Here is a 72089-nt window from a genome sequence, read left to right on the forward strand (position 1 = left end):
CCTCCCCACCTCTACCTGCGGTACCCAAACCCAGCTATCCCGACCTGATGCCTGAGACGGGGTTCCATATTCTCCACAACTTCAGCTGCCCTCTTTAGCTGCCTGCCTTTTGTCCCTGCCCCATCCCTGTCCCTACACAACTGTGCCCACCTCTCCTCTGTCTCCCCCACTATACACCGTTGCTCCTGAATTCTGGCCTCCAGGTCCCATGCCTCCCCCAAGTCTAACCTGCCCCGCCGGGGCCCACCCAACACTGTTGCTTCTTGCCCCACTCCAGTCCCCCCCAGCCTTTTCTGCCTGCCCACTCCCTACCTTGGCCTTGACTGGGCCACCCTCTGTCCTGCCAGCACTCTTGCCCTTCTTTTTAATTGGGGGCCCCCCACTCTTCACCAGCACTGTGCCACCCCTGGGCAATGAAAGGTCCAAAGGGGACATATCTGTACTGGGCTGTGCCCCCTCCTGACCTCCATGATCCACAACTAGCCCAGGCCCAGTGTTCACCAGTTTTACATTACTGTCTACAGGGGCCCCATCTGATTGTTCCTCTGTCCCCACATCATCAGCTGACTCCCCCCCTGCCGTGACTCTCCCAAATCTTGAAGGGCCAAGGGGGCAGATGCTTCGCGGCCAACCCCCCCGCCGTTTTCTTGGGCTTTTGAGCCCTTTTTGGTGAAACACACGCGACTACAACAGCCGCTACGCAGCCCGACGCGCTGCGCGTCGGCCGCACCATGCCGACCCAGGCCTGATCGAGTATGCCAGGCCTGAGTAAGTCGGCTTGGCTGGCTTCATCTAACACGCAAAGCGCGGCCTTCACAGCCTCAGCGTTGTGGCTTGTTGCCATGGCACTGAGGCAAAATGCCTAAAAGAAAGAACCTTGCCGCTAATGGCAAATTGAAACCTGCCACAAACACTTGCCTTAACCAAATGCTCCCCCTAAAGGTCAGGCCAAATTCCAGACCGTGTGATGAGCGGCGCAGAAAGAGGCTGGTCCCTCCCTTCAAGCCCCTTTTAAGCCCCCTCCCCTTGTCCCAACCCCACCTCCAATCCCGTCTCCTCCGCGTCACTTCCCCCTATCCCGAAAGTACCCGCAGAGAGACTAGACAGGTTCTCTCTCTCCGCGGGCCCCTCCATTGTTATTTTTTTCTGCAAAATTTCAGAAAGTTATTAGAAAACTTTTCAACTTGCCAGATTTTGTCTGGTTTTCTCTTAGCCGCACCCACAGAAATCTTGTAGCTTTTGTGACAGTTCGTGGTGCAGGTATGTCTACCTAACCATTACAAAATGGTACTACATCAAATATAATTTACAGAAAACACTACGGCACAGAAAAGTTCTGCAAAAGAAAAACTTGCACAGAAATATTCTACTCGCATTTTACAGCTTGGCTCAGTTCAATAAGGGTTAAATTATTTCACTTAAGCCCTGGCTTTAAGGCCCTTGGGCTTAATGGTTTGTGTGATTTTACCAGCCCTTCCGAGATTCAGGGCCTAATAAGGGGTAACCGATGGAATCTCCGTTTGCCCACCCATCTGCACATCTTCACTACTCCCAACCTCTTTTCCTCATGCAAATTTTGTCAGGTGTTTCCTGATTAAATATCCACAGGGAAAATTCTCAGATGTGTATTATTTTCAACAACCCAGAATACTGTGGTTGGCGGCAAACGCTGTTTCCACTTGATACCTGTATTTCTGAGACACTGATGAAGTTAAATTCCCATGCAGAGAAAACCTTTGCAGAGTCAAAGGTTAAAGAGGACATCACAAAATGTGCAAAGGGTAAAAATGTGGGAACAATGCAGGCAAGAATAAAAACTTTCACACCACTAATGTTGAGCTTCTGTGAATTACCTGGTGATTTATGTAAGGGTGTACATGTTGTGATGTAAACGGCAATGCAGACAACTAAACTATTCAATGACAAGTAGAAAATGTTTCCTGTTTTTCTACACCTGCACAGCCTTGTATCCATATCCAGGTATTTATGTATCCCGATCCAGAAGACCAGGATGCGTAGAGAATCTCACACTTTCAATTCTGATGCCCTCACCTGACTACATCCGTTTTCAATATGAAATTTGCACCAGGCAGTATGTATGCAACTTCTGCTCAACCAAGATGAGTCCTCATGAAGGCACACACAAGACTGTAAACCCTTATTTTTGTGCAGATAAAACATAAACAACTCAGTTTCTTATCTACTTCTTTTGTTGATTTATCTGTAAGATAGCTCAGTAGGTCCAGCTCCTGCAACAAAGGGCTGTGTCCCACTTGCAGGTGACAAGTTCAGAACACATCATGGCCGATTCACTCTTTCTCCTTCAGAAATCAATACAATAATCATAACTAAGCTGGATAAAATTAGCCACTGCCTTATTCTTTGGTGCAAAATCAGGTGCAATGATTTTCACCTTTTTCGCACATTCCCCAACTATTGTGGAGTTCAGATAGTGCTCACACTTCCGTTTTGCACGGGTGATTGCCACCGGATTCCACCTGGTGGCCATTGCTGATGAAAAATTGTGACCTGGGTTATTGATCAGTGCTGAACTGGACGCATAAAATCGCTTTTGCAAGTTATTTTAACAAACAAATAACGAACGGGTGCAAAGGAACACCACAAGGTTTTTTTGCAACAGAGAGTTTCTGAGTGTGAAACATCAATTCAGATGTTATGGTTTTCGAATTATGAATACGTAAGATTCTATTTATTAGAAAATAGAACATTTCGTATTGAAAATAAGGTCTCACTAGGAGACGGATCAAGGAGATTATCAAGTTTCTATTGGGTAAGCAGCACACACACTTAACCAATTGTCAAACAATAGTATTCAACTGAACTCCGTACAAGATACTTAATTTTTAAAGGGACAGAGCACCCAAAATGTTACGTTTGATGATGATTTGTGTGGTCTATTTTAAAACTTTCTTTAGCTTTGTAAAATACTGGGTTTAAAACAAAAACCTTCTCTGAAGGACTGTGCTCTGAGTGTCAGGTGGCAGCTGTGCAGGCTCCACTGCCAGAGAAGACTGATCGACCTCCCTTTATTGAGTAGGAAAACAAGTACATTCGCAAATCACTCTCAACATCTGACCATCATTGTCTCGTTTTCCTTGAGAGCACAAAACCAACCCCAGCCAATAACTACTGGATTAACCGCCAATTTTTAGGCTCTAGAGTTGCGTGCTGCCCAGCATGAAGTGCTTCAATGTCTTGTCAGTGGCAGTAAGCGCTATATAAATGAAATTACAATACAATACAGTAATACTGACTCTAATCAGTTTATGTTTTTTCGTTCATAGTGAAAGAAGCTTTGGGCCTGATCTAGATCTTGGCTGTAATGGTCCCGCCGTTGTTTTTTCGATGGAAAACCCATATGCCTACTAGGCGGTCCGCCTGCCCAATTTAGATGTTGGCACCCCCTAGCCAATAACCAACCAGAGTTCCACCGACTGCCAGAACTTCCTAACCGCATTGATGGCGCTATAGGAAAAAGCGGCTGACAGCGGGACTCCAGCCACCTTTCGAGCAGATTTGGATGTGCATTCCCACCAAGCCATCTGTGGGGGGTGCTACCTCAACACCTGAGTTGGCAGATTGGAGAAGAAATTAGGTAAAAATCTACCTTTTTTGCCCACTGTCTGTTTTAGACTGGACATGACTGGACAAGACCTTCAACCTTCAAAGATAGGGAATCCGCTTTGCCAGTCTACGTTGTGTGGTCACTGCACATGAGCTCAGGACCATTGCAGTCATATATATAGTTCACAGTAATTTAAAAAAATTACTGTGACACGCATATGTCGGGAACACAGTTGTGTCAGACATGGATGGATACACACTGGTACAAGGCACATATCTCACACATACACAGATTTCATTTTGGTGCCCGTATTCAATGCCAAATAAATGCTGGCACGAAAATGATGTAACATTCACACTTGTCAAGTATGTCCAGGTGTGCACATGAAAAGGGGATCTGAACCTGTGATGTTGTGCTTCCAGCTGTGCATGTAAGTCAGTATGTGTGTGTGTGCGTGCGATTGGATTGGCTGGTTGAGATGAAGGGACCTGGATTGGGTGATGTGGTTGTGTCAGATTGTGTGCCACTTGCATATGAGTCTGATTTTGTTATGTATGTTTGGTTGTGGGTTGTGTTGCTGTGTGACATTCAGGTGAGTGTCATTGTTGTGTGGTGGTCATTGTCATGATGTGCGTAGTTGTGCTTTTGTGTGAGTGTTTTAGTAGATGAGTGTGTACTTGTGTTGGTTGTCGTGGCTGTGTCATGTGTGGGTGTAGTGTCAATAGTGTGTGTATGTTGTGTCATGAATGTACGGCAATGTGATTTTTCGGCCAGTAGATTGCCTGCAGGATTGTAACATCTAAATATGGTCGGCGGAAAACCGCCAGCCTGACGGCTCAGAAGAGCACTCCGTCGTGGCGCTTGGCAGCCCCAATACATCTAAATATGGCATTTGTGACATTGACTACTTGACAGAGTACTCAGGTCCGCCACCACGGCAGATTGGCGGTAATATCGTCAAGATATTAATCAGGCCCTTTGTCGATGTTGCTTGGTACAACTATCCCTTGTTTCTGTGACTTTGCATGTTAAATATAGATTTTTTGCCACATCATCTCACTTAGAAAAAAAAATCCCCTGGCGAGACAGTTAAAGAGTGAAGGTAGTGGGGCAGTGGCAAAAGTTGGCCATCAGAAGTGCCTTGTGTAGAAGACATATCGGCAAAATTGCCATCCTGTGTACAAAATGTAAATGCAATCTTAGCCATGTTTTTTTACTGCCTGTGACTGCCAAGTCCAGTATGGTGGTACCGGTCAGTTAAAAGCTAGCAAGCTCCCACTGTGTCAAGGATATTGATGTTTCATGTTCCAAAACCACTCCCTGGTCAGAAGGAATGTTTTTGCTAAGTGAACATTTCTCTGCCAGTCCACTATGCCATAATATCATACCAACCTGGCATTGCATTTTCCTCATTGAAAACTGCTCCAGTGGAAGGAACACTTGTTGGCAAAAAAGTCCCACAAACTCTAAACATGGTGGGGTGGTTGTGGTTTAGAGGGCAAGAAGGGTGCCTCCGCTCCCCAGGGCATTTGTTGTTGGTCATCGCGCCAGAGCCTAAATAAGAGTCAAAGCCTTGCTGAATTAATTAAAGGTTTATTATGATAGCCTCAACTGATCACTTGAATGGCTCTTGTTTCCAGAAAGGTTCACAACATTTTAGAACCAGGATCACATTTTGATGTAACCTTTGGGGAGAAAAGGAACCGGCGCATCTTTGGGCAGGACTGTGATACAAGGAGAGAAGCTACAAGTTTGAAAAGAGAACAAAAGAAAGATGAATCAGCTTTCTTGCAAATCCCTCGTCATGCCATGATTTATGGGTTCACATGTTTTGGATTCCTCACATTGTAAGCATTTGTACGAAACAGAAATGCCACCATCATTAAGAATCTTGGAAAAGAGAGGCCAATGTGTTTTCACAAGTGTGCCTCCACTTAATGGCTTTTGTCCTGAGATCACCCTTGCACGCTGATTTAGTTCCCTTGCTGAGTAGTTTGGTAATATGATGAGAGTAACTGCACTGCCCTCTTATTCATGCAGCCAAATTTGTCAAAAGCAATTTTCGGCGTTGGCCATCCATTGTTAATGCACTGTCTAGTGTAATGTGAAAAGCACAGTAGTTCGGTACCACTGTCATTTTCCATTCGTAGCAAATCCATTTACACATTTATTATTTTTTCAAATAATTTAATACTATTCAAATGGCCAGATATTTTTCAGATATGTGTCCAAATATTACACAGAGACTTGTCAGTGATGTTGTGTCCATTTAAATTATAACAACATTCACTTATCTCCTATACCACACATGGACAGTTATCATTTAAATGTAGCCATGCACATACCTCGACCTTTCTTTCATTGATTTTGGTCACCATGTTGGTAAGGGGAAGCTAGAGTTTTGCTGCATCATAAATATTATCAGAAGCTAACAATAATGTGTTTTTTCTTGTTGTACTAGATAGTATTGCGATATTTTTGTGTTGTGCTGACAGCGATTGAGTTCTGAAATTCACCTTTTAATGAAACTCCCTGGTTGATAACATTCTTCAAGTTGGCATTTTTGACCAAGTAACATAGAAAAAATACAGATTAGTTCACAATCCTCTTTAGACAAAGGTGACGGACTCCTGCCAATCTGTGCAATCGCCCCTATCCAGCTCCCACCCAAAAATATATTATTATTGTCATCATTATCACATATTTGGGGCGCGGACGAACAGGCAAAGATGGAGTACGTGCTTTAGCTGTACTCCGCGCCATCCACCCTGCATTCGTGGTGAAACACCGCTCAGGGCCGGGCATCTGCGCTGCTTCCTTCCGGGCTGTAGCCGCTACAAGGTGCCATCCCGCTGTCCAGGGTGCAGACAGTTTCAGCACCACTTATCTTCTGGACGATGACCAGACTGCGAGGCGCTCAACTCTGAGGAGGGAAAGATGGCGGACAACATGAAGTGCTGACGTGCGTGCACGCCAGCTGAGTCCGTCCTGTCTGACTGTCTCCACCTGAAGACCTGCCAGACTTATGCAGGGACACGCGCTATCACCTATTGGGCCCCAGGTGCCCATACCAGGGCACGGCCACCACGCCGCTTGCTACCCGGACCTGAGGCCTCACGGTGGCCCTGTCAGTGGGCATCCCACACCAGGCCTGCTGCTGCTGTGAGGAGGTGTCTGGGGACCTGCACCAGTGGTTATGAACCCCAGGGGAGACAGAGATCCGACCCTGGGCGACCTTCAGACTCCCACCGGAGGCCATTGTATCCAGTGTTACTCAGGCCGCATGTGAGAGGAAAGCCGGCTTGGTGCTATTCAACCCGACTGCCCTGCTGACATGTTTCACTTACTGCCCCCTGCATCTGCCGATTCCCCGGGGACTGACAGCTCACCTTCGGGCTCACATTGAGATCTCCGGTGCACGGATTGAGGCAGGGGCTCCACACTGCACCATCTCATGCTGTGACACATTTGGACTGTCCCCCTGGTGAGGGATCTGCGCTGGGACAACTGCCGTTGCCTGATCTGAGGGCCCACAGGTATGGCGCTGCATGCTTCCCAGGTGAGGCCTTGTTGGCAACGGAATCCCCAGGTTGCTCTACGTCCCTGAATTGTGGGATATACGCCTCCCCGCATACTACCTTACCTGTAAATTGAGCCGATTAGATGCTGATGGCGTGCACTATAGCCAACAAGTGGACTGAGGGGAAGCCCCCTCCCATTGTGCATACCTTCATGGCATCCCAGTCTTGGTGACAAGGTGTGGCCCATGCAGAGGACACCCCAGAAGTCGCATCAGGGCAGAGCTAGGGACCAAGCCTCTTGACCTGCCCTTCAAGGACCCCTATGACTGCGGCTTGCAGCGGACCTACCTGTGCTGTGGGCTGCTAGCACAGTAGAGCCCACGATAAAGACTGAACTCGATGGTAGAAACCCTCCTCACGCCAAGGCCTTCAGTATAGTGGTGTGTGACTATAGGGTGACATTGACCTTGCGGTCCATCGCCGCTTTCAGGACCTCCCTTTGGGGCCCTCAAACTCCAGCAAGCAGATCTGGACTGCCATTGCTGATGAGATTGGTGCACGAAGCACCACTAGGCCATCAGTGTCCATATTGTGTCTCGACCTGACATGGCCATGGGACACCCACCTGGTGGAAACTGGGCACTTCAACTTTACCTCTGGGTGCCTACTGAACAGAGACCAATGGACACAACATCTGCCTCTGTTCCCCTATGTTGACTGAGACATCCTTCACTTCGCCTTAACCACTCTACAACACTGCTGAGAATGGAGACCTTCCTTGCAGTCGTAAACAGATTTGTTCACCATTTTCTGTCCATCTTCCTCATCTTCACATGTGCCACATATCACATGGACTCAGCCTTAGGCTCCCCTACTTTGCTGACATCTGGGTGGAGCCAGATCTACCCCCAGCCCTAAAGAACAATGGACCACCCAAAGAACACTGCATCAACAACAAAGCCAATACAACCATATCCTCCTTCTACTGTGCTGGACACCCCTGTACGGGAAGCAACAGATTAAATCTTGGCGCCACCGCAGGATAAGAAGGGTCAAGTCTTATCCGCTATCAAAAACTCTCAGAAATCGATGGAGAGTGCCCTGGGATCCCTAGTCACAGAATTGAGCTTCCTTAGGGACGACCACTGGAACCTCATGGACTGGTTAACAGAAGGTGAGAAAACACTGGTAATGCTACAGCATCAAACACCGGACAACCAATGAGTCATTTGCGATCTGCAGGAGCTGGTCCGCATGAACTGACAATGCTGAAGGCCTCTCCCAGAGGAGCAATGCCCATATCCTGGGCTGTCCCAAAGGAGTAGAGAGAAAAGACCCCCTGTTGTTCTTAGACACATGGTTCTGATCTTTCGTCCTGCCTACCACCTCAATGCTTTCTTCTCCCAGGACAGGGTGCTTCGAGTCCAGACACATCGCCCACCACCAGGTGGCCAATTTCTCAATTTTCGAGATCGGGATGCCATTCTACAAGTGGCCAGAGAATAAGCACATCATGCTCTTTCCAGATTATACATTGACAGTCTAACATCAGTAAACCACCTTTCTTGAAGGTCTCAGGCAATTGGGGGTCCAATACTTCCTGCTCTTCCCAGCACGGCTCAAGATCCTGCACCAGGGCAAGGCCCATTTCTTAACAACCCCCAAAAAGGAATGGGAATGAATAGGCAATCACTCTGATACCTCCTTGGGTGAATCAACAGCAAACCATTTAGACCACCCTGACTGAACCGGAAGTGACTGAACCACTCTCAAAAGGGCTCCCCTCCTCCTTCCCCAATGTCACCATCCTAAAGGCCTCAGCAGTGGAGCAGATGATTGAAAACCACAGGCAAGCTCGCAAAGCTGCAGCACACTTGGGTTTGGAGGCTGCACCTTTGGAATTGGACAGTGGTTCCCACATTTTCTCCTCATATGGTGACTCTGACTCTTTTCTGGCTTCTTCCCGCACCACACCACCCCTCCCACTGGTGACACCCCAAACAGCAGAAATCCTAATCAGATCATCTTATGAACTTTTACATCATTCTATATCCAGTGTGCTTCACAATTTACATGATCTGTAATTACTCACATGCCCCTCGGAACCAGCTGAACCTGAAGTTAGACCACTTCACTACATTAGGAATCCATTGCTGGGCCCGACTCAATTGAAATATTGCACAGGGTGGATCACGCTCACCCCCATTTGGATTCTCAATATGACCACTCCCCCACTCACTAAGGTTAGCCATTACTGACACACAGTTTGGGACCTCTGCCAGTTTGGGTCCTCTTCACAAAATCTTCAGCGCCTGTTCTACCTTCACGATCAGGTCCAAGGATGGTATCTGTTTAAAATGGGGTTTTTGGTTGGCAGTCAGGTTGCCCTCTGTCCAAGCAAGAACCCTCACTCTAGTCAGGGTAAGTCACACACAATCCAAAATCAGCCTGTGCTCAACCTCCGGTAAACAAAGTCTCTTTCAAACACAAAGTACCTGGTTTCTGGTGGAAAATCTCCTCAGAGGGCCACAAAGGAAGAGGTGCGTGGAAAAAGGGTGTGTGCGTCGATTTCTCCCCAGCACACATGGACTTGCGTCGTTATTTTCCACGCGGGGAAGTCGTGCGTCGTTTTCCGGCGCGCGGACAGTCTCTTTCTGTGGGTCGCGGGGATTACCAGATGTCCCGGGTCTGTGCGTGGATTTTCCTGCTTGTTTTCCGGCTGCGCGTCGTTCTGCGGGGCTGCACGTCGAAGTTTCGATCTCACGGCAGGCGTCGCGTCGATTTCTCCTGCGGAGTCGGGCGGCGTTGTCCTTGCGAGGCCGTGCGTCAAAGTTTTGATCTCACGGCAGGCGTCGCGTCGATTTCTCCTGCGGAGTCGGGCGGCGTTGTCCTTGCGAGGCCGTGCGTCAAAGTTTTGATCTCACGGCAGGCGTCGCGTCGATTTCTTCTGGGAAGTCGGGCAGCGTTGTCCTTGCGAGTCCGTGCGTCAAAGTTTCGATCTCACGGCAGGCGTCGCGTCGATTTCTCCCGGGAAGTCGGGCGGCGTTGTCCTTGCGAGGCCGTGCGTCAAAGTTTCGGTCGTCCCGAAGGCGTCGCGTTGATCAGCGTCGGTGTGCGGCGTTTTTCTTGCCGCGGAACAAGCTGTGCGTCGAAAAGTTCAGCGCACGGAGCGTCCAAGAGGAAGAGAGAAGTCTTTTTGGTCCTGAGACTTCAGGGAACAGGAGGCAAACTCTATCCAAGCCCTTGGAGAGCACTTTTACAGCCAGGCAAGAGTTCAGCAAGGCAGCAGGCCAACAGCAAGGCAGCAGTCCTTTGTAGAGAAGCAGACAGGTGAGTCCTTTGAGCAGCCAGGCAGTTCTTCTTGGCAGGATGTAGTTTCTGGTTCAGGTTTCTTCTCCAGCAAGTGTCTGATGAGGTAGGGCAGAAGCCCTGTTTTATACTAAGTTGTGCCTTTGAAGTGGGGGTGACTTCAAAGAGTGTCTAAGAAATGTACCAAGCCCCCTTTCAGTTCAATCCTGTCTGCCAGAGTCCCAGTAGGGGACACATATCCAACTTACTTTACTGAAAATGAAGGAACGGCCTCTAATAAACTCCTTGAAAGGGATACCTTCAAGGTGGTGCCCGTGGTATCTGCATTAGGAAATAGTGGCAGTCCATTGTACTCTTGATAAAGAACCACAGAGTCTGAGTGACATCTCCCATCGTTGGAGCGTCAAGCTGAACAAGAGGCATCCCACCGACCTACTTTAAAACTTTAAAAGAAGTTAACATGCTTCCCTCTTAGAACACCTGAGGTGTTTTAACCTCACGGCATATGCAGCTAAAACCCATGGACAGGGCAATAAATCAGGCTGCTTCCTTTCATAGCTGATCCAACAGGAGCAAATAGAGGCCCCCATTCTTGAGTTTGTTTCCCCTTTGGGTGTGGCCTTATATACACAATATGACATCCTTTCAGAATTTTACAGATACTATTCCCACATTTATAAAGTACCCCGTCTGGCCCGAGAAGGGATTGATGAATCATTCCTTACCTTCCTTTCCCTACTGCATATCTCCACAACCCTACGCAAAATTTTAGACGCAATCATTATACCGGCAGACACTAAACAGGCAATCTGAGACCTGGCCAGGAACAAGACCCCCAGGCCTCTACGACCTCCCTATAGAATACTATAGCACATACACTCATATTTTTGCATCCCGATTAGACGCCATGTACAACAAGGTCCTCCAACTGGGCAAGTTACTGTCCTCCCTCCATAAATCCTTTTTAGTCCCCATCTCCAAACCAAAACAAGATCCCACTGATGCCGCCTCCTATTGCCCACTCACCATACTGGGGATGAATGACAAAATCCTGGGTAGAACTGTAGCCACCTGATATGCCCAAATTTTACCGGAACTTGTACCAGAATGGATTAGTCCCTGGGTGCAGCACTTCACAAAACCTTCGGCACCTGTTCCACATACACGATTGGGTCCAAGGATGGTATCCTTTTGCAGTGTGCCTGGTTTAGGACTGGAGAAGCCACTTGACTCACTGAATTGGAGATATCTCTCTCAGGTCCGTACGTGAATGGGTATCGGAAATTGCCTTCTAGCCTACACAAGACTCCTGTAAACAAGCTCCCATTTGCGAGCCGGGTGGGTCGATACATCTCTAAAGCTTTCTCAGTTGAATGTGGCACATGAGAGGGATGTCTTTTCTCACTCCTGTCTCTGCGAAATGTGCCGCTGCTTCCCACCTCTCTTGTCCATTTCTGTTAGAAGCTTCCTCCTCCCATGGACAACACTGGATGCCCTGCATGCTCACTGGAAGTGCCTTCAAATGAGTAACCAGGATAGGCACTCTTATGCAGCATATTTTCCCATACGCCCCTGGGTTCCCTTTGCAGGGCCACAAACTCTATCCAGGCTTGTAGATAGGCTTGGCTCTACAAAGCTGACAGGATTGCTCTATAACTACAGCTGGTGACCTCTTTTGGACAGTATCTCATCTCCTTTGAACAGCTCTAAACAGACTTTGACCTCCCGACTGGACAGTTCCTCACCTGCTGTCAACTTCACAATACGTGTCATATACTGTGGTCGACCAGAGAGGCGGCACCCCCTACACATGATGTACTATTGGAGAGGGCAGACACTGATCACCAGGGCTGGCTTTAGCGCTGGTGGCTCCCTGTGCGACAATCTTTTTTGGCACCCCCGCACCCCATAACCACCTCCTCGGATTCACTCACAACCACCCGGCAAAAGTGCCCCTCATATCTCCATAGTCCCTCTCTCACATACATTTAATTTGTTTTAAAGTGCTGGTAAAGGCTGGCTTTACTAATCCACTCAGCTAGCCACATAAAATATAGTTATGTTCCTTGCATCAGGCACATTAACCTTCTGCACTACTTTATGGCGAGTCAAAACTGCCACTGGAAAAAACTTTGATCTCTAGCAAGAACATTAATCACAAGAGGTATATTGACGTTTTAATTGCTTCCTGAAGGCTGGACACACAAGGATCTTTTCAACTGGTGCTTTTAAATCGCAAGTTTTGTAAGTTTATTGCTAAACACAGTGCGCCCCTGAGGTCAGCGCCCGGTGCGTCCGCACCGCCCTAAAGCCGGCCCTGCTAATCACATGGCTCAATAGGACGATCTGGAGTCACACCTGTATCTCTCTGGAACCCCTCCGTGCCAAAGGGGAAGACGACTTGGGGAGGGCACTGAATGATACAGAATGGACCATATCCTTCACTGCGTATACTTGACCCCTGACCAACTAAACCACTATTTCCCCCACTGTGGACATGCACTGCCCCAGTGTAACTTGGGAGATGCGGATCTCCAACACATGCTATGCTCCTGCCCCCACAATCACTTACTGGCAAGGAATCCATGCCATACTTCGTGAGATCACCAGCTCCCTGACATTTACACTTGGAAGGCATGCACCCTCTGCATTTTTAAATGCAGGCAAAGGACATCGTCCGCACACATGTTTCTGGCCTTGCTTTGTTGCTGGGCAAGAAGAGAACACTTTCACTGCACTGGAAGGCCCTCTCCACTCCACCATTGACAGCATGGCAGGGTGCAGTACAGAAATGGGGAAGAGCTGAGGGAACTGCAGTCTGCTATGAAGAGGTACGCCCCATTCGCAGGCATCCCATAGCCCAGGATGGGACACCCTACTTGCACAGTTCTTACACCTTATATCCCAAAACGATCTCCCTCCGTGAACTCATCGGCCCCCAACTTCTACCCGCGAATCCACCATGTGCACTACCTTAATGTTTATATACACTTCCTATCTGCCTGCTGGAATACCATTTTCCACCTTCCCCATTACCAGCCCATGCTGCACTACCAGACTACAGGCCTCCTCTCCTCCCCGACTTACAACCCTCCTATGCCTTGACCAACTTGTCACATTCCCGGTGCCCCATTAGACCATTCTCATGCATCGTGCCTGCTTCCGAACCCTCCCCTCTCCGAGTTCTAGTTCTATAGTTTTTCGCAATACCACTATCTTACACTCCTTTACACTAGTAGAAACTTTGCTATTATTTGTAATACTCAATGTATACATTATGCCTTGATGTCTCACAATCTTACCTATTTCTGTGAATACTTGAAGATTAATTTCACAGTAATGTTATGTCTTATAATTTCGAAAAAATCATTATCATCTATACATTTTACAACAGTTACAAAAATGATAAATATTTCTTACAGAGAAGCAGTAGTGTAAATTTCTTCCTGTGGGTCAGAAGTGCAGTTAATTTTGTTCCATAACATGTTGATATAATAAATTTTCTGCTAGAAATCATAACCTTTAGCTAAGTTTGAATCACAGATGTGGCTTTGTATTTTTACTCATGTGTGTGAAATTGATTTTTCTCCTGTCCTCCTTAAAAAAGAATTCCTTTTCCTATCATCTCAATCTTTAGAGATGATGCATTGTTCAGTTTGACTCAACTTGTGGCTTGACAGGTTCAGATAAGTGCTTGAAAGTGAACTAACACACATATCATACTTGCTGGTACATTTGTCGAATGGTGTCTTAGTTCTTGTCAAAAACATCAGATTCATAATTCTGTGGAGAAAAAATTGTCGCCATGCTACTAAGTCAGAAAAACGGACTGAAAAACAAGATTGTGGCTTTACAAGCCTATGAACTTTCTCACAGCTGGAGTGAATTTCAAGCATATTAAAGAAATCAAACCAAGAAAAGAAAACCAGGTAGGTCAGTGGTTCTCAAGCTTTTGAGAATCACAACCCACTTTTTAGATTGACAAACTCGGGTGGGCGATTTCTGAATGTAACTAAAGCATTGTGTGGTAGCTCACCATAATTTACAGACAGCACATTTTATGTTAAAATGGCCACCAACTTTGCACAGACATAGGCCCTCATCAACCCTGGCGAATGGGGGTAATTTGGGGAAAGGTACTGCCAACAGGCTGGTGGTAACTTTTCCCAAATTATGACATTGGCGGTTTGGTTTAAGCCAAACCGCCAATGTACCACTCCGTCTGCCAGGGTGGTAACGGCCGCTCGGATGGAGACTTCAGTGTCCAGCCAGGTGGCCGTCACAATCCCACCCTCGGGATTATGACCCTGCCTACCGCATGGCAGTAGGCACTATCAGTGCCAGGAAATTCCTTCCCTGACACTGATAGGGTTCTCCCCTGCCCCTTCCCTTCCCATAGGCCTCCCCCACTTTCCGCCTCCCTCTCCTGCCCTCCTGCACATTTACACACGCACACACATACACAATGTTGTAATGAGGGCCACAGAGTTTTAATAATAAAACTACATAGAGCACAAACGATAATCTGTGGAAATCGGGTTTCTGTGAATATTTATTATTTGTGCATCACCAAATAAGGTGTCTTATTCTGTTTTGTTCCTATTAAAATCTGTTTCCAGCACACTTCAGGATTTCAATAAAGTGCTTAATTTTTTGCTTTTCCCAACTGCTAAATGAATACAGTTCAATTACAGGTACCTACATTTTGTGTGTTAAAAAAAGTGATTGTCACATAATTCACTATAAAACCTCCGCTCACTTTGCAGTAAAGAAAAGTTAAACATGAATCCCATAAGCAGCAATTTGTAAGAAGACATAGCCTGTCATTTGGCAGCTGTTTATGAAGTACCAAGAGTGAAAGATACTGAATTTAACGTGACTGTCTTTCACGATCCACTAAAATCAGCTGTTGACCATCCAGTGGGTCGGACCCACAGTTTGGGAAACACTGAACTTGATTATTGTCAGCACTACTGAAGTCTATGTTATATTGTGGTGATCACAATTGATGGATAAAAAGGGATTGGACACGCGGGCAACTGTGTAAAACAGTCACATATATGGTAAGTTTGTCACTTGTAGATGAGTCTACTGAAAAAAGAGGCCAGTTTGGCAGAGTGCATGCCTTTCTGTTTGTGTTGCAACAAACAACTGTATTTCCTTCTTGCATGTAAAGGTGTGAGTGCAGGCACTGATTTTGTGAATATGGATAAGATTGAACCAAACTTAGGGCCTGATTTAGAGTTTGGTGAATGAAATACTCTGTGACAAATGTGACGGATATCCCTTTCGCCATTCATCAAACTCTAAATCAGGACATATGTGTCACAACCTGGTTTATATCATTGCATTAGTATACAAATGCTATTAGTACATTTTAGCAGAAAAGGTGCCATATGTTGCTGTCTGGGTAAAGCTGTCTAGTTGCATGTGAATGCTATTCAGTCATATTAATGTAGTAGCAATGGGCCTCTGAAGGGGAATACTGGTATAGTAAACTACAATTATAGACCGTGGAAATGTAGTGACAAACCCAATCCTGCATTACAGAAGCACATAAGTATTAATGTCCACTGAACATAGGTTATCTACTTATAACATCAAGTTAACCTTAACATTTTCAGTGAATTTCTGAATTGATTTTAATACAAAGTAAGATGTGATTACCATTCTTAGCTATAATTTCACGTTAACATTTGCTTTTATCAGAGAACTTCTATATTTGTTTTTAACTTAAAGGAATATTTTATCACCATACGTTACTATGACAGGACCCTGTAGTGGACAGCCTATGACATTACACGCTGTGGCGCAGGCCAGGCTCTGTGCCCAACCCTTGCAGGTAGCCAACCCCTAGCAGAGCATGGCCTTCGGCTGTGCGCAGTGGGGGCCACAGGACATGGCCTGCGCTATGTCCTGTGCCCAAACTCCTGCGGGTGGGGAACCTCCCCATTGTGCATGATCTTCTGCTGTGCACGGAACAGGGTTGGCCTCAGATACTGGACTGTAAATAGGCCCTGCACCCAACCCCCATAGACAGTCACCCTTGCCGCACATGTCCTGCGCCCAAGCACCCACGGTCAGCCAATCTACCATGGCACACTGTCTTCAGCTGTGCCAACGTGAGTTAGCCACAGGGCCAACCACCAGGAGGTGGCCAACCCAACACAGATACTCATACCCCTACTTTTTAAAGTGGTTTTGTATTCTTGCAGAGCTGTCGCGGCAGCCAGCATGGCCCCTGTACTCCCGTGTGACACATGCAGAAGCAGGGTAGTACCGCTGGTTCCTGAAAGAGTCCCACCGGATCGCAGTAATTTGTAAGAAATATAGCCCGGTGTCCTCGCTGGGGCTTTCCCATAAGGTCTAAGAGGTCAGAGTACCCCTACCCTGACCCCTTATACCTTATTTGTTTTAATTTTCAGGATGTGGGGACTGAGTTCCTGTGTCCTGAAATGGTGGGAACAACATTTCCCCTGATGTTGAGCCAGCCAATGATAGTGGGTGCTCCTTAGAGACTCTCAGGAGCTTTTCCCTCCCGCAGGAGTGAGACGGGCAACAGGAAAAAGAGGACCTTTTGTCCATTCACACTGATCAGTTATTTAAAGTTGCATGCTTGTGGGTCTCTCCTGCACCCAAATATTCGGATATACACAGATAAATACATAATACTTAAATTCAGAACCTTAGTTTCTCAAAAACTACTGAACGAGTTTACATCAAGTCACAGAAAGCATACTTCTGGGTAACAATCTAGCTTTCTGACAAATTTGGTGTGATTTAGTTCAGCCGTTTGGGCTGTGGATCGATTAAAACATTTCTATGTAAATTGCATGAGGAAACTGAGTTTTGGGGCCTCCTTTAATTCTCAGCCTCCCACTTGATGGATCACCCTGAAACTTTCAAGGAAGGAGCTGAGGTGAATAAACTTTTTTTTGGAAAGGTTTATGAAGACTTTTCAAATGGCGGCAAAGTTATTAGCAAAACTAAAGATGTTCTTTCTATGTTAATTATCAATAACCTACACAGTGGGGCATGCCATTGTATGTGTGTGTGTGTGTATATATATATATACATATACGTATATATATATATATATATATATATATATATATGTTTATATATACATATACGTATATATATATATGTTTATATATATATATATATATATATATGCGTATATATATATATATATATATATATATATACCTAAAGGTTAAAGAGAAGTCTTCTCCCCTCATTCACCACACAACATTAGTATAGCTCACCACTGTACCATGCAGTGTGTTCAGGCAAATCATGTAATTTGGGATGTTATAAGTGTTGTTATTAATGCAGTGACTTCACATGCTCCTACTTCTGTTATTTGCAAGAATATAGGTTGTACATGGAGAAGGGGCAAGTTATAGTTGATGTAGTGTGGTGAGTGAGGTGAGCAGACTGTGTACGGAGGTGCATGAGTTATCTGAATTTTAAGGTGGTGCGTAAGTATAAACGTGGGTTATAAGTATTACTTTGAAAGTGGTACTGAAATGGCTAACTAAAGGTATAATTATAGCTGTTGAATTTCTAGTGTTTGTGCCATTGAAGTTGGGTTTGTATAGTAAACATAAAGAAAGGTTTCTTAACTATAACTTATCTTTAACCTTTGGGTTTTTTTGTGTGAATTTCAATGATTTTTCGAATGTTAATAACACATGTGTAATATTGGTACAGGTTAGTGGTGTGGGGAGGAGTGTTATTAAGTGGAGTGGGGTAGGATACAGTGGAGGATACTGTTGTAAAGTATACTGTGGTACAGTATATTTTGGTATACTGGAGTAGAACGTAAGTGGAATTAGGTATACTGGAGCGTAGGACATGGTGTAGAACTCTGTTCCGCTCCGCCGGTGGAGTTTATGGAATTCGGGCACTTTGCGATATGTGGAGTAGCGCAGAGTTCCCGAATGCCACAATCTGGCATGGAGCGGAGTTTGCTTGTGCAGGTGAGATTTGGCTTTGTCGCTCGTGAGCGAGCGCCATGATATTCTCGGCCGCTAGAGAGTGCATGAGAGACTTTGCATTCCCTCACACTGCTTCCAGCCATGATGGTGGCCAAAACAGTCCCACTCACGACTGCCCCTTGAGTAGATTTTCTACTCAAGATGCATCTAAATCTAGTCAAAAAGACGTTTTTTTGTGGATTTTCTTCACCAATGGCCCTTCAAATTGTTTTTTATTGTGAGAAGCCGTTTTTCCTTTTCTTCAAACAGGAAGGAAGTGCCCCCAAGAATCCAACTTCCTGTTCCTGTCCAGCAGTCTCCTCCCAGTGCTTTGTCCATCTCCTGGTCAATTTTCACTTGGATTTCAATCTAGAAGGATCACTTTTTTGTCTCCTGGATATACCTTTGGATTTAAGTATTTGTTTTTGTGAAGCCACACAAGTAAGTTTAAAAACTATTGTATAAGGGTGCTGTTTGTTTGCTTGGGCATGCACCAGTATTTCTTTGTACTTAAATTTGATTTAAAAATATTACAGTATTGGGTGGTCTGGAGTTTAAGTATGGGCCTAGTTATTATTTATTTTGCATTTCATTATTCTTTCATCTTTTGCAAAGGCAAATTTTTGGACAGCTCAGTACCTTTTCTACATGTTTGTAACATTTGCAATATCATTGTACTATGTGGCCTAGATTTCCAAAGGGCCATCAAGCCAGTAGGCCCAGTACTAGTAGTGCATTTCATCAGTGCATGAAATAAATCACTGAATGAAATAAATGTTTCAGTGGTATATGTTTTTAAAACTTCATTTAGGGTAGGGGTGGCATTGGATTACATTAAAAATGTTAGCCATTGTTTGCATTTCATTTTTTTGTAAACAGTTTATTTGTTGTGGGGTAATATTTGATGGCACAGGAGGATGCGCTCTGTGTAACTGTTATAGCTTAGTTAATATTCATATTTTGCATTGCTCAATTAATGTTAGTGCTTTATTCAGTGCTGCCACCATGCCTCCTTACGGCCAGTGTGTGTGTCTTTCTCATTTGTCTTTGTTCTCCATGCCGTGTGGCCAGGGGTCATTTTGTGTAGTCTATGTCCATAGGCTTACATGTATTCTTTGTTCTACATGCCTCCTTGTTCGCAGTTGTTGTTTGACTATGCGGCTAGTGGCCATTTTGTGCATCCAGCCAGTGTGTCTTTGCCATAGGCTTGCATGTGTTCTTTGTTCTCCTTGCTCCTTGTAGTTACTGTTTGACCATGTGTCTGGCAGCCATTTCGTGCATCCAGCCAGTGTGCCTTTGCCTTAGGCTTGCGTGTGTTCTTTGTTTCCCATGCCTCCTTGCTCCTTGGTATTGTTTGATCATGTGGCTGGCAGCCATTGTGTGTGTCCAGCCAGTGTGTCTTAGCCATAGGCTTGCATGTATTCTTTCTTCCCAATGCCTACTTGCTCCTTGTTGTTTGACCATGTGACTGGATGCACTTTTTTGCATTCAGCCAGTGTTGCTTTGCATGTGTTCTTTGCTCCCCAAGCCTAATATTGCATTTCTTTATACTATTTCAACCTGCAACAATGCCATAGTTCAATAACTACATGTTTTTCTTGCTTGGTTGCTTTTAGGTGCATAAGAGAAGAGATGTCACATCACCCACAGTACTGCTAAAGAGAAGGCCTGTACAGTTATTTCAGCCCTACAGTTTATTCCGCTTGTGAAGCTTAGTGCCACTGACAACTGAGAGCTTTACAATGGCCCCAAATAAAGTTGCTACCAAGAAAGTGGTCAGTGATAAGAAGGAGCTTTCCACCAGTAGCGTACCAATGACAACTTTTTTGGGTGATCTGTGCCTGTCATGCCGGCCTCCGGGGAGGAAGCTGGGAGCAGCACTCTTGTGTCAACAGCACCACCCCAACCTAATCTCAAGACGATGTTTGTCAGTGAGGCAGCCACTGAAATCTTGGTGATGCCGCCGAGCAGTGATGATGAATTGGATTTGTCCCTTTCTCAAAGTAGTGCCCAATCGTTTCAGGAAACAGAGCAAAGTGGACAGCAGCCAGCAATTGTAGATCTACCCAAAGATGGAGCAGAACAGGAGGTCAAGCTTTCTGCCAAGCAAGAATCTTCTCTTTTAGAATCAATGGCTTCCAGATCTCCAGCAAGAAAAAGGAAGGGAAGTACTCCACCATCTTTTCAAAGCACCACTTCTGATGACGGTGATAGGGATATGCAGTGGATCCAGGCAGAGTCAGGGAGATGCCAGGAGAGGCAAGGGAAAAGAAAGGTTCCAGAAAACTTTAGAATCATGGAAGGGGATGATGATGAGGAGGATGATGACAACGAATCAGTCATTGTGGAAGCTTGCACAGAGGAGTCTGACATTATTATCCAACCTGCTCTGAGGGATGTGGAACTGGCAGCACCACCAGATTCCATATTTGTAAGCCCCCAGCAGAAACCTGCACCAACCCCTATCTCAGTAGAAGTATGCACTGCAGAGAGGCAATCGACCACCCACCTACCTCCAGTCCTTCTTCAGGCATTGGCAGTGGCCCAGTACTCCTCTCCAGTTTGGGACTTTTTCACAATTATCAAATAGAAAGAGGACATTGCAATATGCTCCATTTGCCACACAAGTGTTCATCGAGGTAAGCCTGGTTTACATATGGTACTGGGGGTCAGAAGACCCATATGAAAAAATATCATGCAATCCGGAGGAGCACCTTAAACATATGGCTGAATGTGGGCGCGGTGTTGAAGGTGAAGAGAGCTGGGAAACATCAGCTACTAGTGGTCAAATCACAGTGAAAAGTGAGGAAGAAGACAGTGACATCCTCAAGCAAAGGAGCCCTGTTCCCAGCTGTGCACCAGAATCACCCACCTCAGCGACCTCACCACGGCAGAGGAAGACTCACAGTCAGAAGAAGGTACCACCGCATACAGTGAATGCACCCCGATGCATGTTAAGACTAATAGCAACCACATCTCAAACGTCACCTGCATCAGTGGCCCCTCAAAAGAAGAAAATCCAGGCTACTATTCCGGGCATGTTTAACCAGAAGGGGCCCTATGACCTCAACCACCCCATGGCACATTGGTACAATGGGAAACTGGCAAAAACGTTAGCGCTGGACCTCATCCCTTTTTCTTTTGTGGAAGGAGTGGGATTCTCAGAATTTGTGGAAACCATCTGCCTGAAATGGAAGGTTCCAAGTTGGACCTATTTTGTTAGAGTTGCTGGTCCAGCGCTGCATCACAATGTGCTGCAATTGGTTGGACAAACTATCCATGTGACGACAGACATGTGGACCAGTTGTCACGCCACTGATTACATGTGCATCACTGCACACAGGATCTCTTTTACGGGGGTGAAGCAAAAGCTATCTACAGGTCTTGGAGCTTACATTTTTAAGAGCATTCAGCAGCATGCAATAGTAGCCATGTTCACCATGAAGAAATCACATACAGCTGCAAACATCTTGGACGAAGTTAATGGCAAGGAGTCTGAATGGCTGCATCCCAGAGATATCCGAATTGGATTTGTTGCCACCGACAATGGCAGTGACATAGTCAAGGCCATGGCAGATGGTGGCTATTTCAGCATCCTGTGTTTGGGGCACTGCATCAACCTGGTTGTGCAAGACTTTCTCAAAAAAGACATAGGGCATCATTACAAGTTTGGCAGTCCGTGCACCAACATTGCAGTGGTGGCGGTCCGACCGCCATCGGTTTGGCGGTCGGATCACTGTATTACAAGTCATGCGGGTCTATAGAGCAAAGACTTGCGCAGTCCCACCGGCACCGCCAGGCAGCGCAGACTGCCGCGGTGACGAGGCAGCACGAACAGTCCGGTGGAGACAGTGTTTCCGCCGGACATATTATGAGGTTGCACACCGCCAATGTGACCATGGTGGTTCAATCACCACATCTCAGCAGATGGAAACGGAGAGTATAAAGAGAGAAACTCACCTGCAGGCAGCCTTAAACATCCTGTCCTGACCCCTGCCACAATTCTTACAGCTGGGACTGAAAGCGCTGCGAAAAGCGCTCTGTGGGATGCCCTGGTGCTTTGCTAAAGCACCACTCTCCTGAAGGGAAATCACCGCCGCGGCACCGAGTTCATAGGAGTGCCCTTACGCTTGGAGGAGCACTTCCCTGCCGCTGTAATCACGCCGCAGCCTGGGCGTAGAGCAGAGCCCTCGCCTTCCGTGAGCACTCCCCTGCTGCGAAGAGTCACCGCCGCAGCCCGGCTCCCTTTGTGTGTTGTGCGCCGGAGCCGCGCTGCCCCCAGTGCCCCCAGGGCACTAACAAAATCCCTCTGAAAGGAGCAAGTCACTCCTGTCGTGCTCCCGGGGCACGAGGATCTGGACCCGTGCCCCGACTCCACTCCGCGTGGGAGTCAACCTCAGCCGGAGGAGACGAGCCAGAGCTCCTCCGAAGCAGCCCGACCTCCGCGGATGTACTTTGAGGTCGCGGGCAGGAGGAGGCCTCATCGGAGGCCCCCACGCCATGAGACTTCGTTGCCCTCAGCATTGCAGGGCCCGGGTGCGGAAAGGGAGTACCTTTCCCCCCCAATGACACCACAATTGCATTAAAAAACATATCCTTACATTTAACATCTACCTTTGTCCTGGGTGACACCAAAACTGCCCACAAAGTCAGATTTTCCTAACAACAGGAAATGGATCAGTAATCAGGTTGAAATACACACAACTGAAGGCAAACAACACAGATTACTCTGTAATAACATAAAGCTAGAAAAGGACAAATGTGTACCCAAAAATCAACTATTCGGGGTATTAAACACCAAAGGATTATGACCAACGGCCACTGGCCAGTCCATCAGATAGTCAATGCACAGTACTATGCCCACAACTGACTCCTATTATTGCCAGGGAACCTCCACAGAAAAGAAAATCAAGTGGACAGGCTGGCACCTCAGGAATCATCCTTGCAGTGACGGGTGGATTTATGATGGGTGGGTTTGGGTTTGGGTTTGGGCTGGGCTTGGGGTGGGCTTCTTCTTGGGGGAGGGGTATGACTGCTTGCAGAGGGGGCAGGTGTGACAGGGGAGGACTTGGATGTGGAAGGGATGGGTTGGGATGTGGGTAGGTGGCCCTTCGGTTTGGGATAGGGTGGAGGGAACAGGGGAAAATGCACTTTTAAAAATGAAACTCTCCTTTGGAACATAGAGACAGTCATCAGAAGGAGTTGGGGATTTGGAGTTTGAGGGAGTGGTTGTCTACTGTGTGGGTGTTGTTGCCTATGGTGTGTGCCTGTGTGAGGTATGCTTAAGTTTGGGTCATGTCTGTTGTGTGTGTGTGAGTGTGGGTGTTTGTGTGTCTTGGGGGACTGGGAGTGGAGGTGCTGGGTGATGTGGGAGTGGTAGATATGTGTGTGTCTGTTGGGGTGGTGCCTGCAGGCATGCTGGTAGTGGTGGATATTTGTGTGTCTTTTGAAGTGGTGTCTGCAGGTATGATGGATGTGGTGGATGCCTGTGTGTCTGTTGAGGTGATGTCTGCGGGTAGGGTGAGTGTGGTGGATGTCTGTGTGTCCGCTGGGGTCATGCCTGCAGGTATGGTGGGTGTGGTGGGTGTGCCACTGCTTGTTGTGGTGGTTCCTGTGAGTATGCTTGATGTGGTGTGTGGGTCGGTGGGGGCAATGGTGGTGTCTGCTGAAGTGGTGGCTAATGTTGTGTGTGTGGGTGTATATTGAGTGCTTACGTGCTGGTGTGTCTTGTGGAGTTTGTATTTATGTGTGCTGCTTGTGTTTGTTGAGGTGGGTGAGTGCGGATGTGCCTGTGTGCTTGGGATAGGTCGGGGAATGGGAGATTTGGTTTGGGAAGAGGGACGTGGAGAGGGGTGGAATGTGGGGCATGACTTTCTGCAGTCAGTGAGGAGGCCACAATCCGAAAAGAACTATGTAGGCCAGACATGGTACTATGAATGCCTTCCAGGAAAGCATTAGTCTGGTGAAGTTGGTTGGTCAACCCTTGGATGGCATTGGCAATGGCAGTCTGACCCACAAAGATGTTCCTCAGGAGGTCAATAGCCTCCTCACTCAGGGCAGCAGGGACAGGGCAGAGGTGCCTGTGGCAAAGGAGATGCCCTCCCTCTTGGGTGAGCATGCACGGCCAACTCGGTGGGGAGCAACAGGGAGGGTGGCGATAGAACTGGGAGTGGCAGACAAAGATGGTACAGTAGTATGTCCTGATAGGTTTGCCATCAGTAGGGAGTGGCCACTGGAGGTAGAATCCGATGATGAGGGTGTAGATCCAGTCTCCTCCATGGCACTACCCTCACCCTTCGGACCACTTGGTCCCCCTGTGTCGGTGGTGTCTTGACCAGAGGAATCATGGCCAGATGCTTCCTCACTTGGCTTGCTCTGTCTTCTTCGCTTACCTGGGCTGATGCTGAAAACACAAAGAGAAAAAGGGTCACCACATGTTCCTGATCACAATTTAACAACAGCTCTTATTAGCAAACATTACCATGACATCAGGTAGGCCCCACAACAAACTGCACCAAAGTGGCCCCTACATGTACCATGACATATGCATGCATGCTATCTGAACTGTCAACAGTTGCCCACAGGAAAACTGGGATCTCAGACTACAATTCCATGGCTGAAGTTGTGCAATCATAGTAACCACTGAACACGTAGGAGACCACGTCACCTTCAATGGTTTAGCTCATGAAGCATGCCACAGGTACCTGTTGCCATACAATAGTAGCCCAATGCCAAGTTCATTCCCACAGATCCCAGATAAGGTCATGCAGACATTTATTTGTCACATACACAATAACACAACAATGTGAAATGATGCACCCAGAACATGCCATGTTGCTGACAACAGTTTAGTAGCCTGGAGAAGGTGACATGGAATTACTCATGTCACACTGGAAATGGAGTCATGGAGGTAGTACCAATGTTGCTCTGATATGCTACACATTTGGCATGGAAATGTAAATTGTAGACATCATGTGCAAATTGACAAGGATATATGTCCCTAAAATCCACAGCACAATGAATCAGCAAGCCCCAGGGAAATCACCACTAATGTCTGGCACCCCTTACAATTACATACTCTAATTGCATCACTAGATGTCATTAGTCCTTTGTAGATTTCAGAGATTTGCAAGTATCAGTAGAACGCCCTCACCATGTCTCCCCAGTGGGAAGCTACATCACTGTCTCCATTTTGGTCCTGCAAACCCAGATGTCTGTGGATGAATGGTTGTGCCCAGCACACGTGATTTAAACATAACTGAAAGTCACTCCATGATGCAAGGCAACAGTCAGGTTGCAAACCTTCCCCATTACACATGTGCTGTGCACTTTGCTACATGATGCCACATTAAATGGCATGGAAATGCACATTGTGACTAAAAACTCTAGTCATATATGTCTTGTACCTCATTGCTACTGCAGTTGTACATGCCAAATGACATGCAATGATGGTTGAGGGTATGTGTCAGCCAACAATCAATGGTAACACACTCCTGTCTAGCACCACATGACATGTACACCTATTGCACATCTCCTATTTCACACATAGGTTGGCATGCACATATATGTGAGGGAATACAGGAATCATCCCATTAACACAGGTAGACCATGCATGAAACAGCAGTGTACACATTTTTTCAAAAGCGAAAGGGACACAGGCTAACATGTGGTGGATGTATGTGTGACTGTTGGGTGGTGTCTCCGGGACACATGCTAACATGTGGTGGATGTTTGTGTGACTGTTGGGATGGTGTCTGCAGGTATGGTGGATGTGGTGGGTGTGTCACTGCCTGTTGTGGTGGTTCCTGTAGGTATGCTTGATGTGGTGTGTGGGTCGGTGGGGCTGGTGTGGGTGTCTGCTGAAGTGATGGCTGATGTGTGTGTGGGTGCATGTTCAGTGCTTGCATGCTGGTGTATCTTGTGGTGTTTGTGTTTATGTGTGTTGCTTGTGTGTGGCAATGGACATTCCCCACTTATGTGTAGCTGCACCCAAAGAACAATGTATGCTCTGCCCCATTTAGCATGGAAATGTACACTGTAGACATCATGTGCAAATTGACAAGAAGATATGTCCTTAAAATCCACAGCACAATGAATCAGCAGGCCCCAGGAAAATCACCACTAATGTCTGGCACCCCTTACAATTACATGCTCTGATTGCATCATTAGACATCATTAGTACTTTGTATGGTGGAGAGGCCCAGAGATTTGCAAGTATCAGTTGAATGCCCTCAACGTGTCACCACAATAGGAACTTATATCACTGTCTCCATTTTGGTCCAGCAAACCCAGATGTCCGTGGATGAATGGTTGTGCCCGGGAAACAGTATTTTGTCCGCAGGCTGAACATCGCAAGACCCAAACAACACAGATTCAGCAAGTCGGAACAACTCATGTTTTTATAACGCATGCTTTTATAATGTAATTACCTGTACAACGCATGCCTGAACCACCCTTTTTTGTTAATTAGATGACTTTGAAGTTTGAAAATTGGATTATATATTGTTTTAGTATGTTTTATATATATATATATATGTATATATATATATATATATATATCTTTTTATGTGTATTTATACATATTTACATATATATTTATTATATGTATTTTTATATATAAATGTGGATATATATATACATATATATATATTTCTATATATTTGTATATTTCTTTTTTTAATTTAAATTTACATTTTGGATGTTTATAAAATATTTTATGTAAAAAAATAGATTACACTTTTTTTAGGGGCGGGATACAAGTTATGGGTGGAGTACTGTATTAGTAATTCATTATTGATTTTAATAGTTGAGTAGGAATTCTTCAAGGTAAAATAGTATTTATATTTATTTTATTTAATTATTCATAATTAATGTAAATCAAAATAAAAAATGTTAACACCCTCATTTAGGGATGGGATACTAGGAATACAGGGGTTATGGGTGGAGAAGTAGTTTAACCCCTTCGCTGCCAGGCCTTTTCCCCCTCCTGTGCCAGGCCTTTTTTGCCTATTTGGGGCAGTTCGCGCTTAGGCCCTCATAACTTTTTTTCCACATAAGCTAACCAAGCCAAATTTGCGTCCTTTTTTTCCAACATCCTAGGGATTCTAGAGGTATCCAGACTTTGTGGGTTCCCCTGGAGGAGGCCAAGAAATTGGCCAAAATACAGGGAAAATTTAGTTTTTTTTAAAAAAATGGAAAAAGTGGCTGCAGAAGAAGGCTTGTGGTTTTTCCCCTGAAAATGGCATCAACAAAGGGTTTGCGGTGCTAAACCCAGCAGCTTCCCAGATTTCAGGAACAGGCAGACTTGAATCAGAAAACCCAATTTTTCAACACAATTTTGGCATTTTACTGGGACATACCCCATTTTTGCAATTTTTTGTTCTTTCAGCCTCCTTCCAGTCAGTGACAGAAATGGGCATGAAACCAATGCTGGATCCCAGAAACCTAAACATTTCTGAAAAGTAGACAAAATTCTGAATTCAGCAAGGGGTCATTTGTGTAGATCCTACAAGGGTTTCCTACAGAAAATAACAACTGAAAAAGAAAAATATTGAAATTGAGGTGAAAAAAACATAAATGTTTCTCTGCGTTTTACTCTGTACCTTTCTCCTGCAATGTCAGATTATCGAAAGCTATATACCGTTACGTCTCCTGGACTCCTCTGGTTGCGGGGATATATAGGGCTTGTAGGTTCATCAAGAACCCAAGGAACCCAGAGCCAATAATTGAGCTGCACCCTGCAGTGCGTTTTCATTCTATACCGGGTATACAGCAATTCATTTGCTGAAATATAAAGAGTAAAGAATTGCTATCAAGAAAACCTTTGTATTTCCAAAAAGGGCACAAGATAAGGTGTTGAGGAGCAGTGGTTATTTGCACATCTCTGAATTCCGGGGTGACCATACTAGCATGTGAATTACAGGGCATTTCTCAAATAGATGTCTTTTTTACACACTCTCCTATATTTGGAAGGAAAAAATGTAGAGAAAGACAAGGGGCAATAACACTTGTTTTGCTAATCTATGTTCCCCCAAGTCTCCCGATAAAAATGATACCTCACTTGTGTGGGTAGGCCTAGCGCCCGCGACAGGAAACGCCCCAAAGCGCAAGGTGGACACATCCAATTTTTTTAAAGAAAACAGAGGTGTTTTTTGCGAAGTGCCTACCTGTAGATTTTGGCCTCTAGCTCAGCCGGCACCTAGGGAAACCTACCAAACCTGTGCATTTCTGAAAACTAGAGACCTGGGGGAATCCAAGGAGGGGTGACTTGCGGGGCTCGGACCAGGTTCTGTTACCCAGAATCCTTTGCAAACCTCAAAATTTGGCTAAAAAAACACATGTTCCTCACATTTCTGTGGCAGCAAGTTCTGGAATCTGAGAGGAGCCACAAATTTCCTTCCACCCAGCGTTCCCCCAAGTCTCCCGATAAAAATTATACCTCACTTGTGTGGGTAGGCCTAGCGCCCGCGACAGGAAACGCCCCAAAGCGCAATGTGGACACATCCAAATTTTTGGAAGAAAACAGAGGTGTTTTTTGCGAAGTGCCTACCTGTAGATTTTGGCCTCAAGCTCAGCCGGCACCTAGGGAAACCTACCAAACCTGTGCATTTCTGAAAACTAGAGACCTAGGGGAATCCAAGGAGGGGTGACTTGCGGGGCTCGGACCAGGTTCTGTTACCCAGAATCCTTTGCAAACCTCAAAATTTGGCTAAAAAAACACATGTTCCTCACATTTCTGTGGCAGAAAGTTCTGGAATCTGAGAGGAGCCACAAATTTCCTTCCACCCAGCATTCCCCCAAGTCTCCCGATAAAAATGATACCTCACTTGTGTGGGTAGGCCTAGCGCCCGCGACAGGAAACGCCCCAAAGCGCAACGTGGACACATCCAAATTTTTGGAAGAAAACAGAGGTGTTTTTTGCGAAGTGCCTACCTGTAGATTTTGGCCTCAAGCTCAGCCGGCACCTAGGGAAACCTACCAAACCTGTGCATTTCTGAAAACTAGAGACCTAGGGGAATCCAAGATGGGGTGACTTGCGGGGCTCGGACCAGGTTCTGTTACCCAGAATCCATTGCAAACCTCAAAACTTGGCTAAAAAAACACATATTCCTCACATTTCTGTGGCAGAAAGTTCTAAAATCTGAGAGGAGCCACAAATTTCCTTCCATCCAGCGTTCCCCCAAGTCTCCCGATAAAAATGATGCCTCACTTGTGTGGGTAGGCCTAGCGCCCGCGACAGGAAACGCCCCAAAGCGCAACGTGGACACATCCAAATTTTTGGAAGAAAACAGAGGTGTTTTTTGCGAAGTGCCTACCTGTAGATTTTGGACTCTAGCTCAGCCGGCATCTAGGGAAACCTACCAAACCTGTGCATTTCTGAAAACTAGAGACCTAGGGGAATCCAAGGAGGGGTGACTTGCGGGGCTCGGACCAGGTTCTGTTACCCAGAATCCTTTTGCAAACCTCAACATTTGGCTCAAAAAACACATGTTCCTCACATTTCTGTGGCAGAAAGTTCTGGAATCTGAGAGGAGCCACAAATGTCCTTCCACCCAGCGTTCCCCCAAGTCTCCCGATAAAAATGATACCTCACTTGTGTGGGTAGGCCTAGCGCCCGCGACAGGAAACGCCCCAAAGCGCAACGTGGACACATCCACATTTTTGGAAGAAAACAGAGGTGTTTTTTGCGAAGTGCCTACCTGTAGATTTTGGCCTCTAGCTCAGCCGGCACCTAGGGAAACCTACCAAACCTGTGCATTTCTGAAAACTACAGACATAGGGGAATCCAAGATGGGGTGACTTGCGGGGCTCGGACCAGGTTCTGTTACCCAGAATCCTTTGCAAACCTCAAGATTTGGCTAAAAAAACACATGTTCCTCACATTTCTGTGGCAGAAAGTTCTGGAATCTGAGAGGAGCCACAAATTTCCTTCCAACCAGCGTTCCCCCAAGTCTCCCGATAAAAATGATACCTCACTTGTGTGGGTAGGCCTAGCGCCCGCGACAGGAAACGCCCCAAAGCGCAACGTGGACACATCCAATTTTTTGGAAGAAAACAAAGGTATTTTTTGTGAAGTGCCTACCTGTAGATTTTGGCCTCTAGCTCAGCCGGCACCTAGGGAAACCTACCAAACCTGTGCATTTCTGAAAACTAGAGAGCTAGGGGAATCCAAGATGGGGTGACTTGCGAGGCTCGGACCAGGTTCTGTTACCCAGAATCCTTTGCAAACCTCAAAATTTGGCTAAAAAAACACATGTTCCTCACATTTCTGTGGCAGAAAGTTCTGGAATCTGAGAGGAGCCACAAATTTCCTTCCACCCAGTGTTCCCCCAAGTCTCCCGATAAAAATGATACCTCACTTGTGTGGGTAGGCCTAGCGCCCGCGACAGGAAACGCCCCAAAGCGCAACGTGGACACATCCAAATTTTGGGAAGAAAACAGAGGTGTTTTTTGCGAAGTGCCTACCTGTAGATTTTGGCCTCTAGCTCAGCCGGCACCTAGGGAAACCTACCAAACCTGTGCATTTCTGAAAACTAGAGACCTAGGGGAATCCAGGGAGGGGTGACTTGCGGGGCTCGGACCAGGTTCTGTTACCCAGAATCCTTTGCAAACCTCAAAATTTGGCAAAAAAACCACATGTTCCTCACATTTCTGTGGCAGAAAGTTCTGGAATCTGAGAGGAGCCACACATTTCCAGGGATCAGGACCTGGGTGGTGAAATCAGACACTGGAAAACACACAAATGTCTATGTAAGGACTTTGTAGATGATGCTGTTCTTGATTGCAGTATACAAAGTGCCAAAAGAAATAATAAGCCCTTCTTGTTCTTACCTACAAGATAACTGAAGTACAAGAATAACCCATAAGCTGCTTGAACAGAGCATCACCAATCGAAATGTATTGTACCACTACTTTCACTTCTAGACATCTAGTCATAAAAGAACCAACAAATAAAATGTCCTCTCTTATCAGTTGTAAAGATACAAACTTTTGGCACGCAGTAATCGCCTGGTGCATAAGATTCCAAGACTGACTTTAAGGTGGCATGTAGGGCTTATCTGAACCCCAAAATAAATAATAAACACAATCATGCATGCAACATGAAAGAGCCTTCCAGTCCCTCAGTAGACTAGCAGCATGCATGCTAATTTGTTTTGTGGGCTTTAAGTGAAGTGAACATTTGGCCACACAGCTTAACAGAGATCTCCATCAACAGGCATGAAGGAATGTGATCACATCACCCACATCCTGATGGAACTCCTCTTGGACCACTTGCTGGCCTGCACCCTCTGCATCATTTAAAGCATCATTACAACCTGCATCCTCATTTATCCTGCTGACAAGTACAACATCACTGGTAGCTTTAAGCAGAACAACATTAGACTGTAGCGATAAAAGTGTAAAAAATAAAGCTTTTGGCACCAGGCCCTTTTATCTATTCACCTAAGATCTGGAACAACATCCCATATCTATCAGGACTGCCACAACCCTGCTTCAATTCAGTAAAGAGTTGAAAGCATACCTGTTGAACGAGGTCCTCTCTGAAAGGCCATCTTCAAACATTTTACCCTCACCCTTCTGAATCTGTTTTTGTTGACATTTTGGACTCTGAGCACTTTACCACTGCTAACCAGTGCTAAAGTACTTGTGCTGTCTACTTTAAACATGTTGAAATTAGCTTGCACCAAATTGGTGTCTAAAGAACTGTAATTTAAAACCCTCTTTAGTGGTAAAGTTGGATTTTAAGTCACAATTCTGTAAATGCCAGTTTTAGAAAGTTGGCATTTTCTTGTCCTAACCATTTGGTGCTTGCAGCCTGTATCCTGGTCATATGACTAGGCATAGGTGACAGTTGGTCTGTGTGTATTGCTCTCAGACAGTGAGACAAAGGGGGAATAGGTGTTTGCAGGACCAGACAGCTCTAACTTGATGAGGGGGAGGAATTGTCACCTACCAAACTTGCGTATCACAAAACCTGTGCCCGAGCACACTTACAAAGGGTTTGACACTAGTTTTTGTGTCAGCAGACAAGCTAGGCCAGGGCAGGGAGGCAGGAAATTCCAAGCATCTCTGGGGATGGAAACCTCCAGAAACTTACCCTACTTCAAAACTGGTACCAAGTACAGTATAAATACTGGACCCTCAGACCTAACTTTTCAGTACACCTTTGGACCTGTGGAAGACTCCGAAGGACTACTTTGCTGCTCTGCAAGAAGGACTGGTACTCTGCTGCCCTACTGCCTGAGTGAAAAGGATTGTACACCCATCTTGAAACTAGGACCACCAGAGTGACTTTAAGGGCTAGTTGGCTGGCCTCCTGATCAGAGACTAAGGGACAGAAAAAGCTCTCACCCCCTTGAACCTAACATATGGACTCTGTCTTCTGTGAGTCCTACTTCCCAAATAGTGCCGCTCCTGTCCTGGACCCTTAGAAGTGGTCCTGAAGGTTCTCATAAACAAAAGAAGTGTTCCAATAATAACTTTCATGAGCCACCTGTGGGACTGTGGGCAGAACCAAACCAATGCAGCGCCTTTCCTTACAGCTCCTCTTCAGAACTACAGCAACGCAACACATCTTTGATGCTGAACCTCGCATTGCAGCCCACAGCCTCCTCGGAAGCACCACTGTGTGACTCATCCTCGAAGCAGGCTTTTGCATCACAAACCCCTCATCAATGGCATTCTCAATGACGATGCAGGACTTTGCATCATAACCCTGCAGCTTCTTCAAAACCACTGCGGCGCAATGCATCCTTGACGCCGGACTTGACGTTATTGTGTTCATAGAGAGCGCAATGATGGATATGCACGCAATGTATTCTGTGCAGGTTAATTAGATGTTCAAGTATATAACTTGTTATAAATGCAAAGTTTTGAAATCCTGGCAGAAAATACCTTCTAGAGAGGTAGGTTCTCATAAACAGAAGAAATGTGCCAATAATAACTTTCATGGACCACCTGTGGTACTGTGGCTAGCACCAAACTAGTGTGACGCACCTCCTTACAGCTCCACTTCGGAACTACAGCAAAGCGGCATCTCCTGCTCTGAACCTTGCACTACAGCCCATAGATTCCTTGAAACTGCCACTGTGTGACGCATCCTCAATACAGGCCTGCACATCACAAGCCCCTCGTCAACGGCATTGTCAGTGACAATGCAGGACTCGGCAAAGCAGCCCCACAGCTTCTTCAAGACCAACCTTGCTTCCTCTGATCCGCTGCTGCATGATGCAATTGTGATGCAGAATCTTGTAAGACTCTGCAAAGCAGGATTTAATGTACTTTGATCATCTGGCCTATCTGGGTCCCTGTATCTGACTTGCCCTCCATTGCGGTCAGCCTGAACTTGTGACTTTGTCTCTGCCCGGTGTGATCAGATAACCACAGTTGGCGCTTTGTGCTTCTAAGAACTGTTGTTACTTAAATCTATAAAATTTCATATCTCCAGTTCTACTAATTGGATTTTTGTTGTTTTGGTCTCAAATAATTTATTAGATTGATTTGTCTAAATTGGTGTGGTGCTTTTCTTGTGTTGTGTTTTCACTTTAATACTATTTGATGTGCTGCATAAATACTTTACACATTGCCTCAAAGTTAAGCCTGACTACTATGTGCCAAGCTACAAGAGATCTGAGCACAGGTTAATTTGGGGGTTGCATGTGTCTCACCCTCACAAGAATTGTGGTTACTGCTTGGGTAGAGTTTCATCCCCTCAACCAATAAACCAATGTTCAACAATGGCTCCTTAAAGAACTCAAAATCATGATCCATAGTCTACAAATAGTCCACAAACCAGCTACCTCTTCTATTGCTCATTGACCGTATCCTTGCATATAACTCTGTACAGCGCAACATCACATACATACATACACATACATACACATGCGTACAACAGTCTAATAGCCCTCTAGTAGTTTTGCCAGATGATGTGAGTTTTGCAGTCATAACTGGCTACAGTGAAGTTCAGCCTCACAAATCAACAGGTTTAGCCTACAACTGCTTGTCATCCACTCATATTAAACCCCCCAGCCCACATCTAAAGAAAATACTTCACATCATCTCTTCAATTTACTTCAAATGTCACCCATTCTGGAAGCCAATCTTCCATTAATAAAATACACTGAAAATACTAATGGTTCTACAAGGAGCTACCACTTGGCATAAATTAGGTGAGCAATTTGTTCCTCCTAACTACCATCTGAATACACCATTCTTCCAGAGGGTCTTCATCACTGAATCCTCAGTCTATGGGAAACACTCCCAATTCTCACTCTTGAAATGGGGATGGGTGCAGTGCTTAATTTGTAAAAAATTAAGTGCCAGCGCCCTTGCCGGGAGACCGCTGCACCTGTCACCACTTATTTCCCCTCAGTACTGCTAATGACCGTACCACACAACTACTAACCATCACACTCCTATAAGTGTGACAATTCGGACTATTCCAGTGCCTAACACTATAAGGATGGCTTGTGCAGCATGTATTTGTCCTTTTCAATGTAAATTGAATTGATAAACGACTGTTGTATTGTTCATTTCTAAATTAGACAGTCATCCATGTAGCGGACTGTCATGAGTGTCGGTGTTGACAACAGATTACCGGTGCCAAGCACTGGAAATCACCGGCTGAATTTAAACACTGGATGGGAGACAACTCCTCCATGGACTTCTTGGACAACAACCACTGCCATTGTAACACCAACCGCACCTTACCAGTGGGACATCCAAACTCCACCCTGCCTTGTCATCAGTCACGGCAAACAAGCCATTTAGATAGCACTGGCTACTATTGATGAGGCGCTAAGCACATTGGTCACAAAGGAACATGAAGACCTTATTAAATCCCTTAAAATGCAGAAAAAACACCTAACTAAAATGGTATTGTTTTTACAGAAACGTGACCACTTAATCGAAATCTCAGGAGACAGCTGAGGGATTGAGGACTTTAGCACCTAAAACACTGTGTAAGTTATTTACCTCCTTTAGATCAATGGATCCCCAGCTCTCACTCCTCTATGGTACACAGAGCGCATCAGATTTGTGTTTGTTCCGATGCAATTGCGTGATAGCTCCTTGAGTAACTCGAAGCTACATGCTACATGTAGGCACAATACTCTTCACAACTAAGAAGGCCAGCCCTTCAGGGGACAAAGTGGGAAATGAACACATGCAGAGACTCCCTCCTTTTCCCTCCTCTGGCACATTTCCAACGATTGCAAATACCACAAAATAATGTAATTCATAACCTCAGGCTATTGACAACTGTTCTGCACACCTCTGAAAAACAGGCAGCGGAGGGAAATTGCAGGTTTCACAAAGGAGGGGAAAGTAAAAGTGAAAGCTCCATAAAAGAAAGTGGAACTATTACAGAGCAAAATGCCAACTCATTACAAAACAGCCAAATAGGAGATAAATACAGCTCTGCCTGTAATAGCAGTTTACAAGGGAACATTGTATTGCAACATAACGGTGGCGCTATAATTTGCTCTAACAACTCCAATTATGCCTTTTATTGATTTGGCAACACATTTAATAGGAGGAGCCACACCTCTTGTGTTACAAATCATTAAAGGTGTTGAACGGTGTAATTTTAAAATTGTCCTTCCCCTGCAGATGTCAGTGTGACAGCATAATTTCTCCCCGATTTCTGCTATGTAAACAGCATGTCAGAGTAATTTCCCCTTACATGGGTAGAAATATAGTCAGCCTAGTTTTTTTGTGCAGAAACATCCATTTAATATTTTTTCCCAGTCTACTTTCCTAATTGCCATTTTCTTTTTCTCTCTTTTTTTAAACCATGGAAAATAAACATGCTGTTTTTTCCATCTTCTAGAGGCACCTTAATTGCTACTTAAATCTTCAATATGCACTTAACGTCCAAGTTAAAATGCCTTTTCACCTTTGAATCTCTACGAAGATGGAAAATTCAGACCTGGAGAAAACGCTGCTTATCACTTGGAGCAATTTTTGTCCGTGCCTGTCTGTCTCAAGTCCCTGTCCCTTCACTTCTGTGACCTCCCCCGGGTGCCTGAAAAAGTCTTCTTTAGAAAGATCTATGTTTTCTCTACTATATTTCTTTATAAATCCCTTTTAGTGACTTTTTAATATGTGGTCCTTTATACAAGCTACAGCTGGTTTAACTAAAATCCTTATCTCTTACTGAGATTTAAATGTTTATTTTGTAGTTTTTACATTTTTGTAAATTGAATTGTGCAACCACCCATAGATCAAGCACTCACCTTTAAATGTTTACTGATATTTTCCAACCCAAATATGATTGCTCTGTATAAAGAGCATCACTTGGATATAGAACAGTGCCTTATCCGTAGAGAACACAATGATGGATATTTGCACACAGCGTATTCTGTGCAGGTGAATTAGATGTTCGAGCATATGACTTGCTATACATGCAAAGTTTTGAAATTCTGGAGGAAAATGACTCCTATTGAGATTCTCATAAACAGAAGACATGTTCCAACAATAACGTTCGCAGCCTTCATTACAAGTGGCCTGGTGATTCTCTCAGTAACTCTGCGCCCTCCAGAGTTACTGATTCAAGGAGTATCTTTAAGTCAGGTGGGAGAGTTACCAAAGTTACAGGTAGGGCCCTGATTGTCCTCTTAGGCATGAAGAATTAGTGGAGAACCAGTAAGTCTGGATCTGATTCCCTGGCAACTCTTCTTTTCTTCACAGAGATTCATCCAGAGATTTGAAAAAGCTACCAAAAAATGTCTTGGTGAAACTAAATGGATCCCCCATTCTCCCAGGGTTCATATAAATCTATTTAGGAGGGTACCTGCCAGTACTGCCCCATCGGAATTAAGAAGGCTAGCCTAATGTTGATTTTTCTGAGAAATCCTGTGCTTGATCCTTCCATAGTTCCTAAATTCGCATCAATGCAAGAGGTCTAATGGTGCATAGGCTTATTTGGGGAAGCATGGGAAAGGAATGGAATTATGACATTCAAAGAAAATATGTGCTTGATTGCTGAATGCTACTGAACATCATGTTGACTGAACTTGTCATATGGAGGTGATTGCATAGTAATAACCAACACAACTCAAAGGCATTACCCCTAAACGTAAATGTCCATGCCGAACCAAGTAGGCGATTACACCAAGGAAGCAAATACAAGGACACAGCCCCATACATCAACATCTAAACTGTATTCATGTAAATGGAGAACCAGCAAGGCAAACTCGAAATTGTGCCTGATCATGCTCCATAGCACTAAAAACTAACTCTGCAAATCAATCATATCACAAAATCCCAGTGTTCCATACTCAATCTACACACCAGCCTATACAACTGAAGCAAGGGATGCCCAAATCCTGTGAAATGAAGTGCATACCATAAGAATGCAACTGCTGATGGGACAAAGCTTATTTCTAAAGTCAGGATAAAAAGGAAAACACACAGGACAAAGAGGTGAATACTCTATGACTTCCAATGACCAGGAATATTTATAGAGATTTCACCTAGCAAAGGAAGATCAGCCAAAATATAGAACATATAAGGAAACATAACATTAGACAGAAAAAGCAAACACACTATACAGTGATTTATTTGTATTTATTTATTTATTAGTTTTATAGAGCACGCAATTACCCAAGGGAGTCCTGGCTGGAAAACGTATACACTCTATATGCACAAACTTGCATACTCAATGGCTCCAGGCAAAGCCTTCATAAAGAAATGGCTTTTTAGAACCCTAAGAAATTTTAAGACAAGACACAACTTGGGTGGCAGTCTGTTCCTTGCCTGGGCTGTAACCAAAGAAAACCTCAGTCCTCCCAATCTTATGAACCATACAAGATGTTTTAACAGGCATCGCATATATACAGGGAGCCAGTGTAACAGACCAAGAACAGATGAGACACTGTCAAACTTACTCCTCCCAACAATCAATCTAGTTGCCACATTCTGTATAAATTGTACCCTCTCTATGAGGTAATCTGGAAGTTCAACAGGGCTTGCACCAACAACTGTTGAGAATGGTAAGGAATGAAAGGGAAGATCTTTATTTGTTGCATAAGCAGGAAGCACATAGACATTAACTTATTAATCTGATACTCAAAGGAACGTTTGCTATCAAATTGGGGATGCTGGTTCTGGACGTTCTCCTAACAATTGCAGCCACCATATAGAGGACCAGATCGAGGGATTACAGAATATAAAAACCTCAGTTTTATCGGAATTTAGCTGGAGAAAGCTAGCTATTTAGCTAGCTACCTAGATCAAACAGCCTTTGAACATCTCCTGGAGTTGGGAAATGCTGCCCTTCATACGGATGATTATTTGGGTATCACCCGCATACCCATAAAATTGAAAGCCAAAAGAGAGAATCAAATCTGCTATGGGAGCAACATATATTAAAAAGAGTGGGACTGAGAATAGACCCCTGAGGAGCATCACAAGCAATATTTTTAAAATCGGAGCAAAAAGTTGCTGTCTGGACTGCCTGAGTTGTGTTTTCCAGACAGGATTCAAACCATCTGGGTGGCTTGTCTCTCAGGCCAGTGGCAAATAACCTTTTCAATATAATGGCATGAGAAACTGTATTGAAGGCGGCTGATAAATCAAGGAAAATGAGTTCCACCGAACTTCCTCCACCCAGGATCACACAGATGTCACTGATAGCCACTTTAAGTACGGTTTCAGTGCAAAGGCTGGATCTAAATACAAATTGGTGCTTATTAAAAATAAAATTTTCCTCACTGTAAGAAGCTAGCTGTGTGTTTACCCTGCTCTCCAGGATTTTTGCAAAAATGGAAGAATATAAATAGGTCAATAATTAGAGGAAAAGCCAGGGTCTACAGTCTTCTTTTTTAAGAAAGGGATAACAAATACTGATTTACAAAAAACAGACTCCACACACCTCTATAAGGAGGTATTACACGTAATAGCTATCAAAGGAATGAAAAAGGGGGGTAGCTCTTTAAAAATACAATAGGACAAGGGTTGAGAGTAGACCCTGGCTTGATTATAGAAATTTGAGATATCATCTCCTCCTCTGTGATTAATCTGATGAACAATTAAAACAATGAGCACCTTGATCCAGTCTATCTTCAGATTCCACTATCAGGGTAAATGATAATAAAATTAAAGACATTTTAATCTGAAAGAAATCTGCTAGTTCTGAGAAAAGCATTTGCACTGTAGCCACCTTGGGTAGATGCAGCTTCCTTTCTACCAGAGACTTGTGCACCTGTTGGAGTGTAGTTATTATAATCAAAATTAACATGCAATGTTTGAAAATTAATGCCTAATGATGCCGCATAGAAATTGTATTGCTGTGCTTTACTAAACGCGTGTTTGGAATGTGCCCACAGGGAGTGGCCATCAATGTATACGATGATAAATGAAATTGACTAATGATTAATTATTAATGTACTAATGTATGATTTTGTGCTAGCATCAAGAGTTATATGTTAAGATGTCGCTAAAAATTAATATCTAGGCCTTAGTTAGAATGAGTCGGGGCCTAACTGCCAGACTCATATTAAATGAGTTTTTCTAACGTGCAATGTTCTGACTTGCTGAAGGACATGTAGCCGTACTTTTCCAGAACTAGAAAATGTGTGTAACCGTAGTAAATTCTTTCTCATGAGACTCGACTTGCTCAAGGTGACATTCTTGCCGAACGCAACAGTGTAAACTTGCAACAGGTACAAGGTCGCCTGAACTTGTAAAGACAATGGAGCTACTGACTGAGCCTGAGAGAATAAAAATTTGTACCTGACATTCTACTCGTTGGAGACGTCAATTACAGGAGCCAATAAACTATGTGAGAACTGTTCTAAAGTGACAGTCCTAATGAGGTGACTACCTGATTATTGGACAGAGATAATGATGCACCAAATGTTACCCAATTGGAAATTAGGGGACTGTAAAACAAGATTGATATAACCCTGTGACACGAGGAGAAATCAGCCATTACGTGCCTTTTTGCTATCACCTAGCCCCTTTGTCACTCTGACTTTGCTGTTTGACTCTTCAAACCATCCTTATCTTTGTCTGGCCTGTTTCATACTTTTCCTCCTTATGAGGGAAGTGTCCCGTATTGCCTGTCTTGCTGAACTTTGCTGTGTTTCGTGGCTGATGGCGAATCAACTGATGTCCTGAGGACGAAGACTGACTGTATGCTGACCCATTAAGGAGGGTAACTATATGATAATGGAATTGTAATTGTTTGTTTGCCTTTCCTTTCTAGGTACCAACTGCTTCTTTGATAGAGACCATAGTTTAGATGTTTTCTAAATTAGTGTTGCTAAATTGTTTTGCATTTTATGTGGTTATTCCTGACTGAAAGGTCATGGGGTGTTTTGGGTTTCTTGATGTCATTAACTAATTTTATTGATTTGCTATTGTGAATATTGATGAGGTTATTGATCTATTGATTGACCTGCTGATTAGTTATCTCGTCCTAAGGTGTCTTCAATCAGGGTCAAAAGATTCATTGGCCTAAAACGAGTCCCAGAATAAGTAAATTACCTCGGAAGGGATGCGTTATCACACCGCAAAAAGTTCCCCAGTAGGGTTGTTTGCAGAAATAATTTTGTTATGATAAAAGCCACATCTAAAGGCTTTTACAAACCATTTATGTATTCTAGGTGTTATTTTATAAAGCTCTTTCCCTGCCTCAGAATAATCTTGTCTCCAAATCCTATTTAGCTTTTTACATTTCCTTTTTGTCTGAGTCAATTCTTGAGAATGACAGGGAGCTGATGGTGTTTTACAAAGTGTAATGCTGGATTTAAGAGGCACGACCTCATATACCCGTCCCTACAATACAGTAATTAAACTGATTATTAGCATTGTCAGCATTAGTATTTGACTGAATATTCGATTTGGAACTTTCTAAACACTCCATTAGCTGTTTTGTGCAATTTTGCCCAGGCACCCTAGAAAGTTTTCGTGGGCGGCTGCAAGAGATAAGTGCTTCCTGCTGTATGCAGACAGAGGGAGATCACTTTATGGTCATACCATAAAACCTTGTCAACAGCATCCACAGTGATCAATCCTGCTCTGGCATAGGTGTGATCCATTATATGCCCTAACTGGTGGGTTGGCTGTTGGAGGTGTTAGTGTCCAGAATATTATCATAATGAATGTTTAAGTCCCCCAATACTACTAGAGACTCACGGTCTCATGACAAGGCTAGTTGTCCCAGGACCGCCAGCCCCGCGGTGGCGGTCGGACCGCTCTGGCTGTGACAGTCCAACTGCCACATTACAATATTGGTGGGCACACCCGCCTAAAGACTGTCATCCCTGCCAGGAACATGGTTCCTGACGTGATGATGGCGGTCAGGCTTATAACCAGCCAGGGCAGCACTGAATTCAGCCCCATCTGACTGATTACAACCCCACTTTCTGCCATCCTTTTCACGGCGGAACCCCACCATGAAAAGGCTGGCAGAAAGCCAGTTCCTGGGTCCACCGGGGTGTCCCTGCACTGCCCATACCCCTGCCATGGGCAGTGAAGGTGCCCCCTGCCCACCACCATCAGAATGCGCACTGTCTGCTTTCAAAGCCATGGCACAGGGAATGGTACCTGGAACATATTGCATCCTGTTTGAGTTCCATATAAGATACGCAACCCAATGGGCCCCCAAGGTTAACAATCCTGTTCACAGAGGCCAATGAGGCTGGGGATCTCCCTCACAGCATGTGAGACCCACTGATAATAGAACTGCCTAAGCTGGATCTCAACAGGGAAAGGGTTAGCTCATTGAGACCCCTATGCTTACTGAACAATGATTACAAGATTCTGAGCTACATTGTGGCTGACAGCATGCTGTCCCACATACAAGGACCTATACATACTGACCAATCCAGATTTATCCTCACCCGCAACGCCGTTTACAACATTAGATGTCTACTACAAGTAATGGCCCACCTTGTAGAACTCCCTATGACGGCCATAGCTTTGGCCATTGATATTGAGAAAGCTTTCAACTCCTTGTCTTGGGACTTCCTCTATTTGGCAGTGACCGGAATGGGACAGGGCAGTCATTTCATTGGGTGGACTAGGTTACTCTACACCCAGACAATCACCTGGGTATATGGACATCTCTGACAGTTATAGGGTGAGCAGGAGCCCCCAGCAGGCTACCCCCTGTCACCTCTGCTCTTCTCAATAGCACTGGAACTCTTGGGCAATGTGATCTGTCAGGGGGTCCATTATCAGGGGCTTGCATGGAACACCACTCTATCTGTCACTATACTTGGATGACATGATACTTTACATGCAGGGAGTAGTAGAGGACATAAAGAGAGCTTTCAAAGTGCTGGAACAATACAGGAGCCAAGGGCAAACTGGGACAAATCCTGCACATTCCTGCTAGTGCCCACTGGAGACAGAAACACCCCAGCGGTCCTCAGAGGCACACTGTGGTGGGCACTTATATTAATCAAATATCTTGGGGTTCCATATATTGCACAGTTGACCAGCTTCTGGATGGAAACTTCCTGGATGCAGTGGCTGCATTGTGCCCGCTCACAGGATCTGTCTCAAACTTCCCTTGCCTATATGGGCAGGATTGACCTCATTAAAATGGTAGCTCTCCCCAGACTACTATATTGTTTTCACTGCCCTACCCACAGTTATTCTAGGAAGTTCTTTCATGTTATTAGAAAGCTGATTACACAGCCCATATGGGTCATGAGCAGGAGACAGAAAGCACTGACAAAACTCCAGCTCCCTGCAGTGAGGGGGGCTTTAGCAGTGCCCAATGTTGAATTATATTACCTGGCAGTTCAATTATAGTGGGTTGTGCCTTGGCACGAGCATTACTGGGGAGGAACCCAGGGCAATAACCCAGGCACCACACCGGAGAATACACTAGCGGTCCTCCTGTTAGTGCTGGAAAGGCCTGCCTTGGCTGAGAAAGGAGGAAATCCTGACAGCTACACTGTGTTATGGCTGGCTCCAGGCACTCCAACACACAAATACACAAGCACCCTATGCTAGAGAATTACACTGATGGCATTACTGGCTCTCCCTCATAGGGGCAATTGGAGCAGACTCTGCGACTGGCTAGAACTCCACTGCACCAAAGTGGGTGACCTCTATATAAATGGCACATTGTCTGACTTGAAGGGCTATGAGACACTTATGAGAACTCAGGGAGGCATTTCCTACAACATCGGGCACTAACAGTGATGTTGAAACAGTGGTGGCACGTCGGCCCGTCCAACCCCACAACTCATAGGGGCCTGCAGCGTATCTGTGAGATATCAGGGAGGCATCACGCTACCTCATTGATCTTTAGGGCATTATTGGGAAGGCGAAAGTGGACCCCCCAACACTTCATGGATGCTGGGAACTGGATATGGGATTCCCTGTCACCACTTTGTAAATATGGCGTGGCAGAAAAGCCACCTTAGCGCCGCCTTAATGTAAAACAAAATATGCTATAGAAGCGCTACGGTGGTGTAAGGAGCCTGTAAATATGGCCCTTAGTAGTTTACCTCTCGATTCATAAACATTGAAGTGCAGACATCGGTTGGGCAGATTTACAATTCAAACTCCAAGTACCCATATGTTGTGGAGAATGCATATATCTGCGATGGACACATTTTCTATTCTAATTGTGACCCCACCATCACTGTGAGAAGTGCAGATATTCATGGGGTTCAAATTGACTCTTCTAACTCCAGTCCACTAAACATGGCGAAGTGCATACATTTCAGTGAGCGAGGGTCAGATTTCCTATTTTAACTTCAATTTGACATACATTGGTGAAAAGATATGTTTCAGGGAGACACATGTACTCTTCTAAATCCAATACCACAAACATTGGACAAAGTGTTCTATATCATGGCCATGGGGTCTGTCTGGCCAGGTGGGTCAAATTTAGTATTCTAACTCCGGTCCCAAGAACATTGGGGACCATGCATACATTTGTATTCTAACTCCAGCTCTACACTCACTGGTAAAAGTTTGGATATTTAGGGGAATTGATTTACTATTTGAAATCCAGTCTTTCAAATTATAGGGAAAGCACATACATTTGGGGAGGCGGGAGTGCAGGGTAGCAGATTTACTATTCTAATTCTAGTTCCACAAATTGTGGGTAAAGGGATATATTTGGGAGGGGACAGATTTACTATTCTAACTATAGTCCTTTATATGTTGGAAAATACATATAGTTGAAAGGGACAGATTTACTAGTATATCTCCAATTCTACAAACACCAGGAAAGTGCAGACGTGGAGGAGTGGCAAATATCCTATCCTATAACCAGTCCCACCAATATTGTGAAAAATACGTATATTTGGAGGGTGAGGGGAAGATTTTGTATTCTGACTCTGTCCCATCTATATACTTTAATCCCACAAACAATGTACAATGTACAACAAAAGCTTTCCTCTAATAGATCATTTGCTAACTCCCTCTAACCCTAAGAGATCACTACGGTTCACTGACCAGAGGCTCTTTACAGTGCCCAAAATTAAGAAAACTAGAAGTGGGGGCGCTTGTTTGCTTACCTGGTATTAAACCTCTTCAAAATGCTACCATCCCCCTTGAGTATGATCACAGAAAAAATCAGTTTTAGAATACACCTCAAAAAATACCTTTTTGAGTAATGCATTTACATCAGGTACCATGTGACAAACATGACATCTAGTGCTGGGAGGCCACAGGGTAGCCATGAGCTTTACAAATGCCTAGCATAGCATAGCATTAGTGTAGGGGGGCTGATTCACTTTTCTAACTGCAGGTGCATAAATGTTAGGAAACATATATCGGAGATGGACTCATGTATACTAGGCTAACTTTAGCCTCATATGAATTTGGCTAAGTGCATTTATTTTTGAGTCAGAATTACAAATTGAACTCCAGACGCATAAACACTGGAAAAAGTGCATATTTTTTTAGGGGAGAGGGCAGCTTTAATATTGTAACTCCAGTCTCAAAAAAATAGGCAAAGTACATACACTTTTTTGGGGTGGGCGCAGATTAAACATTCAAATTCCAGTCAGAAAAACATCTGCAAAAGTTCATTTTCAGATAGGGTCAGATTTACCATTCTAATTATAGCCCCATAAAGTTTGTGAAAAGTGCCTATATTTGGGCAGGCCAGATTAACTTTTTAAATAAACATATTTAATTATATATAGTGAAATTTCGATGTCAACTGTTTTTTTTAAATTTAATATTTTTGTTATGTTGAAAAAACTATTATTGTTGTTTATAATAAAATATATAGGCCCTCATTATGACATTGGCGGTAAGTGGGATCTCACTTACTGCCATGCTGACTGCCGCCAACATACCGCTGCTGCGGCGGATATCTGCTTACCATATCATGACACACACATACTAATCCGTCACTATACAGACACAACTCCGCCATACCAAAGGTCAGTGATAAACTGGCGGTATCCAAACCCACACCATTATGCCAACAGAACAACGCCCATCACATTATGACCCACGAATCACCACAGCAGACATTCAACCGTGGTAAATCATTGGCGGTACATACCGCTGCGCTCAAAATACACACACAAACAAAACAGCGCCACATTGGACAATTCAAACTACACACACCTGACACCCATACACACACCATACCCACACACCCACACCACTATAAAACACACACCCACATTACCCACATTACATTACCCACAACTCTTTACGAATACAAACAATTGCCATCAGAGCACCCACACACCCAGAGTCACATACCACCATCACCTATACACCACACACTCACCTCACAACACAGACCCCAACACATCACCCTACACACCCTCACACACAGCACTCACACTACACCCATGGCACCACAACGACACCCCAGATTCTCTGAGGAGGAGCTGAGGGTCATGGTGGAGCAGATCATCTGGGTCGAGCCACAGCTATTTGGATCACAGGTGTAGCAGATATCTATTGCTAGGAAGATGGAGCTATGGCAGAGGATCATGGACAGGGTCAAAGCTGTGGGACAGTACCCCAGAACAAGGGATGACATCAGGAAGAGGTGGAACGACCTACCTCCTCCCCCACAACTACCAACGTGGGAGGAGCAACTCTTGGCAATCATGCATCCTGAGGGCCTGGCAGGAGTAGGAGGAGGACTGGACTCTGGTCAACTCTCAACTATTTCTATCACCCCCGTACCTGCATGCCATCACATACCCCCACCCTCACTCCCATCACTCCACCATTTCCCACACACCCTATCATCACATCTCACCCATCCCAATCCCAAGCTCTGCATGCGCCACCAATGCATGGACTCCACTCACGATCCTGCATGGATCACTAAAGCATAAAGACAAGAGGGAAACAGCTAGCCCACCAAATAACAACTCACACAAGGCAAAGCTGCCAGGGCAATAACAACCATAGAGGGCAACCCACCCATGCACAGTATGTCACACACAGAAACAATAACACTGCATTTAAATCACAGGTATCCCAGCCAATGTGACTGGCGAAGAGGTGCCAGCAACATCCAGTCCCCCCACAGAAGAGACCCACAGTGGTGACAGCAGCTATGCTCACTTGGATCTGGATGGCCAACCTTGCCCATCAGGGACCTCTGGACAGTCGGTTACCCAGGCACAGTCACACACCACCACAGAGCCTCCCCTCTCAGGAAGCACCACCATAGCACCCACCCAGCAGGCCCATACCTCTGTCCCTAGGACATGTCAATCAGCAGTATATCCACCTCTACAGGGACCACAGGGCATCCCACAAACCCAGGACAATCAGGGACCTGGGGTCAGTGGCAGTGGCAGTGGGCACACGGTTCAGGGGACAGAGGCATAGGACAACAGGGAAACTGGGAGGAGTGCTGTGCGCCAGGGGGGACAGGCCAGGGAACCGACTCTCCACGATCCTGGGAGCATACCAACATTCCCAGGATACGCTGGGCCAGATCATGGAAAGTTGCAGGAGAACATGCGGCTGCAGGAGGGACAGAACTAGGGGATCAGGGAGGACTTGAAGTCCATTAACACCACCCTGGTCTCCATTGCAGGGGTGCTGGCCAGCATGGCCAACATTATGAGAGAGGCAGTGTCACACCAGCGGGCACCTGCCACTAGCCAGACTACTGAACAGCGCTTCGCTGCCGCTAGTGGACAGGAGGCCCCGCCACAGGACCAACAGGCCACCAGCACCCCTCCCCCTGCAGAAGGAGAACCACCCCGCAAACGTTCCCTGCGATCCAGGCAGAAGCCAGAGACTCTTGCCAAGACCCCCGCCAGGTAATAAGACTCTCCTGATTGTCACCCTTGTGTCCCACTCTGTCACCCTGTCCACCTTGAACTGCTATTGTTCCCCTTCCTATGCCCCCTTGGACAATGCACCTGTGCTACAAATAGACTGGACTCTACCCTGGACTTTCCTCCATCATCAACCCAGCCCATTGCACTTCCTACTTTTCTTCAGAGCACTGCAGTAAACACACTTTAAAAATTACAAGTATAGAGTATGTCAAATGATATAAGCATGTATTTGTTTAACAAGGTTTAAACATTGCAATTCAACTGTACAGTAATGCATACATAGTAAAGACCTGTAGTTGGCTGCAGTGAACACACCAGGAGTGACAGTGGGGCACCAATATCTGCAAATAGAGATGCCAAAGGGTACAGTGAGTGGCCATAGAAGCAGGAAGTCACAACCTGCCAGTGACAAAGTCAAACATTAAACTGTCAGTGAAATGTGAAATTACACTGTCTTACCTGTGTGTCATTGGAAGTATTGACGTATCACTGCAGTTCTGTTGTCCTCATCCTCTGCCTCCTCATCTTCACTGTCCAAAGGGTCCACTGCTGCCACACGGCCATCTCCAGCCTCCTCCTTCTGCTGAAAAGACACATGGCATCTCAAGGCAAGGTTATGCAACATACAGCATGCCACGATGATCTGGCAGACCTTCTCGGGTGAGTGGCACAGGGACCCACCTGTTAGATGGAGGCACCGAAACCTCGCCTTCAGGAGGCCAAATGTACGTTCAATTATCCTTCTTGTTCGCCCATGTGCCTCATTGTAACGTTCCTCTGCCCTTGTCCTGGCATTCCTCACAGTGGTCAGTAGCCATGAGAGGTTGGGGTAACCAGAGTCACCTGCAAATATCGAAGGACAACTGTTAGCCACACACTAACCCTTATGGCCCACACCATACCCATACACCAACATCCACTGGGTGGGAACCAGGGCTCACCTATTAGCCACACCCTGTGCCTCTGGAGTTGGGCCATCACATTTGGGATGCTGCTATTCCTCAGGATAAAAGCATCATGCACCGACCCAGGATACTTAGCACTGACATGGGAGATATACTGGTCCGCCAAACACACCATCTGCACATTTATTGAGTGAAAACCTATTTGATTTCTGAAGACCTGTTAATTTCACCGGGGGGGGACAAATGCTATAACTGTTCCATCAATATCCCCAATAATGTTGGGGATATGTCCCACTGCATAGAAGTCAGCTTCCACTGTGGCCAAATCCCCCACCTGGGGGAAAACGATGTACCTGCACATGTGTTTAATCAGGGCAGACAACACTCTTGTCAGCATGATTGAAAACATTGGCTGTGACATTCCTGCTGCCAAGCCCACTGTCACTTGGAAAGAACCAGGTGCCAAGAAATGGAGCACAGATAGCACTTGCACAAGAGGTGGGATCCCGGTGGGGTGACGGATAGCAGACATCAGATCAGGCTCCAATTGGGCACACAGCTCTGTGATTGTGGTCCTGTCAAGTCTGTAGGTGAGGATGATGTGCCTGTCCTCCATTGTTGCCAAGTCCACCAGGGGTCTGTACACAGGGGGATGTCTCCATCTCCTATTCATCCGCAGCGGTTGCAGTCTATGGGGGCAAAAGAGTGAGGAGCTGGTCATTATCTTTACATTGTAACCACTACAATTCAATGCATGATGTGATTTTTATAATGTATTAGTGGCAATTGTCCAAAATGTACAATTGTGAACTGTAACACATTTAGGATCCATGGCCTGCCCCCCCTGAAATGGCGTCCACCTGTCCTGTATGGAGGGACAGGTGGAAGTGAGGTAATTCCGCTGATGTTGTGCGCCGTGGCGGGTGGCAGTCGGGAACCGCTTTGCAGATCCTCATTGGTTATCATTCGGCCCTATGGGGTACAGTGGCCAATGGTGATGTACGCCGGCGGTGACGGTATGCACCGCTGCGGACGTCACTACCATTTTCTATCTGTACACTCACTTGCTACCTGACCTTCAACAGGAGAGGACCTACACTGCATGTGCTGCTGTGACCTGTGTCTGGAACCTATCATGGCTCGTGTAACTGGGGAAAGGGCCGCTGCCTTCACCTCGGTGGAGTTGACGAGACTGGTGGGTGGGGTCCTACCCCAGTACCGGCTGCTGTATGGGCCTCCAGACCAACAGGTGAGTACACTGTGAGCACGATGCATGGGGCCTGAATGCATGGAGTGCTGTGTGTGAAGGCCTTGTGTTGGGGGGGTTGGTGGATGGGCCCTGGACAGCGTGCATCATTTATGCTAGGCCATGTCTGTGCGTAAGGGTAATGGGAAGGAATATGGTGGGCCATGAATGTAACAGGCAGGACAGTCTAACTAATACCTTACCCTGTGTATATTTCCTCTGCAGGTCAGTGCCCATCAAAAGATGGGTATATGGCGTGCCGTCGCCAAGGACATGCGGACCCTGGGGGTCTACGGCAGGCGGAGCACCCACTGTCGGAAACAGTGGGAGGACCTGAGACGCTGGGAACGGAAGATGGCGGAGGCCCAGCTGGGGATGGCCTCCCAATGAGGAAGGGGTGTCCATCGACCCTGACCCCCTCTGGTGGCCTGCATACTGGCGGTGGCCTATCTGGAGCTGGATGGGCACTTGGGGGCATCACAGCAGCCACAAGGGGGTGAGTACAGTGCCCATCATCACTACTTCTGCCTGGTGGGGTGGCATCCGGGTAGGGGATGTGTGCCTGTGGATGCCCCTAGGCCAGGCTTGACATTGCAGAGTAGGTTCCATGTTAGGCAGGGCTCTGATGTGAATTTCCTCCAACCTAGCTACTAGGCATCCACTACTGGGCAGGGCTATGTGTGTCCCTAGTATTCTGCAGTTGGCGGTATGTGTCCGTCCCCATGCCCTGGTGACTAGCATTGCTACTGGTAGTGCATTGCCTAGTGCGTAGGGCTGTTCCCTGTGTGTGAGTGTTTTGTGTACGCCAACGGTGGTGTTGGTGCAGCAATTGACCAAGTGTATCCTTTGTCTCTCCCCGCCTTCTTGTTTTGTCACCCTGTGCTTATGTGCATTAGCATCATCTGGCGGAGGAGCAGTGGCACCTGGGATGGAGGGAGCTGCATCCCACAGGACCCAGGAGGCAGAGTCCACCGACGGTGAGGGCACCAGTGGGACAGAGGGCGAGGGGAGCACCACGGCAGAGACTGGAGGGGACAGTTCGGACACAGATACCTCCACCGATGGAAGCTACCTGGTGGTGGCGGACACCTCTGTGTCCACCCCAGCTACAGGTACAGCCGCCACCCCCGTAGCAGCACCGCCGTCCCAGCAGCCCCTCAGCGAGTTGCCTATGCCCGCTCACCCAGGAGGGTGGGCATCTCCTTTGGGCCACGCACCTCTGGCCCTGCCACAGTAAGGCCTCCTGCGCTGAGTGAGGAGGCTATTGACCTCCTGCAATTCATCTCTGTAGGGAAGTCAACCATTGTGAATGCCATCCAGGGGCTGGCAGCCCAAATGCAACAGTCCAATGCATATCTGGATCTGGAGGGCATTCACACTGGCTTGGTGGCCCAACAGAGCTCAATTCAGGCTCTGGCCTCCTCTCTGACGGCAGCCACTGTCCCTGTTTCCACCCTCCAACTTCCTCTACCCAGTCCCAGTCCCCTCAACCCCAACCTATCCCAAGCACACAGGCAGACGTGCATGCACACAGGACAAAACACAAGAGTGGCACAGGCAAACACAAGCACCACACATCATCCCACAGGCCCTCACACAAACACCATCCAGATGCAGACATACCAACATCCACTGCCTTCACTGGGTCCCCCTCCTCCTCCTCCACCTCCCTCCCAGTTGCGTCTACACTCACACCTGCATGCACTACACCATCATCCACTACCACCATCACCACCACACCTAGCAGAATACACACCTCACCTGCAGACACCACCCGAACATCCATGCACACGTCCCCTGTGTCCTCTCCCACTGTGTCTGTGCCCCCCCTCCCAAGGTACACAAACCCAAGCACTCAGACACCCAACAGCCATCCACCTCACAACAGCATCCAGCTTATGCACCTGCACCCAAACACAGCAGACAGACACCTCCCACAACCACTCCCTCTTCCTCCACTCCCAAACCTTCTCCCTCTTCCCACCCCAATGTCCCTAAGAAGCTTTTCCTCTCCACTGTTGACCTCTTCACTGCCCCTCCTCCCCCCCTGTCCTTCACGTCTGGCCATGGTGTGTAAAATCCAGGTAAGCACCTCAGCCACCCAGTCTACGGGCCAAGTAGTGTCCACAGCAACTCCTGGTGGGAAAGGATCCCGGGAACCAAGCAGCCACACAGAAAGGGTGCCTGCCCCAAGTGCTGCCAGGAAGGGAAAGGAGCTAGCCCAGCTGCTGAAAGGAAGGGCAAGGAGCCACCCCCATCTGCTGAAAGGAAGGGCAAGGCGCCACCCCCAGCTGCAGAAAGGAAGGGAAAGGTGCCACACCCAGCTGCTGTAAGGAAGGGAAAGGTACCACCCCCAGCTGCTGTAAGAAAGGGCAAGGAGGAATCCCCAGCTGCTGCCAGGAAGGGGAAGGAGGAATCCCCAGCTGCTGCCAGGAAGGGCAAGGGTCCTGCACCAACAGGTAGAAAGGACAAGGGGCCTGGTGCTGGGACTCAGTCAGAGCCCACACCACCAACCATGGTGGTGCAGCCGTCCGAGGCTGCAGGGGATGGGCTGAAGCCAACCCCCACCACTACCAGCAGCAGCACTGCCACCAGCACCACCAGCAGCAGCAGCAGGACCAGTGGGCAGCTGTCCGAGGCTGCAGGGGATGGGCTGGAGCCTCCCCCACCACTGCCAGCAGCAGGAGCAGCACCGCCACCTGCACCACTACCAGCAGCAGCAGCAGCACCAGTGGGCAGCCGTCAGAGGCTGCAGGGGAGGGGCTGGAGCCTCCCCCCACCACTACCAGCAGCAGCACCACCACTGCCACCACTGAGCAGCTGTCACCTCCGGCGGACAGTGTGTAGTCCTGTATCAATGGGCTGTTGTGGCTGCAAATTCTGTGGGTATGACACCCAGCTGAGAGACTGTGACCGTGCACTCCCCAAGACCTAAATCACAGGGCACAATGCCCACTCCAGAACGTGTGGAGAAGCCATCCACTCACCCCATCCTAGCCCAGGATGAAGATCGCAGGGCACGATGCCCCCTCCAGAATCAGTGGAGAAGCCATCCACTCACCCCATGCTCCCCAGGATGAAGATCACAGGGCACGATGCCCCATCCAGAACAAGTGGAGATGCCATCCACTCACCCCATCCTCCCGGATGAAGATCACAGGGCACGATGCCCCCTCCAGAGCATGTGGGCAACTCACCCACTTAAGAGACTGTGGCCTTGCACTCTCCAGGACCAAGCACAGGGCAAGTTGCCCCCTCCAGGGCCAGTAGATTTGTTCCATCTTCTGGCTGAGGTGCCCCCGTTCCCGGTCCCCCTGAGGTGCCTGCCTGTTTTCAAACTGATGCCCCTGCAGTGTTCTCTCTGTGTTGTTGCAGGAGACAAGTGGGGTCTTGGACCTTGTAATGTGGCCATGTGGCCCACGAACATTGAGGACTGGGCAGTGTCCCTTCATTTGTAAATATGTATATAGTTTTGGATTTGGATGCACATATTTCTACTATATTTATCTTATTACACTCACTTTGATCTATTGCTGTTGCCCTTGTGTTATTCCTGAGGGCTACGGGGTAAATATGTTATGTTACTGCATCTGCTTGTGTGTATAGTGTTGGGAGTGGGTGTGTCTGTGTTGCATGTGTGTGTCACTCTCTTTTTCCTCCCTCCCTCCCCTGTGTGCTAGGCAGCAGTGCTCACCGTGGTCGTTTTCGCCGGCGTTGATGTTCATGGAGCAGGACGTAATAGAGCATTGGGAAGATATGAAGTTTGGGCTCCATGGCGGTGTGGTTCTTCCCAGAGTCACCACTGGTGAGTTGTTTCCCTTCTGTGGAGTGTTTCCGCCAGGCTTTTGATGTTGGTGGTACCGCCCCGGTGGCGGTTTCCTGTCTCATAATACAGTGGGCGGAACATTGACTTCTTCCTGGTTGTAGGTGGCTACCGCTGTGGTGCCTGTCGATTCTGCCCTGGCGGTTGGTGTGGTAAAGTGGCTGTCTTTGAGAGTTCTCACTTCCATGGTCATAATTTGGCGGTAGTTACCACCAGCCTGTTGGCGGTATTACCGCCGCTTTATCACCGACCGCCAGGGTTGTAAAGAGGGCCATAATCTTTTGAGTTTAAAGGGGGCATCGTACACATAAAACATGAGCCTCTCTCTACATTACTAAATGCAACTGAAAATTAAAAAAAAATTAAACTAGTAAACAGCAATTTTATTTAATTATAATTATTCTTTTGACATTGCCCCATATTTGCAAGGAACCGTAAATCTGAGGCAGTGCCAAAAACGAACACCACCCCATGGCGCAACAAGGAGAAATGCTTTGATTTCTCCTCATTTTCGCTTTTTCTATGTGTGCTGCATTGTGCAGCACACATAGAAAGAGCAAAAGGACATTAATGATTGTTTATGTGCAGGAAGATCTCCCTTCCTGCACATAAACAATCATTAAATAATGATGATTTCCTACTTCTATGTGTGCTGTATTGTGCAGCACACATAGATGTGCCAAATCACCATTGTTGGATACCTTCCTGCACATAAACAATCATTCCTTTCAACGCAGACAGCCATGCACTAGGATGCCTGCTTTGGTGCTGGCAGCTACATTTAGCACCACTGTTAGGGGAAACACAAGGGTGCACTGTATTTTTGTAAATACGCGCATTCCTGTCTTTCAGAACTGAAGCAGTAGAGTGCTGCAAATTTTGGCGCAGCGCAGCACCACACTGCGCCAGTTCCATGTAATATGCCCCTATATTTTTTAACATCAACATTATTAACAAGCATAAAAACAGTTTTCATATTGTCAATATTATTTTTTTCAATACACTGACACTCATTATATTTTTACCATAACATTATGTTAAAAAGAAATTATGGAGTTGATATTCAGGAACAACCCTATTCCAATGCACTCAAATGATTGTAACACACGGTATCACCTTCTCTTACACACTGCCCGGGATGATACCCCGAAACTGGTCCCAGGATGCTTGTTTCTGATCCAAGGAGGATCTGGCCTGACAGTTGGGGCTGAACTGTCCCAATGGGGAGCAGGCCAAGACTCATTTGCCTATGGCTGGGTCCAAACTGTGGTGTCATGGTGGGCAAAAAAGCAATGGATTGGGATGCGGCCCGAGCGATTGCCATTGGCTGAGAATAATTCAAGCATTCCATCCATCATCTTGTTATTGCATTTGACACCCCAAGTGCGTCGGACATGGGTCTTAGGCTCACTGTGTACCTGGATTCAAGCTAGCCTGGCTGAGGAGGGGTGATACCCACAAACCGATCCCAGATTGCTCGTTTCCTGTCCAGGGAGGCCCAGGCCTGGCTGTTCGGGCTGGACTGTTTGCCATGGGGAACAAGGTTGAGACTGATTTGCATGTAGCTAGGTCTAAACTGGGGTGGCATGGTGGGCAACAAACCGATGGACTGGGAGGCAGCCCCAAGCAATTGCCTGTAGATGAGATTAATTCAAGCATTCCATCCATCAAATTGTTTTTGAGTTCCTTTATAAGCCAAGGTGACTGAAATATGCTTAGAATGTACAGCAGAGGAAATTTTGGGCCAGATGTATCAAACATTTTTGCATCCGCAAATGGTGCGAATCGCAAAATTCGGCCATTTGCGAATGCAAAAATGCCTTTCAAGACTTATGAAAGGCATTCACAGTGCAATTTCAAGGAATCGCTAAAAAAGCGATTCCCTGAAATTGCGACTCCATTTAGGGAATTGCAAATTGCGATTCTCTAAATAGGAAACTGCAAATAGGGAATTCCTATTTGCGATTTCCAAAGCACATGTATCAAGCATTTCCTAAATGCAAATTGGGCATTTAGGAAATGCAATTACCGACAAATCCAATTTGGTGGTAAGCATGTGCAATTTTTAAAAATGTATTATAAATGCATTTTTAAAAATGACATGTAGAGCACACATGTCCCTAGGGCATGTGCGCTTGACATGCCCACAAATATTTTTTTAGGGTGCATCAAAGGGGGCTTAGGCCAACAGCACCCTGGGGTTTGCATTACCTAATTTGCGAATTCCTAACAGGAATTCGCAAATTAGGTAATGCAAAACCATTCGAACCTATGGTCCTGCATGCCCATAGGAATGAATGGAGTCCCATTCCCTAATTGCGATTCGGTAATAGTGATTGTGAATTTTAAGAAATCGCTATTACCAACCCGCAATTTTCATACATCCCATTTTGCATTTCTTAAATAGCGATTTCTTAAAATTTGCTATTTAAGAAATGCAAACCGGGAGCTTGAGACATCTGGCCCTTTATTCTTTATAATACATTGTCACACCTAAATTATTAGTGTCTTTTTCTTTCATATTAAAGAGGTAGTTGGGTTGCAGACATGAACAATAAAAGTGATTTTTTGTGTGAAATTAAACCCATCAAAAAGCAGGTAGAGATTAATTGTGAAAATATATTAGAATCAGTTCATAGTAAGTCAGACTAAAGAAGACTCAGAAGGCTGCTGAGGCTCAGAATGGCTAGAATAAGCCAGAGATTCTATTTTTTCTGCAAAAAATAATATGTTGCCACAAATATCTCCTTTATGCGCATCAGTTTTGCTTTAGAAAAACAGATCACAAGAATGAAAAACAGCTTTTATTGCCTTGTATAGAATACAGCTGCAATTATGCTCCGTGACCTGCCTTTCACCTTGAATGTTGAGGCTGGCCAATGCTCTATCATCAAACACTATAAATGTGGCAATAGAAAGGGGGAGAAAAGAAGTAGTTGTGTGACCTGTTTATTAATTTGTAATCACATAGAAAAGGCATTTAACAAGGATCTTCTGCAGAATGCATAGAAATACTGTTTGTTATTTCCAAATGCCTCAGCTTTTCTAATGCCTGGCAGTCATTACAATATAAGGATGCTCTACAACTGCCTGCATGCACATCTTTGTGTTTGGAAGAAAAGAGGCTCTTGGAGATGAAAAGAAGAGCTCCTGGCCATGCCCTGGTGCACACAAAGAGGCTGGCGTGTGCAAGTGAACTTGACGAGCACTCTTGGAAAACAAACAGCGACCTCCCGCCAAGCGCCTGGCACTCTGCAGTGCCACATGTTTGTACCAAAGGTGCCAAGGCCGCTGAGTGTTGGGGGTCGTCCTCCGACGCCTCGGGCTGGAGTGTTGCTCTCCTGCATTTGTTTGGCAGGAGCAAACATCTCATTAACAGCTGGGTGAAACCCATCAAGGGTGCCCCTTTTTACAGTGGAGTGAACCAGGCTGCCAGGCTGGAACCAGCTGCCTTCTCCAGACTACAGCTGTACGGGAAACACAGGCTGTCTTGACACCCAACAGACAGCGCCGCAAACCTCCCTGCTAGGTTTGTTTGGAACCAATTCACTACACCTCACAAGTACACACCGTTGCTCATATGAACTTTCAAGGTTTTGTGCTGGCGGGGTGGTGTTCGAGCGTTCTTTTTTTGTTTCACACTTTAGTGCCATATGCAAGGGTGCTACAATTTTCTTACAACATGCAGTACACCTTATATGCATGCGTATACAAAAGGAGCGAAGTTGAAAGTGCGCACACAATTATTTTTATTTTCGGTCGGTCACGTTAACATTGCTCAGTAGGAGAAAGCACCGACTGCAGAGATGTGAGTGCAACCTGCAGGTCACGAATTCGAATTGTTTCAAGTCTGACTTCATCTTTTACCTTTTCGAGTTTTATAAATGAGTACTTTTGAGTTGCAAAATAGTAGGCACTGTTCTATGCGGTGCCATAAAATTGTAAGCTCTATGGTAACTACTAGCATACAAAACATGTCAGTATTAAATTGAGTGAATTATTCAGTGAATGAAATATCCATAGTCTCTGGGGTGTAGTGATTTGAGGTTTTAATTATTTTGGTGCTTAAAAATACAGCAACCTCAATACATCGTTTAACCACACAAGGTTGACTAAAAAATGAACAAGCATTGGCAATGCCAGTAAGTCTGGCTTTTTCACGAAAGTGCCCCCTTAGTTAATGTAGGATTTAGGCATTCAAAAAGTAATCAAACATACTCTGTCACTCATATTAGCACTCATGCATTCATTCGTTCACCCACTTAGTCATTCTTGCATTCATCAACTTAAACAACCACAATAAACACACACACACTCAACAACATATACAAGATAAATTTAAAAATACAAGTAGAACAAACAATATGCTACAGCCTGCACACATGCAGGCATAGGCTTGCAATTATAAATAAAAGTAAACATAGCAAAAGATGATGCTTTTGCAATGGTATTGTACATGACGTTTGGCTGTTTTGAAGTGCCAACATGGCCTCTACATTTAGAATCAATGCGTTGGCCAACCTGGAGTGGCAAAACAGTGATATTATAGACAGTACCGTTCCATAAAAGTAGCCTGGTTTCGAAGCTGTTGCCTCATGTAATGAGGCGTTATCCATATAAAATGAACAGCACGCAAGCAGCCCCCTAGAACTTTGTTGGGAGCTGTAGTATGCTCTAAAAATAATGAAAATAAAAAAGATGAGTAAAAAAAGAAATGAGGGAGAAATGGAAAACCCAAAGACTAGCAAGCCAGTCCTGATACTGAAGCACACATGGATACACGCATGATCAGAAAAATGCTGTCACTCAAAGAGCAAAGGAGCCAATGTCTGAAGTGGCTGAACGATTGCCCCACACTCTAGGTTATCATGGATGCATGTAGAGTACTTCAGCTATTGGCTGTATTGCATTGGCTCTGTTGCTCTGTGAGTGACAACATTGTCCTGATCTGATTTCTTTCCATATTCTCTCTTTATTTTAAACATTTGTCTGTCTGTCTGTCTTTGTGTGTGCTTGTCTGTGTGTGCATGCATGTGTAGTTATAAATGAGTCAGAGTTTCGTAGAAAGAGTGATTTAGGTCGAAGCCAACCAGACAGCACAGCTGTTTGGTTTGCTTAAGACATATTGTGGACATTCTGAAAGCCTTCCTGGTTATGCAGTCCACCCATTGCTTACCATTGGCTTTTTGTTTTGTAACACACAGTTACATGCTTTCTATTTGCTGGCTTTATATGTTTTAGGCTGTCTAGCTTGAGTTAGTCTCTCCCATAGAGCATAGCCTGGTTACTGTATTCTTTCATGAGTGCTCTCTTTCTGTAAACAAGCCTATAAACTGCGTTCTTGTCTTGTCACATTTGCTTTGCATTCAAAGACAGAGGTCAAATGTCAGGCTCTGTCTTCTGAGGTAGCTTAGTGTTTACTTTTCTTTCTCTGACTTCAAAGTGAGAGGGTTTATCTGATAATCAGTGGTTGTGAAAGGAAATACTTTTTCTAGCATGCAGCAAAATTTAAATGTCTGTTAGTGAACTATGCAAATATTTCAGAATCTATCAGAATTAGGAAAGCACAAATGTAGCACATTTTTCGTAACTCTGAAGAATGGTGGAAACACATATTCTAGTATGATCAAAACAAATCAATACACTAGGTAATGCCATTTCCACACATTTTCACTTGTGTGCTGTATAGATTTATGGGTACATTGAAAATCAGTTGTCTGTAATGGCAGTGTCATGCCACACCATGCACACTCCGCTCTATGCCACTCCACTCTAAGACACCCTACTCCACTCTATGTCACTCATGCCCCGCTGCTCTACAACATTCTATGTCACTCCACTTTATGTCACACTAGTCCACTCTATGACACTCCACTGACCTCTATGCCACTGCAGTCTACAACACATTACTGTACCACACTCCACTCCAGTCTATGCCACTTCACTCTGTGACACTCTACTCCAATCTATGCCACTCCACTCCATGCCAATCTATGCCACTTTACACCATTGTATGGCACTCCCCTCTACTACATCCATTCTACTACACCCAGCTCTATGGCACTCCACTCTATGGTGCTCCATTCTACAACACTCCATGCCACTCCATTCTACATCACTCTACTACAATCTAAAATACTCAATTCCACTCTATGCCACTTTGCTCTATGACACTCTGCCTCACTCTCTGCCCCTCCTCTCTACAAAACTCCACTCCACTCTATGCCACTATACACTCTATGCCACTCTTCTACACTCTACGTAACTCCTTCTACGCCATTCCACACCACCTTATTTCACTCTACATGACTCCACCTTACTCCACTCCACTCTAGGACACACTACTCCACTGTACTCCAATACACCCCTCTACACTGTTCTATGCCACCTCACTCTACAACACTCTATGGCACTCCACTCTATGACATTCTGCTCCACCCTATGCCCCTCCACTGTACACCCCTCCACTGTATGCCCCTCCACTGTACGTTAATCTACACCACTCTACTGAACATCATTCCACGTTACTCCACTCCACTTTACTCCACTCTACATCACTTCACTCTACATCACTGCACTCTACTCTACTCAACTCCACTCTACTCCTCTACAATCTACTGTTCTCCACTCTACACTACTCCACTGTACCCTGCTCTACTCCACTACACTCTAATCAACTCTATTTCACTCTACACCACTCTATTCCACTACACTCTAATCAACAACACTGCACTCTATTCCACAACACTCCACTCTACCTGATGACACTCCACCCTACTCTACACCACTCTACTCTACACCACTCTATTCTATAACACTCTACTCTACGACACTCCACTCTGTGACACTGTGCACTCTATGACATTCCATAACACCCCTCTTCACTCTGTACCACTACGGAACCCTCCACTCTACTCTTTGCCAATCCACCACAATCTACCCCACTCAACTCTTCAATGCTCTAATTCATTCTAATCACCTACTCTATGACTCTCCTCTCCACACTACTCTCCTTTACATCATCAACTTTTAGCCATGCTGAACAGCAGCCACTCTAGTGCACAACATGTCTAAAACAACAACATGTTTAAAACACATTGGCAAAGCCACTGGCTCTTGCATAGACACAATATATTGGTTTCGCCAATGCTTATTTGTTTTGCTAGTAACTTTAGCTCTGTTTGACTAATCTTCTCGAAACTTTCCAAAACTAGTATGATCATACACCACAGCTCTTTCCTGGAAAAATTCAGGGCAATCTGTCAGGCACAGGCTGAGAAAAAGTGGGGTTCTAAAACACTTTTCCTCCATGCAATTTCCAAGGGGAATATTGAACAGTAAAACAGAGAAAACGGCACAACAGAATTACATTAAATTAGGCAGAAAGGTAGATATTTATGCAGACAGTGTGCTTATTGGGATGTGATGTCAATCTGTTCTGTTCTTTTTGAGAAATTAAGCCCTTGCTTGGGGGGAGGAGGTCCCAAAGCGTCCCTCCCTTGCACAAAATAAAAATAAACTTTACTGGTTGTCATAGTTCCGTAGGACTGCAGCAGGATCCACAATGATCCTGTGTATTTCCCTGAGGCTCCCCCAGGAGCCAGTACATCTCATGCGCACCCAAAGTAAGAATGTGGGGTGGGGGTATGTAGATGGCTGACCTCTCATGTAGGTGTGGGTGCCCGCTGGAGGTTAGGCTCAGGCCTGCAGACAATCTCCTTTGACGGTGTACTACAGGGTTTGGCCACATAGTATCATGATAAGACTTTATTTTATATTTTTAAAAACATAGACATTCGCTGAAAAAAAACAAAGTTTAAAGTGGAGTTGTACATAAGTAATATAGTGAAATTTTAACTTACATTAAAAAACCTTAAAAATTCACCGACAAAAAACAAAGGTATTATACCTAAGTTATACATAGATCTTCTATAAGCACTATATAAATGCAGCAACACAATGAAATACAATACAATAATAAACACTTTAAAAAAGAAAAAACACTAAAATTCATTCATTCACTGCCAACTCGACTTTGCCAGTTCGCCTATTGGCAAAGGAACCACATCCCTTAAGTATATATGTCAGACTTTCCTAAAGTAGGCCTAACAAGTCCTATGGCAGGAAGCAATACATGCTTAAGTTAATCATATGTTTTAACACGTCTTTCTAGCAATACTTCCAAATTGTTGTTTTGCTGGAGAAGTTAGGAGCCTTATTGGCTAACACAGGGTTAAAATGTTTACACTTAAACACGTCTAGCTTCTGAATGGGACCACCTAACCAGGTCAAGTAAGGTAGCCACAGACCATGGATGGGCTACCTTGCTCCTCCAGACCAAGGAAGGGTCATGCCATGTTGGAAGGGGCAGGAATGGGGTGGTCTGGGATAACCAGGTGTCACATATAACAGGATTTTTGTCACTAGAGAGAAGGGGACCCAGTAGCTCATTTGCTAGTGACCTCCTGGTCTTCTCGGGGCATGTCTTTAGGATACATTTGGCACCCCTGGCGCCCTTACCATCAGTTCACATTTGGAGAAGAAGAGAGGACAGAAGAAGGCTTGTCCTGTTGGCCTTTAATTGCACAAAGAGCAGTTGCACCGCTGAGAGGACTACACCTGCTGCACTTCTGGGCTAGTGAGCTGGGACCCTGCCTGTAGCTCCTGAGGTCAGGAAAACTTGATTTCTTAACTTCAACAACTCCAGTGACTGCAAGGATCAGATAGCTGGTCCTCTGGAGCCCGCTTGAGGAACACAAGAGTGGAAAGAGCCCAACTCAGCAAAGTGGTAGCTCCTGTGGAAGTTTACCCACTTCCAGTCGCCGGGCACACCAACAAAGGAATCCAAGATAGCCAAAGTCTGAACCCACATCTGCCAGACCCGGGAGAGCTGTCAGACACTGGATTTGTTGTACAACAAGGCCACAAGCCCCCACCAAAGGTTTTGCCTCCGACCGTGGTGTATCGTTGCCAGTGGCACAGCCACAGCTGTGAAACCACTGCAACAAAGAGGACTTCCAGGGATGTCGATCCATGTGGCCAGGTTCAGCCCATATCACCTGTGGACCAAGGAACCACAACAGAGACACCCCCGCTGACCGCACCACTACTGGAGCATCCTTCTGACCATCTTTTCCTGTATCCCTCAGCATCAGCTCCACTCAGTTGTTTCCTATGGCGGTCTTGTATTAAAGTTGGAAACTTGCTTTAAAATAACTCTGGTGGCAAGTTAACTGTGCCAAGTACCCTTCCTGGCCCCCTAGACCTCCTCCCTTTTAGATTTGGACTCCCAAAGCTGGGCCAGAATACTCTAATGAACCTTTGTCATACTTTTCAAATGTTTTAAAACTTTACGTTTACCAATACTTTGTTTGCGGTTGCATTTAAAAATATTTAAAACTTCTAAAATCTGTAACTCTGGAACCTTCTGGCAGATTTTGATGATCAAGGATTCTAAAAATTCATAATAATAAGTTCTATTTTCATAACTTCTTGTTGTGTCTTTTTATTGATGTGTGATGTTCTTATTCTGCTATATCGGACTGTTTTACACTAAGTTCCTTTACTGAGCCTTATTGCTCGCAGTCACAGCTACCCAGGGTTGAGCTAGAGAGTAGGTAAACAAGACCGTTTTTTGCCAAAGAGGTCTCTGCAAGTGTACTCCACCATAAGGCGACCTAGCCCTATCATATAGTACCCCTAGATAGATAGACAGATAGATAGATAGATAGATAGATAGATAGATAGATAGATAGATAGATAGATAGATAGATAGATAGATAGATGGATCATATTTAAAAAATGTATTACAAAATACTGGCAGACAAATATACCTGTCAGTTTTCATACCTTCTGAGAAGATTCCAGCAAAAAGCATTAGTGTGTAACTCTTCTACCTCTACGGTTTTTAGAGGGGGTAATCAGCAGCACGATCCTTGCCTACAAAGGTAATCTGTAAGATTTAATGGAAGAAAATGCATGTCTGCCAGCATAGTACAATAACAATGACACCTTAAAGGCCTATTGGCTTTAATATGTGCTTCATAATAAATAAATTAAGCCCATTGTTTTGTTGTAACTTTTATAAAAACAGATTCGAACTATCTCATCTGGCACCTCTTTTCCTAATGAAACAATCAGGCCAATAGCTTTTATCATTGGCTTGTCATCATAAATAGCTCTGACCTACTGAAGTGAGCAAAGCTTTCTCACAAGGCAACCATCAGGCACTTTGTAATAAATGTACACATGTGTACACAATTATAGTTGTAAAAAATCCCTCCTAAGAGGGTTTAATAAGGATTACAACATTGCAAATCTTCTTTCCCAATGGCGGTTTGATCAAGTAGGTCATCACCACCAAAACCTTTATCTGCTATGGTAATCTGCCTACAGACTTTGATCACAGTGTAATAATGCACTGCTAAAAGCCTACTGTCATTAATAAATGCTTTCCACAATAAGTAGGTGAGGAGTACTGGCCTTCTCATAAATGTTTATTATAAACAGATCAAACCTTTAAAATGCGACAAAATGTTTCCTAATGAACTCATAAGGCCTATAACCTTTGATATGGCTTGACACTATAACAAAGGTCTACTGAAGTATGCATATGCTGCCATCATGCATAAAGTTAGAAAATTACCAACATGTAGAAACCTACAGTTGGTAAAATAATATACAACCCTCTCAAAGGACCTTACAAGGACTATCAAAATGACAATCTCACATGGCATGACGAGCACAGAAACCCTTGTCTACTTTGTACATGTAACAAAATACAGCTCTACAGCCTGTAACAGAGCATGCTTACTATCCACCTTTTAAGGCTTATTGGCCTCAAAAAATGCTTTTCACAATAATTAAGCCAGGCCTATTGTATTTGTAATAACATTTTTAATAAAGAGATCAGACCTGTGGCTTCAGACATAAATTTTGCCAGTCAACCAATCATACCTGTAGCCTTTATCAACGGTTTGTCACCATAAAAAATAAGGCCTTCTATACTGAGTGTAAGCTTTCCAACAAGGCAACCATCAGGCACAGGTTTTCCTTCCTATGCACTGGGCCTTTCTTCCTTCCCTCCTACGCAAAGTATGCATTACGTACTGTGTACTATGCACCGCAGGAGGATTGTGAGATGACTGGCGCTTTGGTGGCTCTCTGCCTCCTGACCCCCCACCCTCATTTCTTCCCCGGGGCCAGACTCGGATATTTTGCCTCCTCACGTCCTTGCCCCCGACAGGCCTGCTAGGACTAGCAGCCTACACCAGCAGCCCACCTGTAGCTTCCTCGGGCAGCATGGCTGCTTGTGCTTCAGGTGCTGCCAGGGGTTACGAAGGACGTGCAAAGGCATTAGAGAGGCGTGGGAGAGGCTGTGTCAGGGGTACCTGAGCACATGGACGTTTGGAGTCAAGTCTCTCAGCAGTTGGGAAGCATAAAGAATGATCAAACTGGGCCAGCTCGATCTGCGAGAGGCTTCTGGAGGCTTGTGGTAAGTGGTGACGGCGCGGCGCAGTAGAGTTGTTGCCTAGTGAACAACACAGTGTTGATCCTAGCCACATGGCAGCAGCCTCGCTAGGCTGAGGTGTGGCTTGTGAGGCCAGTGCATGCTCCACACTACCCCCGTGCCCCTGCCCCTTTTCGCCCCTGCCCCAGCACTTTCAGTATTTTCAGTATCCTCCTCCTTTCAAAATTGTTTTTGGCAGACTAAAAACCCCAAGAGAGCTCATGAGGGAGGGCTTGTCATTTCACTAATTGATGACACCAAACCTGCCCTACTCAATCAGTTAACAAACTGACAGTGGTGAAGCATACTGGCAGCCAACATAACATGACATAACCATAAGCCTGACAATATCTATCACTCTTAGTGCATTCACAAGAGGGCAAAAAGCCTGGCATTGCCCTTTTTAACAATCCAAGCTTTCATCCTAGATGATAGATTTGGAGAAGCCAAACATTGCAAGCCGCAACATCTGCCATAGCAGCAGTCATAATCAGCTAAAAACAAGAAAATATATTTTAGGCAATTGGATGATTCTACACAAGGTCTTGATATGCTGAAGGACAGAGGCAATAACCAAGAAGAAGACATAGACAACAAAACGCCCGGAAACACCAAATATGGAGAAGGGCATAAATTGCGACAGTAAGGCTCAGCAGGGGAGTCCTCCATTGTGCCTAGTAAACCAAGGGGTCGCTAATCTGGGTGAGCACTCAAACAGAAAAAAAATACACAGCAGGCAAGTGGCCAGTCCCATAACACCATACTTTCCGAAAAAGGAAACTGCCTGGACCCCTTGCCAAGTTCACCTACCCCAGGTTACTTTGAGGCAGAATGCTCAACTGAGCCTGACAACCCAAGCAAAAGAAGACGCGTTCACTCATGCCCAAAACTGGTGAGATAAGTTCAATAATAAATCTATCATCAAATATACTTGATCTAGCATCACGAGATGTGGAAAACAAAGGAGTTCACAGACATGGACCCCACTTTCCCCAAAATCAAGAACAATGAAGAGGGACAACCATTGCTCAGGTCCATAACATGAGAGAACAAGAGGCCTGGGCTGGCCAGTTGCAGTACAGACAAGTCAACTGGAACGGTTAGCCTCAAAATGTTAAATCTCCTGCAAACGCCGTATCAGGAAAGGAAACATCAACCCTCTCAGAACTATTAGGGCTCCTCAAAAGAAGGCTAATCACTCATTTTTGGACCACCCCTCCCAACTCAGGACAATCTACTAAAGTCTATTAACTCTTCAGTGATGCCAGCTACGAATACTTTGACATTGCAGTCCCACAAACCTGACGCCCAGATAGAAACCTTACAGGTAATGACCCTGAGAATGGCTGTAATAGCCAAGAAAATTGACGAGATAGATAAAAAACTGTCCATAAAAGACTGCCTTTGCACAGGCAAAGGCAGTTGAAAAATTGGCTACGCTATCTACTATCCTCTCAACACTAGTCATCGACCTGAAAAACCATAATCGACCAAGAATGCAAAGCACTGGGGAAGCAGAAGGTAGAAAGAACAAGCCTGGTGCACAGGCGGCGACAACAGGTAAAAGACTAAAGGAGAGTCACACAGAGGCAGAGAAGGAGGCAGAGGATTGGAACACACATTCCATCATAGGTGAACCCCCCCAGCAAAACATATCAATGAACAACTCACTCTCAAGGAGCAAGAACAAGGGAAAGACAATGAAGAAGAAGGGGAAAGGCTAACACTGAACCGCTGTCACAGAGAGCAAAAGAACACTTAAAAAAATATTAGAAAGCAAAGAAAAGACCCAGCAAATGAAAAGAAGGAAGTCCAAAATCCCGAAAGAAACTATCAGCTGCAAAAAATCCACCAACAAATACAGATATCTTTACTAAGAACATGTACCTGATCTTCCTAACAAATAGAGTACAAGAAATGGCCCAACATGTTGGTGAGAAGGAATCCTCTACTACCTCAAAAAAGATCACATGTGCACAGGCCGTACAACAACAAGTCATAGAAGGTAACACTTTAACAATGTGTAAAGAGATGTTCTCACAAGCAGACCTAGCATGTAACTACTATGGTGGAAGAAGATCAGATATGCCAAGGAAACCAGAAAGGTCTTCAGACAGGCATAAGTCCCCAAGTCACAAATATAGCAGCAATAGATAACGCTGGGCATTCAACACACGAGCTACCAGTGAACAACTCACACCCAACCAGAAATGACCTAAGCGGGGAATCCCAACTCAGGGCTAATTATAGACAGACGTACAATAAAAAAAATAATGGGCCTCGCCCAGCAGAGACAAGCAGGACTGTTGAAACAGGTGAGTCATCTGAGAGCCTCAAAAGGGCCATACCTGAAAGGCTTGAAGATCATATGATCTCATCACATCAAGGGGGTGTGATGCAATTCAACAAAGAAACAAGTGCACCACTCATGAAAACAAGGCCAGAGCATGTGTACACGCTTGATACAGCCGCAAGGTGAGCCCTGCACGAGACTCTAATTAACATCTTTCACCCCGGAACAATGGACACCTGTTGTGTGAATGAAAAACGAAGCCCCAATTTGCACAACGGCGGTCAATCACAGAAACCATATTCACTCCTCTGTGTGAATCTCGGGAAATTCAGATGTCCTTAATCGATCTAATGTACACAAACCTCGTCAGGCTACCTGCAAATGACCAAACAAAGGGCGAGGAACACTACAAACTGACACACAAGATAAAATGGACAACTTAAACCTCAACCAGGATAGATGGCTGAAAAAGCCAATGGACGGGTTGGTCAACTGAACCACAAAACCAGGACATCATCAAACGTTGGTCCTCCTTAGTCTTTGACTTGTGCTCCTTCTTACTAGGAAACAGCTAACACCATGCCCACAAGTCAGGTAATTGCACACTGGGATTTGTGCAAGAGATTAAAACAAACGCTCGCAAAATAAGGGGAGCAACACAGGCAAATAATAGACTAAGAACAATTACTATCAGGCAGGAGCAAGCAACAGCCACAAAAAAACACAAACAGCTTGTATAGACCCACAGAAGAAAACACCAAAGGGCCGTATGGGTCAAACCCTTTGACTCAATAACAGGCAATAAACACCAGCAATTCTGGCAGTACGTTAACACTCTAAGCCACCATAAGAGCGAAAGGAGAAATTCGGTATCAGTGAACAAGTGGGTAGCCCATGTCACAACCCTTTACAATGAGAAACCCGACATACAGCCAGGTCAAAAACCATCCTCAGCATTACTGTACATGGCAACAGAGGCCAACAAAGCCACACAAACCACAAAGGTGGAACAGGCATTGAAGGATGATCAAGCAGTAATTAAGGTCCTGAAGGAGATCTGTAAGGATGGAGCACCGGGCCCAAATTGCCCACCCTGATCTTTATTTAGAGAAGATCCCCTCTTTTGGGCAGTAGTCCTTGCTCCGCTGTACCCAGAATGTAAAATGAACTAAGATGTTCCAGAATATTGGCCGGGCTCTCTTCTCCAACCGACCCACAAGAAGGGGATAACACCGACCCCAAAAATGACAGTTTAATCGTATTATTAGACATCAAAGGATAGCCTACGCAAGCACCTTATTAGCAGATCTAGTTAAATAGGTCTGCTCCCATTTTATTAGATAACATCATGGCCTTCTCTTATATAGCTCATCAAGCAAAATCTAGTTAAATGGGTCTGCTCCCATTTGATCAGATAACATCATGGCCTTCTCTTATATAGCTCATCAAGCAGCCACACACAACAGCCTGCCTGTTTTTGCTTGCTTATCTCAACTACTCCGCTGCCTTTGATGGAGTGGGAGGCAATAAACTCTGGCAAAATCTTGCAAATTGGAACATACCTAATAAACTCTTGAGAGCCATTATGTCGCTTTACACCAAGACATGGGTTCGCGTAAAGCTCTCAAGCAACACAAGCACCTCAAAAAGGGCTCAAACAAGGCTGAGCACTTGCACCCATTTTATTCAACTTATACACACTGGACATGGGCTCTGCAATATCAGATGCTAATCTGGCCAATCCGAAAACATGATAAAAAAAATCTTTCTCATGCAATATGCTGATGATGTAATTCTTCTAGACCACACCAAAACATGCCGCCAGAAGGCCCTAAATGCATTGAACATATACAATGTAAGAATGAGCTCATCATCAATATGAGTAAAAGAAAAGTGGGCCCAAAGTGGAAGCTAGTGTACATCCAGAATTATAATTGGCGCATTGGTTCAGCAACACGGGAAACCAACAATACATCTGCAAAAGATGAAGATCAAAGGAAAAATGGCCACATATGCCCTTTGCAAGTTAAACAACATTCTCGATAGCCCAGTGGCTGAGGACACAAAGAGGGTGATCAGGGCAAAACATATGCCTATCATCAATTATGCCCAGCAAACGCTCTCAGGCCGAATTAGACAAACTACAAGGCGAGGGATATAAGCGTGTCTTTCTATTACACTCATACTTGCAGAACACACTGATTGGATTGGAGTTTGGTCTCATAATGCTGATAACACGTCAGAACCTTGATAAGTAAATTTACAAGGGGACACGTCTAGGCCAATGAACCTTTTGACCACGTTTGGAGACTTCCCAGAACGAGATATCCTTTTGCATCACAATCAATATATCAATAACCCCATCAATATTCACAATCACTAATCAATTAAGCTAATCAATAACATTTAATGTAGATCAATACAACGAACGCACCAGGACCTTTCGACCATGAATAACCACACAAATCTAGTAAGTGTTAGGATATTTATTGCCTATTAGTTACAATCTAATATCATCTTTATCAGTTTCAATATCAACAAACACACCAAAACCACTATAACTTGGCAATCAGAGCAAAACTTTATTAAAGCATAGATCATGAACATTTAGAATAAACACGACAGTATTATGAGTCAACTTTAGCAGAGTAACATTAGTACATTATTCAACAAAGCAAGATCTTAGTCATTTGTCTATCTGCATCCAGTATTAGTGAACTCCTTAACTAACCTAAAATTAGCATCAGCATGTTGGGCTTCATGCAAAACAATTTAGCAACACAAATTTGGAAAACATCTAACTATGGCCTCTATCAAAAGAGCAGTTGGTACCTAGAAAGAAAAGGCAAACAGACAATTACAATTATCATCAGATAGTTACCCATACGAATGAGTCAGCAAACAGCGTCAGTCTTCGTCCTCAGGGCATCAGTCTGTTCATCATCAGCAAGAATAGAACAGGGCAAACTCTGAGTATGGCATAGCTAAGAATAGGCTCTTCTCTCATAAGAAGGAGGTCAGTATCAGGTAAGGATTAAAAAGAGGATAGTTAAGATATCAGAACAGCGAAGTCTCAAAGTATAATAATTTCTCGGTAGAATGGCAAGGGGCAGTGAAGAATGGCAAAGAATGTCCCAAATAATGGCTGATTTCTCCTTAAGTCATGCGATTATATCAAAACAGTCGAACTAGCCCATAATTCCCCATTGGATCAATTTTGGTGCATCATTATCTCTGTCGAATAATTCTCCAGGCGCCTTACTATAATTTTCACCTAACATAGTTCTCATGCAGTTTATTGGTTCCTGTGATTGACGTCTTCATCGGGTGGAATGTCAGGTAAGAAAAGTTACACTTTACGCTGCAGTCAGTAGTTCCATTGTCTTCTCCTAGTCCAGGCGGCCTGGCACCTGTTGCGAGTTACACTGTTGCATTCCCACAAGAATGTCTCCTTGAGCAAGTCGTGTCCCATGAGAAAGAATTTACTACGGCTACACACACATCTCTAGCTTCTGGAAAAGTACAGCTTCATGTCCTTCAGGAAAGCAGCACATTGCACGTTAGAAAAACACAGTTAATATGAGACCAGGCAGCTAGGCCCAGACCTTTGCTAACTAAGGCCTAGGGATTAATTTTACAAACCTAATACATAATTCTTAATGCTAATACAAAGTCATACATTAGTACATTGTTAATTCATCATTAGTCTTTTTCATTAATCATCGTATACATTGATGGCCACTCCCCGTGGGCACATTTCAAATGCGTATATTATTTCCTAGGTTAACACATTTTCTATGCAGTTTCACTATACATTATATTGCAAGCTTCTCATGTTAATATTAATTTTAAAGTCACACTCCAACAATACAAACATTTGAACCCATGGCGGCACACGCAAAATGCCTTTTTTGGATAATATCAGCTCCTGAAAATACAGTGAAGGCAGTTTTAAAGTCGATCTTCACAACCGGGAACAACCCATGGCATAACTACCTAAACACAGCTTTTAGAAAAGCTACAACTGGCCAAAGAAAACTGGTCCCAAACCCAGTCCATTATTTTGTCATCAGAACTAAGTTAAAAAAGCAATTGAACCAGCTGTCAAGAGAAACTGGTATTAAGGTTTTATTGGGGAAGGGCACATATGCTCCATTAATAACATCTTACACAACCCAGACCAGCCAGATCTGTGACTGGGAGTGAATGTTGCAAAAGCCCTTTTTGTTACATATAAGTCACTTCTAAGGTAGGCCCTAGGTAGCCCATAAGGCAGGGTGCTATGTAAGTAAAAGGCAGGAAAAAAACACCCAAAGTCGATTTTCACTACTGTGAAGCAGCCTGCTCTTCTCATAGGCTAGCATTAGAGATTCCATTCTATGCTTTTAAGCTGTAATTTCTGATCTGAGAGGAATAGGCTTGTCATATTTGGTAGAGTTGGAATGGTAGTAAGAAATCCTACTTACTGGTGAAGCTAGATTCTACATTACTATTTCAGAAATGCCACTTTTAGAAAGTAGGCATTTCTCTGCACTTATTGTCATCTGTGCCTTGTACCCTGTCTCCAATCCATGTCTTGTCTGTGCTGGTTGACAGCTCCCCTTGTACATTCCACCCAGACAGCCATAAACACAGGACAATCATCTGCATTCATCTGCATACA

Source organism: Pleurodeles waltl, chromosome 3_2 (assembly GCF_031143425.1).
Source record: "Pleurodeles waltl isolate 20211129_DDA chromosome 3_2, aPleWal1.hap1.20221129, whole genome shotgun sequence".
Classification (NCBI taxonomy): Eukaryota; Metazoa; Chordata; class Amphibia; order Caudata; family Salamandridae; genus Pleurodeles; species Pleurodeles waltl.